Here is a 71,043-nt window from a genome sequence, read left to right as displayed (position 1 = left end):
GATAGACGTTTACGCACGTCAGTAGGAATAGAACTCTCGCTGTCACCTCAATGAGTATTACTAGAATTAAAATGCTTAATTAAATTAGAAGCAAACAGGGAATTACCTTGTGTGAAAGGTGTAGGCCACTGGAGTTAAAATGATTGTTTCGATTAATGTTGTTGTGCGAAATAAACTTAGAGAGAGAGAGAGAGAGAGAGAGAGAGAGAGAGAGAGAGAGAGAGAGAGAGAGAGAGAGAGAGAGAGAGAGAGAGAGAGAGAGAGAGAGAGAGAGAGAGAGAGAGAGAGAGAGAGAGAGAGACACACACACACAGAGACACAGAGACACAGAGACAGAGACAGAGAGAGACAGAGTCATTTTGCACTGCTTCTGGGAAAAGATTTGTACTTACTTTTACCATTCTGGACATGTTGGACGGTGGTGTTTCGGCTGTGAAGGCTTAGCTCAGTCTGAAGATAGTACCTGTGATATGTCTTCTTCGCCTGAAGGTAAAGTGTTATCTCCATAGCAAACTCACCCGTCTTTTATAGTCGAAAAACAGCGGCTAATTTAAGGGAAAAGTTCGAATCAAGTCGGAAAAATACGGATTTAGCAGATACCATCATTAGATCAAAAACGTTTAATCAGCTGGGTATATACGTAAGCTGACTGGGCTAAGTTCGAAAGCGGAAAATAGTCAAAATTAATGTTATTGTGCTAAACAACCTGAGAAAAAAAAGGTTTTTCAGTCAGTCTGTAGAAAGTATTTCTGAAAAGTAGCGTTTCAAATGTTTAGAGAGTAGAGAGTTGAAGGCTAGAATAAGCATCGCCAGTATGGCTTGTGAACCGTATATTTTCAGTTCGGCGCTCAGTATAAAGACGTATACATATTAATTCCAAGTTCCATCTTACTAGACGGCGATGGAAAGTATTGCATTCATTCTGTGACCCTCAGTTCAATATTGACGTAATCTGTTAATTGGTGGTAATCTTTTTACAAGTAAACAGGACTAAACAAAAATAATTGTTTTTTTTTTTCATGAGTCAGTTAAAAGGTTTGTCTTCCGTCATCCATGTCGATCGTCTGTTCTCGACTTGCTTATTTGTAATAGTTTTATTGCCTATTATTGTTAAATATTTTGTCATCATTTTTTAATCGCTGCTTCCTTTGTCTCCTCAAGGAAAATCAATCAGATTCCCATCGCATTCTCAGCCGTTAGCAGATTGAGAATAAGAGTCACTTATATCTGATTGCTGTCGCTGACAAAAATATGAGGAAGCACTTAGATTGTTCAGACACATGAGCGCGAGCTATAGCGCTATATACTGGTATCAGCATGTCAAAGCTGACTTCGAAAATTGGGATTTCAATTTTGCAAAAATCAATGGACGGCTGAGCTCTGCCTGCAGGGAATCCTACAGAACGTAAGCTGTCAGCTACAAAGTCTTTAATTTGCGTGCCAGATACCAACGCAATTTTAACCAAAATTGTGTCATATCGGAAGCTTCGCAAAACGCTCAAAATGGAAACATTTTGTTCCCCATATTTAAAACTGGGGAATTCCCAGCACATTATTGGCCTATTACTTAGGATTAAAGTTGTAGGATAATTCATTGAGTTTTAGTTATGATTTCCTTTTGATTTTGTATTATTATTATTATTATTATTATTATTATCATTTTCAATAACGTTTTTCTTTTTAGTAAACTACCAACCAGAATTAAACTCCTACTACAAAACTTATTGCTCTTTCCAGAGTAATTTCAACTCATTTGGAACTGAATTATCTCGTCATGGATTTTGTAAAACATCTAACCCATAAAAACAAAAGACCTGCAAGTTTTTTGTAAGCTAGAAGCTGAAATGAACACACAGGTCAAATAAATGTCATTAATTTAGTTGCAGTCACCAGTAACACTCCGGTGACATCCGCAGAGTTGTTCCGGTGAACAGAAGTTTATTTTTGCAGGAGCTTTCTCACATGATAAAATACCCATTAAGTAAATTTTCGCTAGGTCAATTACTGCCGGCTAGTATAATCACTTTCGAAACAGCATTTATCAGCTCTTTCCAGAGTAATTTTATCTCAGTTGGAAACTGAATTACCTTGTCGTGGATTTTGTACAACAATTAACCCATACAATTAAAGGAACTGCAAGTTTTTTTCCAGCTAGAGGCTGAAACGAACCAACAGGTCAAATAAATGTCATTTATTTAGTTGCAGTCAGAAATAACACTCTGGTGACATCCGCAGAGTTGTTGCTGTAAACAGCAGTTTATTTTTGTAGGAGCTTCCTCACATGATAAAGACAAATACCCGATAAGTAAATTATCGCTAAGTATTACTGCTGGCTAGTATAATCACTTTCGAAACAACATTAAGTAGCTTGGGTTTAACTTCCTTCGGTAAGGGGATCATTTTTACTTCTACAACTGGCGTACTTGAAATTCTTGCGGTAGCTCAGGTTCATTCGTCAAATTATTGCCGCTGAAAGATCGTTCGTCAGAATAAGCTTTTAGCATATATTTTCTGGTTGTTCCAAATTCCGGTGAAGTTGATAAAATCATAAATAGAATAAAAACAAACAAATAAATCCTGGTTTTATTTTGAGCCGTCATAGTATCGTTCGGTGAAAACACGAGGAAATCAAATGTAGCTTCCATTACAGAAGGATCATCAACGAGCCCCTAGGCAGTGTGAAGAATGAACCAAAAAAATCTTGCGTATGCCAGTAATTTATTTCCGAAAGCTGCCATTCCACTGTCATAACCCAAGAAGAGATTCGCTAGGGGAAAACATATGACAGAAAAACATATATATCGCTAGAAATAACATGAAACATTAGCATTCTTTTGTTGAAAGCTGCAACCATAGGCCGGTGTTTATAGTGAAGACATATTGGGCTTGTTGGGAATTGTAAGACTGTCTTTTTGATAGCTCCTCAAGTTCTTCCCGGCGAACTAGACCCGGTTACGTTTTATCGACGCGGAAAAAACAGGGACACTGATGGACTCAGTGTGAGGGAGACGAAATTGCAGTTATAATAAGACGCTGTGTAATTAGCGCATGAGAACCGTTATTATGCCTGTTGTTCAGTACGCATTCTCTGGAGACCCACATGTATATCCCGCTATTCCCTTTTAATTAAACATCCGTTTAGTGCTTGCTACTTTGTCAGTTACGATGTAGGTTTAGAGAGTAGAGATCTAGTTTTTAAACGATTGTCTCTCGTGTTATTACACGAACAATTCCACGCGCATGAGCGAACTGCCTGAGGCAGCGACTGGGGAGAGGCAGGAACAAAGACTGTCCACCTCCAACTCTCCCCGGTTTTCTGTCGGCCGTCCTTGTTTTCTACCTTTGCTTGTTCGCGAGTGTTGTTCACTCTTACGACCATCAAGAAAAGTGCCGCTGTCAATGTTGGAGGATTCACACTTTAATTGTTTACATCTTTTTAACCATGACAAAACTGGCGATTTCAAGTGGAAATTTTGTCGACGTTGTGACTGAAAAGGCAAATTTTACACCGTGCGCGCAAGCATTCAACTACCAGTTTGATTGTTCGTGTTTGAGTTTGTGAAATTAGTGGAGGCTGGGAAAAGATTGTGGCAGTTTCAGGGTCATTTTGGAGGATGGAAAGTAATTGTGAATGGAATTCTCTCATTCTTTTCCTTCTGTGACGGTTTGCAGCGCGGTGTTGACGTGAATTGAAAATATGGTCGGGATAGCCACGTGTTTTGAAGAATTGGAGCATTTCATTCGATTTGTTGGGAAAATCACACTCATCATGAATGCGTCATGTACGGCGTAAGTTATTTTCGTAGAAATTCTTTGATAAATAAAATAGCAAATCTCTTGAGTCTGATCAGAAATAAAGCTCCTTTGAATTCTCTCCTTCCTTAATAAAATAAACTGTTTGTCTTTTGCCAACCTTTTCTCAGCGTTTTTTAGTTTTAAGATGAGCAATTTGTTAGCGAACAGTCTACGCGCGTTACGTCGCACTGTCACTCTCTAGTTAAATTTATTTTGTTTATCAAGAAAGCCGTGCGTAGACCTCAGAGAAAAACGGTCTGAGACTAACGATAAAACAGAGTTCAAATGCATCCTGGTGCAGTAAATGAAGAAAAAGATATGACATTTCATAGCAAGCAGTATACAAAGAAACTACACAACGATCCGATCGTTGTTTGATGAACAAATAGGCGAAGAAATGTTCTGCGTAAACATTGCTTTGAAAAAAAATCACACTTTGATTTTAAAATTGCTTTTTATACAACGAAAGTTCTTCAAACAGACTTTTAGCCTGCGTAGCTGGCGGTATTGTAGGCGCGCGCGAAATAAAGTTTTGGCGGCGGAGCCGGTAGAAGCGAGCGGCGAAGCCAAAAGTCCCCCTCCCCATTCTCCTCGCGGCTTCGCCGCTCGCTTCTATCGGCTCCGCTGCCAAAACTTTATTTCGCGCGCGCCTACAATACCCCAGGTACGCAGGCTAACAGACTTTCAGTGAAATATACTGAGACATCTTACTCTCTACCTTTTTATCTTATTAGTTTAAGTATTTGTGTATGTATTCAGTCAAGATCGTCACAAATTTCATAATGCTAACATAAGAAAAGCCCGCCCCAACGGTGTTGCGAGGCGTTTGTTTGACTGTTTTAGCTAAGAATCAAATTTTATTAAGTGAAGGAAAAAATGGGACGAGATAAGAAAATATAACTCTAAGGAAAATAACGAACATAGACCGAAAAAAAATGAGCTCAAAAGACTGCACTGCACGGCGTGTGAACAAAATCATGAATACTCGCCTCTTTGGACAATAACCAGGCCTTAATTCGTTCGTTTTGCAACGTTTAGTGAGCGAAAATTTTCATTTTAATAGGAAAAAATCCAACGTTTCGCCGCGTCGGATCGGAGTAAAATGATTTCACTTCAAGATTTCCGGCGGATACCGGTTACCGTGACCGTGGCCAAGAGGAAAATTCTGCCTGCTCCAAGTAAGGAGCCAATGAGATTGTAGGGTTTCCAGGATACCGCCCACTAACTGCCATTATCTCAATTGTCTTGGTGAATTACAATGTCTACCAGCAGGTTAGATAAACAGACGCCCAAGCATGTGTTCGCATTGTGAAGGTAGAAGAAGCAAAATGTCCTTTTTAGAAAAGACAAACAAATTAAGGAAGAAGAGCGTAGGGATTTGCAAACTGTACCCGACTACATCTACAGATCTCTTGCCATCTCATTGCACTTTCTAAGGAAGAGAGCTAGTAGTATAGAATGTGGCAAGACAAAGTTGCTGGATGCAAACTATTGGAATGAAAAAAAATTCCAGGGAACACGAGGTATTTTAAAGACCACTTATTTGAGTGTGCACTTAAAATCGTCCGGAGAGCTTTTAGTAATTTGCTTCTGATTTTGATTCCAGTTACAGAATTACCATCGTCTTCAACGGAAATAAATCCACCCTCAATTCTTCTTACTCTGAATCATGTTTATTTTCAACCATATTGCCTGCAATATTACAACAGTCCAGCTGTTTTTTATTCCACATTTCTGAAAAGAGTTTTTACTCTTTTACTTGAAAAAATATATAAGCTGTGATTCAAAAACAAACATTGTCATAGTAATGTTATTTTCTTCAAACAGCACACTGGCAACCGACGGTTAATGGAGCACATTTTTCCATAAACTTGGCCTGTCGGAAGCCGATCACTGTTTTACACTTAGGATAATGATATCTATTAATGGCTTCATAACACGCAACGTGTCTATTTAAACATTGTACTTGATTGACGAATTTTTTTCTACACCTATCGAACTTTCTCACAATATTTGAAATGCACGGATTACGGACATTTCTGACAGTGCGATTGTGTGCAGATGGCTTGTCAAGCGATGTGTCGGTACGACTTGCGACATCATTCCCTTGGTTAATGCTCTCCTCTGATTGAAAGGCATTGCCTTGTGACTGGTTCTCATGGTCCATATCGCTTGTCACGTTGTTCTCCTGTTTGTTGCTCTCTTCTGATTGGAAGGCATTGCCTTTTGGCTGGCTCTCATTGTCCATCTCACTTGTGACGTCAACCCATTGGTTGATGTTCTTCTCTGATTGGAAAGCATTGCCTTGTGGATGGGTCTCTTGGTCCATACCACTTGTGACATCATTCTCTTGGTTGATGCCCTCCTCTGGTTGAAAAGCATCGTCTTCAAGCTGGATCTCTAGGTTCATGCCACTTGTGACGTCATCCCATTGGTGGATGCTTTCCTCTGATTGGAGGCCATTGTCTTGTGGCTGGGTCTCTTGTCCAGGTGTCTGTTGATTGAAGATCTGATCCAGGGGTAATGACATATCCAGGAAAAGAGGTTTTGTAAAACTTAGGCTGGAGCAGCTCAAAATGACAATTGTTGATAACATTATCTGTTTGAAACAAAATGAAGAAATTAGTTGGAAACAATGCAAGGAATCCATCTCTCTCTCCCTATCTCTCTCTCTCTCTCTCTCTCTCTCTCTCTCTCTCTCTCTCTCTCTCTCTCTCTCTCTCTCTCTCTCTCTCTCTCTCTCTCTCTCTCTCTCTCTCTCTCTCTCTCTCTCTCTCTCTCTCTCTCTCTCTCTCTCTCTCTCTCTCTCTCTCTCTCTCTCTCTCTCTCTCTCTCTCTCTCTCTCTCTCTCTCTCTCTCTCTCTCTCTCTCTCTCTCTCTCTCTCTCTCTCTCTCTCTCTCTCTCTCTCTCTCTCTCTCTCTCTCTCTTTTTCACTTACAATATCTTTTAACGAAGAAACGTTGCAACGCTTAAAGCACTATACAAAAAGCTACAAGCTGCAGCACTTTACAATAATTTACAATGTTGGAAAACGATTATTGAACTGCCAAGTATTGCCATCAAAATAACAATTTTCAAATTGTATTTTATTTCGTGTTGCTTCTGGAACAGTTTTACGATTCTTTGAAAGCATCTTGTATAATCATATATAAGTGCTGCTGAGATTCGTATGGAAACAAAAAACAAGCTTGTTCACTCAGGAAGGATTCACACTTGATGCACTGAAGTTTCGCATCGTACTCTAAAAAGGGAGAATCTAATTGTCGCGGGTCGAGGATTAGGGTTAGGGTTAGGGTAAGCGACAATTTACCCGCGACCAGCGACAATTAGCTACTACCTCGAAAAAGAAGAAGATCTCCAGGTGTAGAATACGAGCAGAAGAAAATATGGGGATTAACAAAGTTTCTCCGCAGTCAGTTCTACATTCAGTGATTGTCTACCAATCCTCGCATTTTGACATGTGATTAGGCAGGTTATGTGTGCTTCTTATTTGTTGACATGTTAAATTCCATTTCATTTCTAGTAGCTGTGCGGGTGACTTTTACTTCACGTTTCAGTCATTTCATGATGACATGAATCTCAAAACCTTTTTCAAAACTTGGCTCTTTTAAAGGCTGTGTGTAGTCAGTTTGGACAAACAAACGCGCTGCTAAACTGTACGTGCAGTGGGATCAAGGTAAGTTAAAATGAGGTGAAGTGACTTAGAAATAGAAAGCAAAGTTCGACAAAGGACTTGTACTTTTACACAATCCAGGAAATAGTTTTCTATCATATTAACATCAGCAATGCTGTTACTTGATTAAGAGCGACTACATTGGTACTGCTCGCACGGACTACATTCTGCGTATCAAAGTTACAAATTTTCACGAAGCAACAGTAATTCTTGACATATACTTTGGTGGATCCTACTTACTTTCGCTGTAGTATTCATCCTGTCTGACTAAGGTGTTCGTCACTGAATAATGAATTTCCCTCTGGTAATGGTGCCACTTAGAATACTGTAGTCAATCAAAGAAGGGAACACAATTCACTTCAGACTTCATCGTTTGTGTTTCATAATAGCTTTTCAGTCCTTACGAGTGCATTTCATTAGATTGGCGCAAGGGACATGTTTGAAAGAAAGACATTCTTCTTAAACTCTTCTTAAACCTACGCAGTTAAACGCAGATAAAAAGCGTTTAGGTGATATTTTAAAGAGTAATGTCTGAAAAGGTGATTTTGATGTATTTAAATTTTTTTTACTATGTTTTGTTATTGCGCTGTTTTTTTCTGTGACTGAACATGCTTTCCCATGGAAAAATAGCGGTTTGGAACTGCTCGAAGTTGCGCTGCCGCAGCGCAACTTCGAGCAGTTTCAAACCGCGGCTAAGCGGCTTAGTATTTCAGACACTTCTTAATCTTAAGCACTCTTGTATGCCATTTGTGACAAGTGCACTCCCGATTTTACATACAAATTATATTACTAATACTGAGTTAACCAAATTTTAAAACGGTTTTGCTTGGAGCTTTTCCACAATTCCTACTGAAGAAATAAGTTCTGAAAGCACATTGTACTTCACAAAAGACGTGCTGTTTGACATAAATTGACTTACTGTATTAAGCCAATTGTCTCCAGTCTTCTCGGTCAATATTCAACAAGGCATGATGGTTTTGCTTACCTTTGAAGTCAACTTGCTCAGTTCACCTTGAAGAATTGAACTCATAAAGCTTTCAGTCAGCTTAACCAAGGTTTTTATACTTTTTTACCTCTAATTAATTCCGTAATCTACAAGGAAAATCTTCCCAACTGGGCAAAACGTGTGCCAGCAATTTCCACCTACATGGACGGAAGTTTAATCACTTCTGTTCTATTATTAATTTGATTTGTTCACTGCACATTGCTTTGGTGAGAAGCACACCGAACAAACTGACTGTGTGACAGCAAGTTTCATGACATCATTGGAAATGTTATATTTAGTATAGTAACATTACACCAATGATAATGTTTTTCGCCAGTTCTGTCTGGCTACTCAAACTTTGAATAGTATTTGCTGTTCACGTGCGCGAAGCTATTTAGTGAAATAGCTAGTTATTGAGCAATTGTCGATATTTACCCTCTCCACTCGGGAAATATCCACTCATATCATTAGTAATTTTTTTCATCCTTTTGAATCGTAGCATTATGAGATGAGGAGCCTGTCATTCAAGTCGTGAGACTAGATAACTTCAATATAGTTTCTTTCTTTGATGAAGAAAGAAATTTTACTTTAAAATTAAATCACAGTTTTTCGGTCACTGTAGAATTCTGTGCCTCGGACTTTAAATCTCAGTTGCACCTCAGACTAAAAGAAAAGGCTTTGCAGTTCAATGGTTAAGTGTTATCACTACTCAAGAAAGTTTCTTGTTGCTTCGTTTGGGTAGGAAGGGGAAAACAACAACAACGGCAAACAACAACACCAGTGAGAAGAAATAAGTTCCGTGCCAATGCTATTTTTTAAAAATGGGGTTTTCAATTATATTAAAGTACAACGTATACAATTAAGAAAGAAAGTCTTTTGCTAAACACATTTCTATCTTTTTCCTTTGTGGGCGAAACAAATTCAACAAGCAAAAACTAAAATCTTGGATTACTTCTAGTTCCATCTTCTTCCTCTGTTAGTTTGGTTGTGATGCTATAAATAGGTATTGTAGCCGGCGAAAACTGCAACAGTCCACAGTTCAAACGAACTAGAGCCAGGCTTTCCGCTGTTGCATGCAATGACTAATGCGCATGCGTGTACTAAATGTCTCCTTTTCATGTGTGTTTCCTCAAACGATATTACACTCATTTTTTTAACATTTTAACTCTTTAATATTACTGTTATCATCAAGGATGTTTAGGGAACTGTGCTCGATAGCAATCATCTTTGCTGTAAAACTTTGTGTCAGCAGATAAAAGCTTAATACCTTCACGTGTCTCTTCTACTTGGTAACCAAAATGGTTGAGATGAAAATACAAACTGAACTCATACAGAGTTCCGGTAGGTTTTGCAGCTTGACTTCATTTCACCAAAAATAAGATTTGGTCTGAGTATTGACGCAATAGCCGAGTAAAAATAGAAAATATGACGTCATGCGCAGATAGCTGTTAACGTTGACGATCTTGGAAACCTGACTTTAGACCACACATGCTAGTCCATGAGAATTAAAATAAGTAAAACGAAGTCCTTAACGTGGTATTGAACCTTTAAGTCATGTCCAGAGTAAACTGCGCGTGCGTACAACTAATTTCTTAGTTTAAACTTGGCACCTATAAGGTTGCGTTCGATTGACCGTATTCGGCCGGAATACGAATAAGCAAAATGGCCGTAAGATTTCATCTTTTAAGTAAATTTGGGAAGACATGTCTGCAACCTTTCGCTAAAACATGATAATTTAAGAGCCTGTGTTTTGTATTCCAGTAACTCAAAAGCCTCTCATGAGGAATTCTTATATTCCGACTCCGGAAAAGGGCCAATCGAACGCAACCTGTTTGTGTTTATTTTATATGTTCATATATTCAAATACGTGGTTATATCTGATAGTTTGTTCAATTTAACGCGTTTGAGATGTTGTAATTCACCTACTAATTCTAGATATTATTGTTCGTAGCATTAAAAGAACTTCCTCGAACAAACATTAAAGAAAAGAAATCATTTAAATTATCATAGAAATTCTTTGATAAATAGAATAACGAATCTCTTGAGTCAAAAATAATATCTTTCCATCTTTGCTCAATAAAATAAACTGTTTGTCTTTGCCAACATTTTAGGAATGTGTGTAAGGGAAAAGTATTTTCTCAGACAGTACTTCTAGGAAAAAGTGTTATCCTGAGATAAGCTGGCACAGAAATTTGCGATAGAGGAAAGTTCGCAAGTTAATTCCTGTACGAATCCTGAATGCCTTAAAACGCTTCTTTTCCCGTAGATCAAGTTACCAGCCATTTTCTCTATTGTGTGGGTGAATTGCAATGTCTACAAACAGGTTGGATAAACAAACACTCAAGCATGTGTCCGCATTGTGAGTGAAGAAGCAAAACGTCCTTTTTTTGGAGGAAGACAAGCTAGTTAAGGAAGAAAAAAGGAGAAATTTGTAAACTAAAAACGAATGTGTCTGCAGATCTCTTAACATTCCAGTGCACCTTAATCAGAAAGAGAATAAATACTATGGAATGTGTGTGAATAAAATTTTGAAAATAACGCCTACAATTCTCGTCTATTTCATTAAAGTCATTGTTGCTCAATTTCTTCACTGACTCCAGTTAGGTGATGTCACTGAAAGCAACAGGATGTAAATCTATTGACATGACGACACACAGTTTAGTAATTATATGCAAAGGACATTCAATGTCGAGTTTTTTGCTTTTTTTGAGTTATTTCTGATTCAAGCCAGACTTATACTTGATCAAAATTTAGTCGTTTCGTTTTCGTTTATTTTCAACCGCAAACTGTGTTTATGAAGGCTAAATTCGGATTCAATGCAAAAAAGCTTAGAAGCAAAATATATTTCTTTGTGTTAGTTAAATGCCTGCTTATCTGAAAAGCCCCGAACCCGACAAAGTAGGAATTTATAAATGAATATGCAAATAATATATAAATTCAGATTGTCAACTTGCTGTTATCAAGAAACATGACGATCAGCCATAGATCCTCCGAGCAGTTCGGGTACAGCGAGCCTGGTAAGTGGAGTTATTTAGGACGGTTTTTTCATAAGGAAGGTGGCTACTAATACAAAAGGTATTTTGATGCGGTTTATGATTGCACGGGAAAAGCAGCTCTTAGCAGGGGTTTTCCAACAGCCCTCGCTAAAATCTCTTTTTCCCAGATAATCATAAACGGAGCAAAATTACCACTCGCATTTTTCTGCAGAATCTGCCCAAAGTTCTTTTATCATAGCGAAACATTCTTAACGGTGGCTGCGATAATAGGTGACTGCGATACATAAAATCTAAATGAGAGGCCGGGGGGTGGGGGTGGGGGGTTGGGGTTGGGGTCGGGACCGGTCGGTATAAGGGACCTCTGCCACAGAAATTTTGCTCTATTTTTGTCAAAACTGTACAAATTCTTGACCAAAGTACCTTCGCCCAGAATGCAATTGCTACTAGAGTGTCAGGAAGAAAACAATGAAGGGAAAGCACAGTATAACCAGCTATTAGCTATTATTCTATGTCTATTAGAATGTTTTTCAAACATACCAGTGGTGATTGAAATTGTGTCACAAAGGGTAGAATTTTCTTGTGCACTTTCTGTTTTCGTGTTTGAGCTTTTTTTCTACCTGCGAAGTGTACTTCTGAGAGGATTTTGTCCACCAGGGCCCAGTTGCTCGTCGCACGTCGAGAATAGATTCTTTCTCGAATCTCTCTCCCTTATAGACTGTTGTATCCAATAAAGTTGTTCCTAATTGAGAGACTTCAGCGGGAAAGTTGTAGTAGGGTGGTAAGAATTTGCGTGCTTAACGAAATGTTCTATTTCTTCTTTTTTTTCATCCCACAAGGAAAACAAAATAATCGTAAATGAACCTTTTCCGCATTAGTGGTTTGTTAATGCTCTGCCTTAACATCTCCTTTTCTATTGATGCCATAAAGATGTTGGCAAAAGCTGCTGCAATTTTCGTGCCCATGGCAGTGCTGTGTGTTTGGAGTTAGTCTTTTCCGATAAATTGGAAGGAGGTCTCCTTAAGTATAAGACTGAGCATTTCTCTGAGAAAATTTGTAGCTGTAGAGGCTTTTTTGTAATGGACGTTTTCGTGTGCGTTGCATACTATAGTGATTCCTTCCTCCTGTGCGATATTCGTGTAAATATTCGTGACATCAATTGAGACTAGAAAAGCGTTTCTAGGCGCTCTAGTGCTTTCAATAAATCTTTAATTTGAAATGTGTCGTATCTTTAAGATACAAGTCCTCTATTTGTGCTATTGGCTGAAGTAGTTTGTATACGAATGATGATAGGCGTTCTGTTGGGCCATCACAGCCAGATATGATAGGTCTTCCGACCAATGTCGGTTTGTGAATTTTTGTGAGGGTATAAAACACTAGAATTCGAGGCGGATCTGGAGTTTGGTTAAACCATTTAACCGTCATTTCGTCTGTGCACCCTGCCTGGCTAGGGTATTAATGAGGTGTTTAACTCTCTGAGATGCATCGCTATTATAAACCATTGGTTTGTTTAGTGGCTGATAGTTATTTCTATCATCCAATAAACCATTTCCGAGTTGCTTTACACCTCATTATGAAAGTGAGGCTAAGTCAGGAGCTAAGTGCAAAGTTTTTGTTATGAAAATTAGTTTTCATTCATATGCAAACAAAACTAATTTTCATATGAAAAATTTTGCACTTAGCCTCGCTTTGATAATGAGGTTCACAGCAACTCGGAAATGGCCTATTGTTTCTCGCCCTCATTTTTACAACTCAGATGTCGGATTTTCACAACTCGAATGTCGGAAATTTACCACTAGGATGTCGGAATTTCACAACTCGGATGATGGATTTTTACAACTCGGATGTCGGATTTTAAGAACTCGGACATCGGATTTTTACAATTCAGATCTCGGATTTTCACAAGTCAGATGTCGGATTTTCAAATTAAAGACTTCGATGTCGGATTTTCAACAACTCAGATGGCACCTGTAAGCTTACCCACACGCAGTAGCCGAGAAAAACTGTCCAATGCTGCCTATATGAACTGTCATATGAGTCTGTCCAAAATATAAATTGGTACAGACCAAACTGTGATAGACCTACATCTATTACAGTCAGTCTACGTCACGTGTGGCCAGTATTTCCGATAATGAAATAAGCATCCTGGATTGGCTATTTATTCGCATTTTTGGTTATGCAGCTGGCGTTTGTAATTGCGGGCGTGTTATAGCTACTCTCAGCAAACCTCTCTTGTTCAAATACAATACTAAATAACTAGACAATTTCGATTTGCTTTAGAATTTTTCTTTCAGCTGTTATATCGGGTTCTGTTTCTGTATTTTTTCCCGTTATGTTTGCAAAAATTCTGCTCGGAAATGGGGTATATATTATGTCAGCAGAAAGCTCACTGCCCGGCAGGTAGTGAATAAATAAAATTCTGCTGGCAGAATTCATCGAAACCTACCATGTATGGGTACAAGGGTTCAACGGGAAAATCACGGGTAACCGAATTTAGCAGCGTAAATGGAAAACCTGCGTAAGTGATATATAAGCAGGATTTTTCTCTTTATTTTTACTGGGTTAATCTACGATTGGACAGAGTGAATAATCGCTAATGACAGGATTTGCAGAAAGGTGAATTTCAAAATGAAATCCTCTACACAAGTGAGTAACCTGTAACACATTTGTAACTGATACAAGAAAACGCTTCTTTATTTCATATTTTATCTTCACCTTTTTTTTATTTTTCTATTCATTTCATCAACTTTAGGTGGATTCAATCAGCTAGTAAACTACCTTACTGAGTTAACTGTAACCTTTGCTATAAGTGCTTTGTTTTGCTTTGCTATACACGCACTTGCAATTGCATTATCTGAGGAAATAAGAAATAATTACACATAGCCTACTTCATACTTCTGTTTTCGATGACGTTTTTGTGGAGACGTCAAAGCATATCTCTGATCGGTTCTAGCGTACTACGACGTCATAAAATCATAATAATCGAATAGCCACATCCTCCGATCAACAGTTTTAAAATCCTCTTCGCAATAGAAAGAAATTCATTTTAACGTCAAAACTTTTTAGAAGCTGGTAATGTAACAGGGGCTTTGGGGGCATTTTAGCCTGTGGCTAAGCGAGAGGTGCCCTGCTACCTACCGGGATCTTTTTAACATCAAGTGAACCAGATCTTCTTCACAGGAAGTCAACATAGCGTTTATTGCAGATTGTGACTCATTCTCTTACAGGTAGAACTCAGAAGCTTTTACTGAAGAACATTTGTCCTATAACAGCCGTAGCCATTAGTATTTCGACAACTCAATTTCACTTCCGTAAGCTTAACAAATGGAGGAAATTACTTTTCTCGCCTTTACAAACTGACGCTCATTTCTTTTTCGAAAGAACAGCGGGTGTTGAACACCTGTGTTTTACTTGACGGTTACAAAGGCTCCGATATTTCCTAAACTGAGTTAAATCTATGTCTGTACTGAAAAATGTCCCATAACAGTAACTGATGAACATTTCGCATCCGTTTTTTCTGAATCAGGGTGTAAAACTAATTATCACTAATCTAACCCTAACAATTCCTTATAATTTTCACGCTTAGCTGAAATAAAGTAATTCAATATTACTGTAACCAATTATGCTACCGTTTTAGTCTCTCTTTTTTGTACCGTTACAAGTTGATTTTCTTATAATTCCCATACATTCATGCAGTTACACATTGCAACTGTAACAGCACCTATAATATACTTTCTCAGTAGTTCTTGAACATAGTTATATAGAGCGTTTTCATTCACGTGACTATCAGCCATATTGGTTTACTGAAACAAAAGAAAATATTTGCATAAAAATAGAGTTCGATTCCCAGAGGTTTAGTTTGGGACATCAACATGGCCGCCATTTCTTTGTTTTGGGACACCAACATGGCCACCGTGACGTCATGTAAAAACACTCTATACTCTAGGTTGCAAAGCAAATAAATAAATAAGTAAATAAATAAATAAATAAATAAATAAATAAAAAAATGAATAAATTGAACAACCTTGTTTCTGCAGATAATTTTGCATATAGCTGTCATCTTGACCTGGTCAAGCCTAAGTTGTACCAAATCTCCCCCTTCCCGGGAGAAACAGGAGTTCTATCGGCAGTCACGTGATCAAGGGACCCAGATCACACGAAAAGAGAATGAAATGACAAGCAGTGTCGAAAGACCTCTCGACGATCCATTTCCACAAAATGGCACCAGCGGTGATAGCGATGACTGGTTTTGTGTTGCACGTCTTGTTCGTCACTGGGATTCTTGTAGAAATCGTCATGTCACTTCGACCCGTTGTAAAAGTCAACACGTTGGCTGTATTCTAAAGAAAGTTCCACCCAAGTGTGAACCAGTTTATGGCTACCCACGGGGAGATCAGTCCAAGAAGAATTGTCCAAAGCTACCAATAAACTGTCAATGTGCTGATTGAATCTGTTCGAAAATAAAATGTCAAACATCAGTACCGGCTAGAATAAACTCAGCTATTGTTATTTAACCAAGAACTGTTCACCTCCCGCCATAAGAAAGCATTTAAAGTGCACCTTATCCTCTCTTGAAAGTGCCTATCTGAGGTAAAAAAAAAAACGATCCTTATCTAAAAATTTGAAGAGATTTTCAAAATGATGAATTATGTCTTTTTCTTTTCTGAAATATCTTCTCTTGTTTCTGGAGATATTTTAGTTTTTGTTCAAAAACTGATGACGTTAAATGACGTCTCAGTACAGAGATAAATCACAAAATCACATGTCAAGAATATCTCGGAAAATATTGGAGTGATGCTGCTCAAACTTGGCACCAGTAATGTACCTCATGCAGGACACAAAATGACGGCTTCTGTGCTGTTGCCATGGCAGCAATTTTGCGTTCAGGTCTATTTCATGCTCGATTGACGTTCTCATTGTAATGTCTGTCTTAATCAGATATCGTTTACTTTCAACGAGCTGGTGAGGTTACGTAGGCAATATGGGCACTTCGTGCGTTTCAAGTAGGACTGTCTGCCTCTCCTTTCCTGGTCGAAAATGGAGATATTTGATTCATAGCAGGAAGGGACTGGGGCCGAGAGTAATGCCATGGCAACATCAAAATGGGTGTCATTTTGTGTCTTACCTGGCGTATCAGTATTATCGGTGCCAATTTTGAATGGGATCACTCCAATATTTCCAGAAATATTCTTGTTTTGTGATTTACCTTCATTGTGAGACTATTTGTGACGTCACCAATTCTTGAACAAAAACTTTTAATTTCTCTTGAACAAGAGAAGATGTTGTAAAGAAAAAAAAGAAAAGAAAACGCCCCTCTTCTTCTATTTGAAATGCCTTTCAAATAGGCATAAGTTATTTTTCACTTAGTATGCACTTTAAGTCCGTCTGAATATTTTCTCAAAGATGAAAGTAGGCTTAGGATGAAATATAAAATAAAATGCCTTTAACTGACGACACAAATGTATAACGTAAAATGCAAAACATGCATTGAAAATGGTAAGCGGGTTTGTTGTACTTCTAATCCTGAAATCCTTCATAAGCGGACAATTTTATTATTCAAATCTTTAGACACTGTTTGCGGATTCAATGACGCTTTATTCCGGGGAAAAATGTTACATCCTCCTGTAGGGGTACAGGACCATACACTGTGTGCGAAATAAACCGATGTTGTAGCGAAGTTTCTTTCTTTGGAATAACGAAGGTCTGTCGAACATCAACGTAACCACACGAAAGCTCACCGAAGGAACATTCTCGGAGACCCAGGGGTAGCATGCCTAGCTGGCGGTTTTTGTTGGTGGGCTCGCGGAGAGCCGGGCCAAAACAAGTGGCGAAGCCACGGAGGAAATGGGGCGAGAGCAGCGACAACGAGCGGCTTTGCCGCGAGGAACACTCGTTTTGGTCCGGCTTTCCCGCGAGCCCACCAACAAAAACCGCCAGCTACATAGGCTAACCTAGCCTGCGTCGCAGAAAGTCTATACAATCCCTGGTATTTAGGTCTTAAGTGACAGGTCAGGGTCTCGAGTGACAATTCAGGCTACAACGCAGGCTAAGGGCCCCCTGGGGCTAAGGGCCCCCCTTATGTGACCTTAACGGGGACGTGCGGCCCAATAGGGTATGGTTTTCAGGGTGTTTTGTATTGAACGGGGTATCTATTTCATCACTTTCTGTCTTAAACAGGGTATTGCTACATGCCCTAATGGCTTAAACAGGATAAGTTTACAGCCGCCTCCTCATGCGCTTCGTTTCGCATTTTGGTCAAAGGCGAGCGCGAAACGCGAGCGACTGGTCTTTTAAAGATAGCCTGTGAACAGGCTCCCAAGTGGGGTATAGGGCGAAGACAAAAATCGAGCACTTGGGAGCCTGTTCACAGGCTATTTGAAGAACGAGGCATATTTCAACGCAGTGAAAGTAATCTGCAAAGGACCGCTGATGGACGCTATTGTAATTCATTGTTATTTATTGATTGCCAATGTATTAAAATATAGTAAGAAACTAGTGTATTCTTATTTCATTCTAGTCTTAAACAGGGTATAGTTTTGGTTGAAATGTCTTAGATAGGGTCTGAAAATGTTGAATTGTCTTAAACGGGATTGGGAAATCAGAGAATTGTGTCTTAAACAGGGTCAGGGTTTGAACGCCCGGGCTACCTAGGCATCTGTTGAGTACCCCCCCCCCTCCCCCCTAAGGCCAACCCAACCCAGGGGTAAAGGTGGAGCGAGTTTTCGCGGTGGAAACGCATTCGACTATGCAAGTACGTCAAGTACGAGGTCACCAAATGGACTTCTTCTCGCACTCAAGGATAATTGCACTCTCTCGCTGATAAATTGAGTAATCTCCTTTTTTGTCATTTATAAATCCTGATAAAATGTCGTACATTTCGTCCCGTGTAAAAGAAATGACTGGATATTTCAACCATGAGGCTAAGTACGTGGGGAAACAGAAACAAAATCCATTCCACAAAACAAGAAATCCACAGGTTGGTCAAAATGAATTACCAAGTCGTTTGATGATTTAATAAGCTTACCATTTAAGGACGGTGCCTACTAATACTGAAGTATTTTTGTGCGGCTTATGACTATGTGGGAAAAGCAGATCTTAGCAAGGCCTATTGGAGTCCAAAAAGAAAATTCGGGGTTACCACACATCTTTCAGGGATAATTTAAATTAAGCAACAATATCTCGATCTAAAAAGCTCCAAAATATAAAGCAATGTATGGGATTTTTTCCTGAATTGAAGCTTAGTTATCTCTGAAAATGCATGGTTACCCTCAATTTTCTTTTGAGATACCAAAAGCATTTGCTAAGTTCTGCTTTCTCTGTATAGTTTTAAACCACGCAAAAATATTCCTGTATTAGTAGGTAGCACCCGAAGGAGACCCTAGTATCTCGCGATGCGCAGAACGTATGCGCAGTAACAATAGTTGGCACCGTCCTTAATCATTTGCAAATATACAAAATACATCTCTGTTGGGGTACGACAGTCACTTCGACTGTAACTCACTTCTAAAAGCGTAAAACTCAGGTATCGTACATGTACGCTTGACACGATGTTCGCGCGCTATCGAGTGGCGAAATGATCCCGACCCCGAACCAAAAATTGACCCCGAAATGATCATCATTCATGCTGACCTGGCCCGAAATGACCCCCAACCAATTTTCGGATGGACAAAACACAAGCTTTTAAAAGTAAAAGTGACTTTCACAGAATAATTTTTAAAGGCCAACTTCAACAAAATAAATAGAGTAAAAATTGGAAGAACTGCTTTGATCTCTTCCAAGATTTGGGACGAGGTGTTAAAAAATAGTAATCATATTATGTGGCTAAACAACCTGATGCACTTATAATATTACAGTGTAAAACATGGCTTACCTTTTTGAAAATAGGAAGATAGCAAAGTATGACTTCTTACGAGTACTGTGCAAAATGACTATCTTTAACTTTGATTCAGTGATTTTTTTCTGAAATTATGCAGGGCTTCTGATATTATGCGATGTTGCGATTTCGCATAATTGACCTAAAATCGCAACAAATCGCATAATTCATGAAAAATCGCAGAATTTGTACAAAATCGCACAATTTAAGAAAAAAAGAGCAAAAACCTCGCTTTATGTTAAGTTCTCCGATAATTTAAGCGTTATCTGAAGGAGTTTTTTCTTTCAAAAGGCCTTAGAAATCACCTGGAAGCGTTTGTTTGTTGATTAAGCGAACAAAATGTGGCTAAATGTAATTTAGGCAAAGTTAAAATCAAGGCAAGTGCTGGTCAGCGGTGCCCGCATGGCTGGGACATGCGGGGCGGCCACCCTACTTTGCAGGGGCCCCTGGGTTCTTACAGCTCACATGTTTGTGCCAATTCATTTCGCATCTGTTCACTTGCCGGAGCTTGTGCTGTTTAAGTTTGTTGCGCGTTCTATGCTTCATTTTACATGCTGGGGACCTGGTGATCATTGGCCCAGAAGAAACAATCCTTTTATGTAAATACACCAATCACAATCATTGATATATTTTTAAGATGTCATTTGATCCCTTCATACTTGCGATGTAGGTATTGGCGTGAAAACTGCGTGATAGTCGCTTGCAATATGTAGTTATTTTGTTTTAATTGAAACAAACATCCTCATTATGGATATAGGTTTGTTGTTAAAACGCCAAGCGCTTCTTCGCGGGAGAAAAAAAAGATCGCACCTTTCAGTAAATATTTCGGCAAAAGACAGGGCAAGAAAGTACCCGAAGGAACATTTCATGTTGACGATGGTCTGTTGTTTACCCTGCGAGCAGTGTCTCCTTCGATCTTCCTAGATGTTTTGCTCTTCATGCAACATAGTGGTTGATCATCTTCGAAAGTTTGTGGTTGACAAGCACATTGAAGCTGAGTCACACAAGCGGAACGTGGAAAAAAATGCGAGTGGGAAGCAACAAACGCTGACTTGACCAAATTAGCAATATCTGATTTTCAATAATTTGAAATGAGGCAACAAATGATTTATTTCAGCTGTTTCTTCATTTCTTCGTGCTCTAATTGCTTCTTGAACAGCAAAAAATGGATTGTGTTCCTCTTAGACCTAATAAAACAAGGTTAAATTAGCTTAAATGAAATCGCATAATTTGCCGCATAATAGACCTTTCTTGCCGCATAATGAGACTTAAAAGTGCCGCATAATTTCCAATTTTTTTCCGCACCCTATCAGAAGCCCTGATTGAGCGTCCATATATACGTCGAATTTTTTCCCGATGCAATGCAAGATTACATAGCACATTTGTTGGCAAAAATTATAATGAAAGAAATGAATAAAGAATCAAATTACAAAGAAGGATTGAGAACCACGGTTTCACTAGCTACTGTGCATCGTGTTTAGCTGAACCACGAGCCAAAGGAAGTGGAAGGTCGGAACAGGATAAGATATTTGTAGCGGTTGTCCAATATCTGAGTCACTGCCTTCAAGTAACTAAGGTGGACTAAGTTGAGAAAGTGGACGCCAATCAAAAGAAAAGCCATTGAAATTATTTTGAATAATTTCTGACAGATTTTCTAGAAAACAGCCAAAAGAAAATTACAATTATACCCGCTGTGAGAAGATAAACTGTTTGTCTGGACATCATAATAAAAGCCAGTTACAGTTTTAATTAGGAATTGTAAACAAAAGCAAATAAAAGACTGAAGAATTAAGTTGCATGTCCAAAATGTCTATTAGTCATAAAACCCGAGAGACCTGTCGGTTCACAAATATTCCACAGTGAAACATGCCATTCCATTCTGAAAATTACTTGGGGATCATTTTGGGGTCAGTGGAAAAAAAAGTGGGGACCATTTTGGGGTTAATTTGGGATCAGGGATCATTTTGGGACCTGTACAGATCCTTCCGGAATCTAAATACATGTATCTCAAAATTAAACTGGGCTTGTTGATTTTTATTGAACTCATGTACTTAAATTACACCAGTTGAAAAGTCTGTTGCACATTTAACGTCTTTGCCTGACCATGTCATTATTATGTTATGTTTTTCACCAGGTAAGATTTCCACACAGCCCCATACATTATAAATTATGCATGTACAGGTTCTGACTCAAACTCTATTGCATTGCTTACTGTTTTTGGAAGAGGGTTTAGTAATTTACTGTAGTGCATGTATACTATTAGTTAGTATATGGAGCTGTGTGGAAGTCTGTCCTTGTAGCCATAAATTATGTGTAGTTCCAGATAATATCCATCCCTCCCCCCTCCCCAAGGGAGGGATGCTCTCAAAGACCCCCCACCCTTGTGGAAATTCTAATTATTTAGCTTCATGTTTTTTTTCAAAATTTTCTCTAAGACAGCCCCCCCTTCCACCCCTCTGGAATTTCCAATCCTTCCTATTGGGGGATATATCGGACATTTTCTTCCTTATATTAATTTTATACATGTAATAAGTAAACAGTGACATTGAATCCTTCTTCAGGGAATCATCAACATGGGAACCAGTGAAAACAAGTTATCATTTGATTTGCTCAAAACTAAGGTAACAACTCGCCTAATGTATTTTAAAACAAACTGGTCAACTCTGGTCGGTTCTCTGTGCACCCAATCTGATAAGTCACTCGAGATAGAGAGAGATGGTGCCTATGCACTTGTAACTGGATGATGACCTTTTAAACTTTGCAACCTGCGATACCCAGTTGCTACGCTGTTAAGTCTGTTACTGCACCTTTCAATAACATGATTGTGGACTCTAAAGTTCAAGACTCAACCAACTGTTTCGCTTTTGACTGCCGTTAATCACTGCAGTGGACTAAAAAAATCCAAAAAGACATAAACGTTTGGCACAACAGGTTCAAAAGGTCATTTTTGTGCTCTGTGATTGGTGGATTATTTCAATCCACTTTGTAGGTTTCTGTATTTTCGCAGTCGGGCCGCGCCAGTTATCTCCGTAATTATGATTGACAGCAGTAAACATGCAAATCATAAAGTTTGAGTTGAAGTTCAGAGTTTGTTTGTTCTTGAAAGGTGCAGTAGTATTTATAATCTTGGTTTGCAGTGACCTCAGGACTGTCAACAGAGTGGCAGAAATATGCAGTGGAACCCAGTTAATATGGACATCAAAGGGTTATGCAAAATTAATGTCCATATTATCTGGCCATCCATATTAAGCAGGCTGTTAGAATATTGTCATATAGACGAAATGTGTTATTGATACAAAGACTTATAAGCATACAAATTAAAAGCAACACTGAGAATGATATTCTCTTCGGAACTGCATAAGTTAAATAAATGCGTACATGTGGATATAACTGTGATGGTCACTCATTTATTCATTCTTTCATCCACAGTTCAAATAATTACAATAAAAAAAATATGCATTTCATATATTCCACTTCCACATTTAACATCTGAACTGAAACTTAAGTTCAAAATGAATAAAACTATTTTCTGAAGTCTTTGCTCAATCAGTTATCATTGATGGCTTTTCTGAAACAATAATTAACAGGGAATTGTAGTGCTGCTGAAATTTAAGCTCTGTTCTAGGTTAAATTCTGCAGGCTTATGAATATTTTAGTTTTAATAAACTTTTTTGTTTTGAGTTTGAGGAAAAAGAATCCAATGCTATACTTGAAGAGCACACACAGTATTTCTGCTGCGAGGGATTACAGAGGTTAGCGATGTTGAATAATTTTAATTGATTAATTCATGCGCTCTTGGTCTCTTGCTTGACATTGTTCTAAAGAATAACTGCATAAGCTTGGGTAGCATTTGAAGGTTCTACAGTTTGTCTATGGGATAAATAAAAAATGAAAAATGGTTGGCTATTGACAGAGCTCCTTACTAGATAAATTTTTCATATCACTTTGATGAAAAACATTTTAGTTACAATTTTAATTTACACAATTTTACACCCTACATATTGCATTACTCTATGGATAAGGACGTCTTCTAAAGAAACTGGGATGCTGCACCAGTGGGGAGTAGAAACAAACGTTTGGTTTATCAACAGTGTCATGAATAACTAAAGGTAAAGTGCTCGCACTCGTGGATTCGAGTACAAACATACTTTTTTGGACGTATTAATTTGTCCAAATGTTCAACTCAGTGTGAAGCTGAACACTCAATGAAGAAGAACAATTCTTGTGAATATTTATGCTCCCCATGTGTTGTTGTTATTACCTAACCAAGTGAAACAAAAAATTAATAGACTAGCCTGCTTGCAGGTTATTGCCAATAAAATTATTGCATTATGAAGTTGACATACATATTTATTTAATTCTTTCCACTTTCTTAACTAGTTTTAGACAAACCATTGCTGATTTTCTCAATCACTACATGAAGCCAGTGGAACCTATAATTCCCGAAGAAGTAAGTGGTTTTTATTTTTGGTCTCAATCTGGCCGTGGCCAGCCACTTGCCTGAGCTTGGTTAATTCCTGTTTTGCAGTAAACTAAAGATCTATTTCAAAACTGGGAAAATGTACAAATGTACAAATACAAATGTATTTGTATTGAATAAGACAAATTTACATCTATAATTTATTATTTTTAATTTCAGCTGATTGTGTCTAATGGATGTACACCATTGGTGGATTCAATAGCATATACTTTGGCAGATGAGGGAGGTAAAGATTGATATCCACGATACTTCAACAAAAAGTAGGCATTTTCACAGGAGTAAAAAAGTATGTAGTTAAAAAGAAAAAACTTGTAAGGGAGTTTGGAAGAATGAAAATATGTTTTGGAAGTGGAGCCATAGATGAGTGTTGAGCCTGTGTGATGGTTAAGTGGTCAGTTTATTGCTGGACATCAGATCTGTGTCTTGTGTTTGACTTTGTCTACTTTGCCTGCCAACTGAATGTGCATCATTGGCCAGTTTACTGATTATCTTTCTCCTGATAGAGGGTCTATTAGTTCCTGCTCCATATTACGGATCATTTTTACTGGATCTGCGATCAAGATCAAGGGTGGTACCTTTTCCAGTTGAACTGTCCAGCAAGGTTAGCAAGGGTTTACAATAATATTATTATAGCTATGTGTAGATATGTTGTAGTTTATTTAATTTATAAGGAATTTTAGGTCAAATAATCCTCAGAGACCCAGGGGCAGACATGAGTGGGGAGAAGGAAAAAAGTTGAAATGGGCTGAAAAAATTTGACTCTACTATTCTTTGCCCAATTTTTCCTGTGTATTTTAACTTTTCCTCATCCCCATTATCTGGCTCTACCTGGGTCTCCAAGGATGGGTCAAAATGATTGAAAATCGTCAGGAACAAAGAGAAATAAAAATTATTAGAACTAGTTTGAAATCATTTTGCCCTAAAATTCATAATTTTTAAATTACTTTAAACAGAAATTATGTTTATGTTGATTTTGTAAAGGCAGCTTGCTCCCCAAGTTTTTGGTACAAGCATTTTAGTGTTTTCTTCTCCCATTTTTAGGTTGGTCCAGGTGAAAGTCAGCCATTTGAACTTTCTGAAGCAAGACTAGAAACTGCATTGAAAAAAGCTCAAGAACAGGTATTAATAATTTTAAATTGCTAACAAAAGGTGGTTTAACAAATGATGAGCAAAACTCAAGGGTAATTATTATTTTTTTTTTAGAAATGTGGGCCTCAACAAGAAATTAAAACAAAATTTGACTCCTTGACTATGGCCATGACCATCACCTTCACTACAAAATTAATATTTCAAAACAAAACAAAAAATAGCCAAAGGTCAAACCTGCACTTAGCCAACAATCTACGAAAGCCTTTCTTCTAAGCTGGAAGCTCTCAGCAGTAATATAGAGCTACAAGACTGTCAATGCAAGGAAAGTTATTTTCATTAGGCTTGTTGGCCAGAGAAAGCAACCTGTTTTTTTAATAGTTCAAATTAAGAGCATGATTTTTCCCCTATTGTTCTTTCCATAGGGGGTGAAAATCCGTGGTTTGTTGCTATGCAATCCTAACAACCCTCTTGGGGTTGTATATTCTAGAGAACTCTTGGAAACTTGTCTACAGTTTGCTGCAAGGTAAGCCAGTTCAGTTTTGCCTGTAACAAAGTGAAAAATTCCCGTTTCAATGAAAAAAAAAAAATAAATAAAACAACAACAACAACAACACAACAACAAAACAAAACAAACAAACAAAAAATGAGGCGTATCCCTCCCTTGTTGTCCTGCAATGGCTAGAATGCCGGTTTGTCTTATTGTCACATTTGCCTTTCAGGATGTGGCAAAGATCATTTCCATTGTTAATTATCATGCTGCGTTGGCGTTTTTCTAATGTAAAGTACACATTACTCTTGCAGGCATTCTTTGCATGTTGTCATGGATGAAATTTACATGCTGTGTGGTTTCAAAGAGGGCTGCTCTGTGACGAATGTACTGAGTTTAAAAAAGTGAGTCACTTTTCAACGGATGGTCTTAAAACCTAAACTATAGTGCTTGGGTAATGCATAATACCAAGAGGCACACAACCTTATTTCCAGCGCCTTTCGTCTCCTCGCAACTTACTACATTTGGAGTGGGGACTCAAATGAAAGACCCTGCGAAGGAGGTTGAGATGCAGGCAACCCAATGAACCAATGGCAATTTCAAGTAAATACATGTAACTGTGGGTGCCAAGTGCTGTTTTTTTTTTTTTTTTTTTTTTTTTTGTTAAATAATAAATTCTCATAAATGACAAAAGATTGTAAGCTGGCCAAAGGTTCAATTAGCAAAAGGATTGAAGGCTTCGGTGCAGGAAAGGACCAGTGTCGGTCAACACAATAATTTTGTTTGTCAGGCTAAAGGCTGGTTTTCACTAGCGACGGAGTCGGAGTCGGAGTCGTAAGCGGAGTCGTAAGAGCACTTATAACCTAGTGAAAATCAAAAATCGGAGTCATAAGCGGAGTCATAAGCGCGACGGAAACGGAGTCAGAAGAATCAGAACGTTTCCATTTTCTTCCGACTCCGCTTACGACTCCGTCGCTTACGTTCCGCTGAAGCAAAGCTGTTTTCACTAGATCAGAAGCTCTACGCTTCTGATTACGACTCCGACTCCGACTCCGTCGCTAGTGAAAACCAGCCTTAAGTGAGACATGTTAAAAGAAAATCACGTTCCACAGCGTGTGGCTACTGACCAAACTGATCCAGATGGATTCACGGGAAAAAAAGTCATTACACGTTTCACAAAAACAAGAGGTAATGATCATTTATAAATAATTAATTAGTAGTCTGCTCCAGGTTTGTTGTCCCCTTCATCTGAGGGCCAGGAAGAGGCGAGATGTTTAAATTTTTAGCATTCTTATTTTGAAGTAAAGAGAGCAAACCACTCGAGCGGGCGTGAAAATTTCTTCCCGTGAGGAGAAGCGACACGCAGAGGGAAATGAAACGTGTATCCTCGTGGGCGGCACTTTTCACGCACACTGGCGTGACTCGCTGGCTTTACTACCCCTGAGAAAAAATAAGGCACAGCTCGCAGTCTAACTATAAATGTAGTTATTGAATAATTTCTCGTGTTGCCTTTTTTTATCTTAACCTTCCATTTTGTTACTTATAGTATCCCTGATAAGGAAAGACTTCATGTCATATGGGGCTTCAGTAAGGTATTTAAACTTGAGTTACAGTGTACTTTGTGTACACATGTTTGGAGAGAGTGCCAGAGCTGGACTATGTTTTCTTTTGTTGTATTTTAGTTACTCTGTCTATCGACACCTTCTGTTCAATCATAAATTACAGGAGGGACTTATTGTCCCTGTATTTTGATAGATTTTTATTCAGCCAGTGACAAAATTCAAAACTAAAGTAAACAAAAGAAATTGGAAAGCACCTTTTGTAGAAAAGTAACGGAAATGTATATAATTTATATTTGAGTTGATGATCCTTTGTTTCGTTGTTGTAGGACTTTGGTATATCTGGGTTCCGTTGTGGTGTTCTTCACACAAGAAACAAAGAAGTTTATCGCGTCCTTTCAGGTGGCTACACACGATTCCATGATGTCCCCACACCAACACAGGCATGATACACCTTTTACTGCACTTATATGAAATTTTGGCATATTAATAAGGAAATTTAGACTCGCGTTTACAGCAAACTAGGGCATTTGCTCGCAGGGTAACGGCAAACGTGAGATTCACATTTATATTATCTTGAAAAAAATTAGTTCATGTACATAGATAAGAATATTGCAAAATAATTATGGCCTTTGATGCTGACGCAAAACTACTAAAATTTTACTGAGAAACTGAAAACAGCGAGCAGCAAGTATAGCTAAACAAGGTCATGTGGTCATTTCTGCTCCTGGGACCAACGAAGTGGCCTGTCTAAAAGTCTTAAACTATAATCGTTCCTCTTCAGGTCCTCTTGACGAATCTCATAAAGGATCGAGGTTAGTTGGAAGCCCTGCATGCTCCCAGGATACAAAGGTTTGAATTCCTGGCCAGACCGCGATTTTGGATTAGTACCTATCTTTTTTATTTTGACGTAATGTGACAGTTTATCAGAAATCTTTCTTCTTTCTCTTCGCAGAATGGTTAGACAGCGTCTATGTACCAACAAACCAGCAGCGGCTTCGAAACGCGCACAAGAGGACTTGCGATGCTCTCCGTGAAGTTGATATTCCGTTCCTTCAAGGAGAATGCGGCCTTTTTATCTGGATTGACTTCAGAGAGGTGAGATCTAGCTACCATGGGCTATGGGAAACATGGGTTTCAACTAAATAAAGATTACATTTATCTCAAATAAAGTTGAATTACTCACAATGAAGTAGTATTTTGTCTTTTCTGGTCGTTTCTCCCCATTTATGTCTAGACCAGAAAAGACAAAATACTACTTCATTGTGAGTAACTCAACTTTATTTGAGATAAATGTAATCTTTATTTAGTCAAAACCCATGTTTCCTGTAGCGCATAAATCTTCGTAGCATGTTCTCCATCTGTTTCCATACATCCTTTTTCAAGCGGCGGGTTTTGCCAAGAGCATTTTGGTCTTTCTTAATATTGTCACGTTTTCAGTGAGCTTATAATTGGGAAGCATTTGACAGGAAAAAGTCAAGTGTTCCTTGGTTCAACTCTATATTGGGCAGTTTTACGTTACAAAATACAACTATCCAAATGAGTTTTTTCCTGCTGTGCACTTTTGGTGCTTCTTTGTTCCACTTGAATTTTATTTTAATTGTAAATTTAGAACTGCATAGATTTATTTTTGCATTTTAGGATGTATGAATTTGTCAATGGTTGCGAATTTTAACGTAGTTTTAGCATGATTGTACATAGTTTTATCTGTTATTTGAGTTCGTTTTGATTTGTGTCCCCAATTAGTCCACAGGACTAAATACTTTGACACTTCAATGAAGTTATAATTAAACATTACTTATCAGTTGTTCTCTTTTAGCTTGTTCCATCATCGACATTTGAAGAAGAAACGCAACTTTTGGATTGTATGGTAGCTAATGGTGTGTTTATTTTCCCTGGATCATATTTTTGTTGTCCCGAACCCGGCTGGTTTAGACTCGTATTCGCCATGGATGCGGAAACTCTTCAACTTGGTAAGTGACCCTTGAATTTGGTTGCGGCTTGCTGAACAGGCTATGACCCATAATACCATTAACTCGGAGCCATTCTGTTTTGTGAATTCTTAAAATATCCTTTGAAGATAAAAAAAAAATGATACTGTCTACATGTAACTTGAGAATCACCCTGCAAACAGAACCTCTTATAGGCTCGATTACCAGCCACTGTTCGGGAAAATGAGCCCGCACTCATCCCCCCCACTCTTCGGGGAGGATCACAGACCGGTCCCGGGAAACGGCGGAAATCGAGCCTACGCCTCTTAGGAATCATGCAAAGGCTAAAGGTTTTGTTAACACTGAGGGTGTTGGAGAACTTGAGGATGGTAAATGTCATTCTTGATGATAGAGTGCCCTGAACCATATTTCAATTATCTATCCATTGTGTCCAGTTTTTATAATGCAGCTACCCGGGGGGGGGGGGGGGGGGAGGGGGGGGGGAGGGGGGGGGGTTACTCAACAAAGTTTTTATACAGGGAGGTTCCCCTCCGAGCTCTGTACCCTTGCTCTTTTATATACTATTTTTGACAGGAAAGGTGACCCTTTCATATAATTTACATAGGAAATGGTCCCCCTTTCACATACCTACTGTACAGCACAAACACTATCTTTTTTCTTTACGCAAGAAGTAGCGAAATTTTACCGCACGAAATTCAGACAAATCCCCGGAAACTAGCTAGGAGTAAAGGACTCAAGAGAGGTATCGTCTGCTAGTTCCCACAGAAACGGGGTTTACCAGTTGTAACAGTGTTTTTGGCAAAGCATAACATCTCAGGTACTTGAAACTATGTTTGAACCCAGATATTTTCACAGGGCTGAAAGAACCAGAACATCAAGAAAAATATATATCACTACCAGCAAAAACTGAAATGGTATAGAGTCACCTTAAATGCCTAAATGACAGTTTTCCCTACCCTCTTCTACACTTTGGCTCGTGAAATACCTACCCTTTATATACCTCCTGAAAAAGGTGCTTTTGGACAGATCCTCCTCGTATAGTCCCGGGGGGGGGGCAGCTACCAATGACCTAGTTGTAGCTTGCCCTGCACGAGTTGACGTACTTTCATTATATCTTTTTAACATGTCCTGTTTTGTCCTAGGGTTGACAAGGTTACAGAAAACAGTCAAAAGCGTGCGTGCTGACAAAGCGACAAGGCTGGATGGAGGAACACGAGACACACAGGAGCTTGTTGATCATAATAAAGACAGTGTTGGCTGTTCAATAAATACCGATGATGAATCGCTTGAGGATTTATTACGCACCTTGCACCGTCAGATAAAGGACAGCGATTGGTTAAAGGAAAATACTGCAGAAAAATGGGCTGCAGAAAACCCAGAACTGGCGAAAGCATTTTTACATCAAGAGACAAAATGTACCGAGAAATGATCTCATTCCTTAAAATACTCAAAGACTAGGTGTGATTATTAAAGTAACCTCCGTTAGCCTTGTCACCATCCACTGACTCCCCCCAAGGGTGTATTTATGAAGTACTGTATATTATTCGGGATCCATTACCAATAATAATTGTTATAGTCTTTCTATTTCGTGGGCATGGTATAATCATGGCGGATATCCCGGTATGGTCCCTAAGCCAATGAAAATTCTTGGATTGTATTATCCAATCTGAAATGGTACTCAATGAGATTTCTGGCTGTCTGAGCGGTCTACAGCTTTTTGCGATATGGAGCACTCACGAAATGATGGGCAGAGAAGCAAATGGAAGGAAGATCTATCTGGTATCTGGCCTAAATAAAAGTTTGGCGGACGTGATGCGAATGTAACAGGATATTAAAAAAAGAAATCCACTGACTTGTACGGGCTAACTGTCGGCATTGTTGCGTACACATTTGCAGATAAAAATGTGACACGGTCATTCTCGATCCCTGAGGTCTTCTCTTTGCTCAGTCAACAACTGCAGTCAAGCCAAAAGGGATTGAGCTCTTCCCTTTTCGGCTAGCGTCCCACGCAGTCGTTTGTGGGGAGGAGGTAATTCGAGTCCCCTAAAAACGACTGCGTGGGAGGCTACTTTTCGGCATGCGTAGTCAAGCCAAAAGCTCTGGTAGTCGAGAATGTGACACTGTCGGAAACTTTTCTGATGTTGCGGTGACAACAAGGTCTTTATTGAACTAAGTTATTCGGCAAGTATTAAATAAGACGTCACTCAAAAATACATGTTCACGTCTCATGTACTTTCTGATTATTCCGACCTCTTCAACTCGTGCAATGTGGCCGGATTATTGAGAAACCGATACTGAACAGCTATAGTGTTCAATTTCAGAAAGCAAGGAGAAGCGTACCGTCGTGTGCCCATGTTTTCCTTAAAACCTTGGATTTGATCATTTCACGATTTTTTTGCAGAGGACGTCAGAGAAATGTACAATTTTTAACCACACGCAGAGCCATTGTCCTTGATTTTGAAAAGATGGTCGATGAAAACTTTTCATGAAACGACACCGAAGCATTGGTGTTTTGGTCCCAAAAAGGATCAGAACGACGTGAAAAGAGTAGACTGCAAGAGGTCTCTGTTTTGCTCGTGAATCCGCGGGGAAGAATGAAACATATTCAAGGGGTGGGTCGCGCACGAGCGAGTAGCGCGGGCCCCGGAAGGCCACTCGGGACTTTGTTGCTTCTCTGCCCGACAATCCGGCAAGATTTCCGCGGACGCTTCTGGGAAATAGATCTGCAATAATTAAACAGAAACTGATACAGAAAGAGACGTGGCCCCATATAAATATGAGTCCATCCAAATTATTTTTACATGAGGGAGTTTCAATAGTTGATCTTTTATTCTTTCACACAAGACAGCAAACTTTTTCACATTACATTTTTTACAAACTATGAGAAAAGTTTGATCAACCATTTTTGTTGCTGATCTTTTCACCAGCGATTTGGAAAATCCACTCAAAAGCTCACACAAACAAGAAGTTTTCTGTTGGAATGTGAAATAAGTCAAACCTAGTTTGCACCAGAATGAATATCAATATAAATAAAGGAATTTAATAAAACTAGTTTGACTAGTATACCTGTAGATGAAGTTCTTGATGGTTCATCTTCTCGGGTACTGACAATCAATTACTGACAGACGAAAAGGAACTTTCGCAAATTAGAACCTAATAAATATCACAGAGGGGTAGCTTAAACAACACCCCATCTGCCTGAAAGACCATCTCAAAGTTTTCCTAAATTTCGCACGTTGGCTGAGACAAGAAAGTAACTGTTACCACTGCAATACGCCATAAAATTAACAAAAGTTTTATCTTTGACTGCGGTAGCTTTGCTAGACGCAAAGTGAGCTATTGCTGAACAATAATTGTTCTCAAACTCAACAATTCATCAAGAGAAAACAAAGAAAATCACCACTGTGGCCGTGGTTTGGGTATGTGTTCCTAATTACCATTAAAGTTTGCAAACTTTAGCCTTGAATTTCTCCAAGAATTATTGATCATTTAAGAAGCCATATCAAACACTTGAAAGCGTGTTTCATCAGTTAACACGCCTTTTCGTGTTTGATATATTACATCAAAAAATGTTGGGAATTTTGCAGTCAATCCAATTGTGGGTGGCATTTCTTAGATTTCCAGACCCCTGAGCCATAAAAAACATCTACAATACATGAACACGAGACACACAGGAGCTTGTTGATCATAATAAAGACAGTGTTGGCTGTTCAATAAATACCGATGATGAATCGCTTGAGGATTTATTACGCACCTTGCACCGTCAGATAAAGGACAGCGATTGGTTAAAGGAAAATACTGCAGAAAAATGGGCTGCAGAAAACCCAGAACTGGCGAAAGCATTTTTACATCAAGAGACAAAATGTACCGAGAAATGATCTCATTCCTTAAAATACTCAAAGACTAGGTGTGATTATTAAAGTAACCTCCGTTAGCCTTGTCACCATCCACTGACTCCCCCCAAGGGTGTATTTATGAAGTACTGTATATTATTCGGGATCCATTACCAATAATAATTGTTATAGTCTTTCTATTTCGTGGGCATTTCTTAGATTTTTTCGTGTTTGATATATTACATCAAAAAATGTTGGGAATTTTGCAGTCAATCCAATTGTGGGTGGCATTTCTTAGATTTCCAGACCCCTGAGCCATAAAAAACATCTACAATACATGACATTGTAAAAAAAAAATTGAAATTCAATGAGCTACATAAAAAACTCAGATGTTATTAAATAAATATAAAAAAGTGCTGTCATTTCACATAGTATCAATAACATGTTTTCTAAATCCTATCTCAGCCAACAAATTAATAATAATAATAATAATAATAATAATAATTATAATAATAATAATAATTATAATAAAATTAAACATACTGTATGGCCTATTTTTTATATTTATTTAATTCCTTTTAGGCTAGCTCATAATACTTGTGAGTTCTGGGATCAAAATAACAGTTCAAGCATGGATCATACAACAAATCCAGCTCCTCTTCATTTGCCGCATCATGATCCACACTATTGCTTGGATTACGACTTCTTGGCGGTGATAAAGCTGCTGAAAGAGCGTCATTTTGACCTGCTAAAAAAAAAGAAAATTTTGCATTGTTTAAATTAGCAAGTGAAATTTGAGGGTAGTGAACGACAAGAATAAAACTAAACGTTATGAAATGCACTTCTGTAGCCAGACTCTAATGAGCACTTTCCAAACCTGGCCCCAGTTGTTCAAAGGAGGTAATATAGGAGGCGTTAGCTTAAAATTTAGCTTTGGAAAACATTTTCAATGAGTGAGACGAAAGCCTTGGCTAACTTTTAATGATTTGTGGATAAGCATTCAAACAACCAGGCCCTGCAAAATGATGATAGCTGATGGGAATGAGCCCAGTGACAGTGACATGGCAGACAGCCCTCCCTGACTACTCCTTTATCCTGCCGCAGGAACAAGAGGCAGCTGCATTTGTAACCTGCAATCAGGCGTTCCTTTTTTTGGGGGAGCATGAAAGTGTGGCAGACTGAGAGCCACACTTATTTTGCACTCCTACGAAAAAGAGAATGCTTGATCACAGGTTACTGAATTTACAGCCTATCATGTAAAGAGCTTTTAAGTTATGACTTCTCTCTTACAAGGCTGGTGTGTGATAATGTAACAAGTACATGTACACTCACCTGAGCTCATCTTTTGACTAGGTAGTACAATAGGTGGACTGAATACATCAGTGTACTCCCTGGGGTCCATTGGCAAGGTGGCCGTCAAGTCAGGTTCTGGTCCAGGATGCTGTTAGTAACAACATGTTATAATAATTATTTAATTCAATTTAAAAGAAAATTGGGGAGTGGGGGGGGGGGGGGGGGGGGCTTAAAATCAGAGCACTTCATGTACAGCTGTGTGTATGTTTCCACTTTCTTCATTCATTTCACGTTATTGGTTGGTTGGGTAACAGTGAGGTCAAAACTGGGCTGATGACGGCAACCAGAAGCACCTCCTTTACAACGAATGCTGAAATCCAATCTTACTGCAGACACTGACAATGAATGTAAAGTGTAAAATAAACCTGTACTGCAGCTGGCTCATTCATGATACTACATGCTTGTACATGTTGTGGCTTAAATTTTTGTTTTGGTTCAAAATGTTTCAAACCAGTTTAATTTTTATTTTCCATGCAGTAATTTCATTACCATAATCTGAGACAAGGCAAAATAAAAATCAAACTGGTTTGAAAATTTTTCAACCTAAAAATTAGTTTGAACCACAACGTACATATTAATTTTATGCTCACAACATCTACATTGTACAAGTAGCTAAACAATGCCAACCACCCCCACTCCCCTCCCCCCCCCCCCCCCTCGGGAAATCCCACTTACCCTCATTTCATCCAAATAGCGATGTATCCTCTTATCAGGGGGAGGTGGGCGTTTCCACGTTGAGTAACTTGTATCATCACTGTCATCACTCAGGGAATCCCCTCCGTCATTATTAACAATCGCTTCCTCTGATTCCGATGTTCCTTCACGAATTATGTGTTCTTGACCAAAAGAGCTGTTAAAGGATCGATCAAGCGACTTATCCAACAAGTTGTTACTCATAACAGAAGTGTCAAATCGCCATGAACTGGCGTTTGATTGATAGTTCCTCCACGAGCTAGCATCAGATTGATAGTTTTTTGCATCATAAGTTTTAGTGTTGTTTTTGCGAGGTGAAGGAATCTGTCAAGAGAAGGAAAATATACAAGTGCTTAAAAAGAGACAAATACAAATCAAATAAGAATTATGCAACAATAAGTTTGAGAGAGGGTTACCCGGTGCTTTTGGGATCTTCGGAAATTAATATGTGAAGGTTACTTGATTTCTAAATTTACTACATAATTATTAATGATACTACAACTTGACTGTTGATGAAACATCTTGTTTTTCTGGCCGTGCTATTATTAGACAGTGCCACAATCTACTATGGATTAGCCAAAATGTATAATAATTATTTATTTACACATGTACAGTGTATAACTGACAGCGTAAACTCAAGTCTTTTAGGGTATAACTTCAGTTGGTACTCAGGAATCATTGTACCAGTTTTAAATCTCATTCCTAAATTATTGCATGACAGACAATAAAGGAAGCTACCATGAATGCACTACTTATAACGTTCTCACCTCTTTTAACAGACTACTTCTGATACTCATCCTTAAAATCTGTGAGTTAGACAGTGGATCAGGTTCGGGGCTTGGGCTGGCTAAGGGGCTCAACTTAGAACCACTTGAACTACACCTTGAGTTTCCACTTGTCTTCAAAAAGTTCTGAAGGTCATCTTCTTCAGCAGAACTTTCCCCTGAAGCTTTGTAAAAGTCACTGTCATATTCAGATCTATTGCTATCTTTCCTTGCCCGGTTCTGTGCCTTACTCCTAGAATCTTTAACATCAAGTGTTTGGAGAGCAGGTTTCTCTTCCAGAGGAGCTGTTCCTGGGTTACAATCATGTTGCTTTCTCTGACGACTTCTTGGTGATCTCGGTGCTGATCGAGGTCTCGAAGAAAAGGTAAAAATTGGTGGAGAACTTTTCTCAACTTCTGTTGTTTGTGGCCGCTGTTCTTTTGAAGTAATGCCATTATTATTGTTGTGACCATTTTGTTCCTTGTCTGGAATTTTTATTTCCAGTTTCTTAAAACTTTCTGCTAGGCTACTATCATTGCCAGACATTTTCAAAGAACTCTCGCTTTGTGATCTAGAAATTGATTCTGGGTTGCTGTCCAAATCTCTATCCTCAGAGACAATGTCTTTTGACAAAGAACCATTCACCTCGTTCTTAACTGAATTATTGGTGGGATCCTTACAATCAACACTGCGTGAAATTACATTTCCACTTCCTGGATGTTTGACCCTAAAAGGTCTTCGTCGAGTCTTTCCTCCTGATCCAGTCCTTGGAGGTCGTGGCTGCATCATGGATTGTGTAGCTTCGATTCCTAGCTGTGAATTAGATAACTCTGCACTACTTAAACAGGTTGCATCCGAGAAAGACCTTTGGTACGAAAGTCTGTGAGTTAGTCGGCTACTTTCGCGCCCACTATCAGGCTCCACAGCAGGTGAAACAGTTCCTAATGGTGGTATTGAACCACTACGATTTAGTCCAGATGAAGAACGCCCACTTGCAGATGATGTACCCCCTTCGCGCGAGGACTTGCGGGCATGTTTAGGAATAACAATTTTTGAACCAAATGCAATATGTGTTGGCTCCTCTTCTTGCCTGCTCCCAGGATCTGAATCAGTGTGGATGGGTGTAGAGGGTGGTGGGAGGCCGGCTTTTTCCTTTGATTTGAATTCTGACCGCCACAGTTTAGCCATGTTGATGACCTTGAAAGAAGGCAAAATATGAGATAACATGTACTATGCAGCCCTGTCAAATTTTTGCAGCAATAGGCAACAGAACAGGAGGTAGTACGTGACCAAAGGGGTCTTGGGAAAAGTTGTGTGAAATAAGATACAACTGAATCATCAACTATAGGAGATATTAAAATAAAATCACCTGTTCCCCTTTCATATTTTGAGAGGGCTAACTTCAATAAAAGCTGATGAAAAAAATCAACAAAGTTTCATCACAAGTTACAATAATTAGCCTTCCTAATTAAATTTTCTAACCTTTAAACAAACGTAGGTAGGTTTGCGTAATACGCATAATTAATTGCTAAAATTGTTATTAGTACCCAGCTGTAGGGTATTTATATAAACATTTGTTTTGCGCGTGTTTATACAAATAAAAACGTTAACGATACCTGAGTATAATATTGTACATCTGGTGAAGTTGACAGCTGAAGTGCTTTAGGAATGTTATCCAGTTCACCGCAGTTTGTGCTTTCACAGCAGTAAATTTCATCATCGTCAGTAGTATCATAAGGCTGCAATTTCATAGTAAATATTTTTCGCAAACGGCAACTTGCTGATATTGTCAAGTTTTCTAGAGCCTTAAAGGATTGTCCCTTGAATGTCTCACCAACTATCGATTGCAGATCCATGCAAAGATTCAACCATACGCCAAGGCGAAGAATATTGAGCGGAAATCGCGCGTGTAACTGAGTGATGGTAACGTCTCTGTGGTTTGACGACAACAGAATCCGCCGTTTGTTATTACCCGAGTCCGTGATCCCAAACTCGAGAGAAAACGAATGTCCTAGCGGCACATACAACTGGAGCACCAAAAACCGCTGTAAAAGCCCTAAAGATTGCTTCTCATCCTTAGGAAGGCTCATTTTCGTAGTGGTTGTCTCGCCCTCCAAAATGTAAACAAAGCTCTTAACGTCCTTGTCGTAAACTTTGTTTTTCGCCGATGCACTTCCACTCAGTCTCCATTTTGCCACAGTTTCGCGGCCTTGGACGCTGAAGACTTCCACATAAGGGCCTCCCTGCCACCACAAGTCATAAGAAAAGATAGAAATAGTCGGTTATTAGCAATTTGCAAAAGTGTAACCACAGGTTACCGATTTATCGCAGAGCGTGATAAATTGATCGACTAGTTCACTTACTTGAAACTCATGTTTAAACATTATTTCCCGGCAAATGAGTGCTCATGAAGCTAGGTTTATCCAAAATGTCCTCAAGTTTGCAGATATATGTTAAATACACAAAACATCGAAGTGTTCAAATTAGAAAAAGGCCTAATTCTTGCGTCGCCGACCAGTGCCATATTCAAAATGAACGCATGCGTGGACGTTACCTTTTCTTGAAGGGAGGGAGTCTGGGACGGGTAAAGAATCCAAGATGGCGGGGAAACCGAGCTGTTTGATAGTTTGTAGCTCAGCATCTCAAGGTAAGAATCGTGTCAGTGATAATCTCGTGAGTAAGATAGGAAGAGCATAAGGGAGAAAGATTATCCTTGTCAATTTGAAAATAATTTCAAGGTTTTCTTTTTCAGTGAAGATAGTCTTTATTTCATTGTCATGAATGCCACCTTCTGTCGCCCTCAAATGTCAAACTCAAGCTTATAAATTTTACAAGTTCAAATTTTCTTAAGTGAAGTGAATTTCTTGCAATTTTGTTCTGTAGGTGTCTCGGCTCAATCCTTCATCCACGCATTTACACTGACGCACTCTGTGTTTAATGTGCAGATTGCAACACCTCGGGTAAGACATCTCGTTGCCTAGCTTCTTGAACAACCTGGTAATATAATGTCCTTATCAGTATCCAGGGGGATGAGTACCCTCACGCTTAAAAAGCAATCGGTGACTGAGCTATAAATAAAGGAAGCCATGTGTTTGTAGTCTCCCTGAAACCAAGCAGGACAACATGTTTAGTTTTTTGAGGGTCGCAGGGTCCACGAGTTGTTGCACAGCCCAAGTCTACCATGAACAATTTCACATTCAATGACAAACGCTATAAACAGACACACGGAACTGCTATATGGCTCTCTCTTGTGCTGATCTGTTTTGCACCAAATATGAGACAGATGCATCACTACATGCCTCCTTCCAATTTTTTGTGCTGGACTGGATCTGTTGGAGTGAGGTGGTAGTTACAGGCAGAGCATGAAACACTACATGTAGTTGTTGGGACGGGTACTGAGGCAGCTCTTTGACAGCAATTTTGTGCCGCTGCGAGATGCTGGGAATTAAGTCAGCGACTTCCTTGACATTGATTATTGCCTTTCTAATCAGGGCACACCAGTTAATCCTGCCAGAGGCGGTAGACTCAAGTTGTCATAACAGACTACACTGTACCATGATGACATAACATAGTGTATCCCATCTTGGGCAGGGGGTTTGTAGTACCCCTAATTTTTATGCTACTAATAGAAACAGGTGAAGCTGTGGCTGAGTGGGAGCCTGTGGCTCTTGTGTGACGTTACCTTTTTTAAAAGTACCTGTGGGCAGAAGTGTAGTGTTGATAATTATTAAAGACAAATAAAACCTGCCAGAAACTCGCTGTCCACTCAACAGTCAACATCTGCAGTGTTCCAGATAAGAGAGGTTTAAAAACCTGCAAAACTGGTTTCCTGACCCAGCAAACATAATGGAAAACTTAAAAAGATTTGAGAGAACCACACCTTTTGATCCCTTGAAATAATTATTAACTACCAGTACCTGACTTTGCAAGTTATCTGAAACACTGCATCTGGATTCAATATAGTGACATCTTATTTCTAATCGTAATAATAATTATTACAATTAAATTATTAGGCCTTTTGAAATGTCAGTGAAAGTGTATCTTCAGTAATTACAATATTGTGACAAGTGTGTTTAAATTTGTTTTCTGTTTTTTAACCTCAGGGTCAACAAATAGATTTTGTGAAGTCAGATGAAAACAGCAGGAAGTGGTTAAATGAATTTAGAACCAAACCATTTTCGGTTCCAGGAAAACTTGAGGATGTCGATGGTAAAAACAGTTTGCCTACCCAGAATATCCTTTCCCTTTTATTTTTTTGTATGATACAGTACATGGCTTTGTATCCAATTTTAATTATTTTGTTATATGATCTATTAATAAAACTAGTATGTACATTCATTCTTTAATACTTGTTTCTGACTGACTGATATCCCCCCCCCCCCTCCCCCAATCAGCCACACAGGTTAGCTGTGTGTATTAATCTGAGTATATACGTATAAGAAATTGCTTAAATATAATGTTACTCAATAATTTATCTCTAAGTTTATATTTCTCTGCAGCCTCCAGATATAGTGCAGTACTCATTCCTAGTTCTCCAGGAGCTCTTCATGATCTTGCTAAAGACAATGAGCTTGCTAAACTTCTTAATGCTTTCATCCAAGAAAAGAGTGAGTACCCGTACACTGTATGATGTGTTGTACATATGACACATCATTTAACTTCTGAAGGAATATTCTAAGGCAAAGAAAATCCTAGTGCAAGTGAATATTTCACCCCAGGGGGGATACTCGGGTATAAATGTGACGGGGGGGGGGGGGGGGGTCCAACATATTTCTTTGAGTCTAAAATTTTCATTTCCTGTATTTTTTTGGGTTGAAGATTTAACCACGTGTTTTTTGGGGTCTGAAAAATCTGCGCATATTTTTTTGGGTTCAAATTTCCGCCAGGCTTATAGTTCTGATGCAATTCAAGCCAAAGTTCCTGCAAGATCGGAAAGCATGATTTCCAGACTTGTATTTTTTTGGGTGCATAATATAAGGTCCATGTATTTTTTTGGGTGCAAAATATTAGGCTCCGTCTGACCCCCTGTCACGTTTATACCCGAGTAACCCCCCTGGGTATTTCACAGTAAACTGACGTGTGTACAATGACTTTTGACACACACCTCACATGAAAAGAAAAACATGTTATCTTGAATGGCAGCAGTTATGAACTACATGTATCAGCAGTCGTTTAGGACTTTTTGTCGTGTGACTCACACCACCTTAAGTTACCCTATGTGACAAAAATTAACATCTCACTAGTACTTGACAAAGATTCCATGAATGACTTAAAAGCTAATGTACACTTTGGTAAATGTATTTTTTGATCTTGACAGCTAACTTGAACTTGGTAGTTTTTTCAATCACTAGTTTTTCATGCACACTGTCAGTAGTAACTTAGTAAACACAATAAGATATTAATTAATTTTTTCCCTTTGTTTTTTATCTTTCATTTAGAGCCTATCTGTGCTATTGGACATGGTGTTGCTGGACTTTGCTCAGCAAAAAGGGAAGGAGGAAAATCCTGGAGTTTCAAGAGTTATAGTGTGACAGGGGTAAATAATATTTATTTATTACTAAGGCTCAGTCAATGTGCTATATTGCTCTTGTCATACATTAAAAAAAATCTTTTTTAAAAATAAATTAATTAAAAGTTCTTTTTTTGCCAGGATTCAAAATAATCACTATAATAATAAAAATAACAATAAACTTTAATTTAGCATCCAGACTGATCAGAAAATTGAGGAATGAAGGCCAGATTTGGTAGTCATGAATGAGAATGACAAGAACTGCCATTAAATAAAAGCTGTGACAATCCCTGAAGATTCTAGAGTAAAAATGAAAAGGGATGAAAAAGTGGAAAAAACCAAGAATGGGCCTAAGAGGTCTGACTAATGTGTGGCCTAAAGACACAGGAGATTATTGCAGTACAGGTAGTGTGCCTTAGGAACCAATCCAAGAAGACTCAAAGAAACCCTGAATGCCATCGGAATGAACACGCCAATTGGGCAAATTCAGAAATCAATGCTGATGGGATCAGCTAGGAGTATTAGAAAAGTTGTTGTCAGTAATGAATTGTAGCACCCTAGTAAATACAAGGTTTACATGTAAGACCTGTTGCTGTGAAAATCCTGAATAATGATAATGGTAATGATAATGATAATGATAATGATAATGATCATCATATATATATGTTTTTTTTCTTTAATGTAAAGCATCACTGATTAATAGTTTTTATGTTCATGCAGCCTTCGGTCTTTGAATCAGCTCGTTCATCTGACTTTTCAAGTCTTCCTATAATCATTGAAGACTGGATCAAGGATAATGGTGGCACATACAGTGGTGAGTTAACTGCAAAATCTTATAACTTGTTAAAAATACAACATTTTCAAACTCAAGAAACCCCAATTAACCAAGAAATGCCTCCTTAACATGTGTATTCTCCATTCATGTCAGGGGATCCCTACTAAACCTAGGGAATTTCCACTCAACTCAGGGAATCTCCACTAAGTCTAAACCTGGGAAGCTCCACTAAACCCATGGAATCACCACTAAACCCAGTGAATCCCCACTAAAGCCAGAGAATCTCTACTCAGCTTAGGGAATCTCCACTGAAACCAGGGAATCTTCACTAAACCCAGGGAATCTATGCAAAACCCAAGGAATCCCCACTCAACTTGGGAAATTCCACTAAAATCCAGGGAATCTCTACTCCACTGAGGGAATCCCCACTAAACCTGGAAATTAAAAGAAATGATTTAGAAATACATGAAACAAGAAATATGAGTGATAGGAACCGACGTTTCGGTGCATCTTGCGCCATTATCAAGGTTACATAATTAATGATAAAAAGCGGTTTGTAAAAAGGCTAAGTTGAAGCGAATTTACATAATATAGCGGCAAGCTAATTACTTAAATACTTTAGCACGAAGAGAATCGGACTGCACATTCAATGTTGGTTTAAGCTCTTGAATATACAGCATTTCATTAACAAGGCAGTCAAATTTGTTCATGCATTTCTTGATTACATTGAAGCATGCTAAGAAATTGTTCGGAACAGCAGTGTTATGTTCTTTGTAGTAATGCTTGCAGATTGATGACGCCTTTTGACGGTGTCCCTCAAAGCGCGTGTGAAGGTGGCCCTTTGTACAACATAACCTGCATCACACAGGTCACACTTGAATAAATAAACAACACATTGCTGGGTTACAATGTTGGGCTTGGGCTCACGCAGGCTTAGATCTTGATTAAGCTTACGACTAGTAAACACAGGTTAAATGGTCTTTCCCACCTTGCTGTTAAGATCTCTAAGTTGCCGTTTGACAGACACTGCAGCATCCAGATCTTTATAGGGGATAGCTATCCGGATGACGTCATCGGTATGCTGTTTAGACTGGTCCGCTGCGACTCTCGAGGTGATAAATTTGTTGATGAAAGAATCAATAAGGTGATTCGGATACCTCAGCTTTCGGAAAACTCCTCTCAAGCGTTCACACTCCTCTGAGAAATGTGTCCAAGATGATGATAGCCGGTGCGCGCGATCAAGCATGGTGACGAGCAAACCCTGTTTGTAGCGGCTGTCCACATGGCTATGATAGTGCAGGAGAAGACCTGTGTTTGTCGGCTTAACGTAAGCCTTTGTTTCAACACATGGTGCGCGATTTAGAAGCTGTAAACCAAGGAAAGGGAGCATCCCGTTTTCCTCTACCTTCATAGTGAAACTTACGGCGCTATGGGCGTGATTCAAGGTATCCAGAAATGCTGTGGCTGCCGCCAGATTTGGCATCTTGACCAGAGTGTCATCTACGTAGCGGCGGTAAAAATCTGGGAGTTTTCCTTGACTTTTCAGGGACCCTTCAATAGAGCACATGAATACACTAGCCAAAAGGGGTCCAAGGGGAGACCCCATGGCTACTCCATCGGTCTGTTCGTAAAGGGCCCCATCGAACTGAAACAGCTGCCCCTTTGTAGCAACATGTAGAAGATCAATAAGATCAGTTCTGATCAAGTTTAGGCCATAGGTGTCATTGAACCAGTTGTTCTCGAAAGCTTCGTGTGCCAGGATGTCAATTGTTTCGTCCAGGGGTACATTTGTGAGGAGCGATGAGACGTCATAAGAGACCAAGATTTCTCCCTGGTTTATCTTAACTCCACAAATTTCATTTGTGAAGGCAAAGATATCAGTGATGGTATTTTCGTTTACAGACAGAGGCTTAAGCTTAGCATCCAGCCATTTAGCAAGGGCATAGTTGTAGGTGCCCGTAGCCCACTAAATTGAGGGAATCTCCACTAAAGCTAGGGAATCTCTACTTAACTCATGGAATCTCCACTAAAGCCAGGAAATCTCCACTCAACTCAGGGAATGTCACTAAATCCAAAGAATCTCCTCTCAACTCAGGGTATCCCCACTCAGCTAAGGGAATCTCCACTAAACCCAGGGAATCTCCACTAAAGCTAGGGAATCTCTACTCAACTCAGGGAATCTCCACTAAATCCAGGTAATCACCACTCAACTTAGAGAATCCTCCTAAACCCAAGGAATCCAGTTCCCCTCAGGGAATCTCCACTAAATCCAAAGAATCTCCTCTCAACTCAGGGAATCTGCACTAAACTCATGGAATCACCACTCACTTTGGGAATCCACACCAAAGCCAGAGAATCTCACGTAGCTCGGGGAATCTCCACTTAAAACCCAGAGAATCTCCACTAAATCCAGAGATTCTCCTCTCGACTTAAGGAATTCCCACTAAATGGATAAAATCACCACTCAAGTCAGGGAATCCAAGAGTCCAAGAGTCGTACCTGTTTCAAAATCCTCTTAAAGAATTGCTTATCTCCAACTACTGACTGGCTCATTGATGTACATTATTTCCCAGTTTTTGCGTGTGCACTTCCCCTTGTTTATTGTTATTTTTGTGTGTGCGTGTGTTTGTGAATGGTAAATTGTGTCCTTAGTTCTATGTTAATGTAGGGTATTTGGAAATTTTTCCGCTTGGCCCAGCCACTTAGCTCGATCAGCTTGCTATTTCTAAGTGGCTGTGCTCTCTTCCTTAGTAATTTTTCTTTCTTGCATTTATGTTAACACTGTATAATTTTGAGCACGAATAAAGATTGTTGTTGTTGTTCAGTTGTTGTTGTTGTTGTTGGAATCCCCGCTCAACTCAGGGAATCTCCACCCAATCTTCACTAGACCTGGGTAATCCCCACTAAATCCAGGGAATCCCCACTATAAAAACTAGATGGAATCCATACTTTAGAAAAGAATGTCTAATAAGCCCAGAGTAATCAGTAAGGCTCAGTAAATCCCCATCTAACCCTGGAAATTTGTGCTCAATCAAGGGGAATCCCCACATAAATCTGATAGTCTAAGTCTGGGAAATATCTCACAACAATTATTATGTAAAGAAATCAATTAAATTTTACTACCGGTATTCTAAATACAGGGTTTTAGATAGGCCCAGAAAGTGAAACTATTTCTGAGTAAAACATATTTTCATTTTTTTCAGCTAGTGAACCCGATGGAATGCATGTAATTATTGACAGGCACCTTATAACAGGACAAAATGACACATCAACACTCTCTGCTGTGCAGAATCTCATTCTTTTGTGTAATGCAAGGTAAGTAAAGACTGAACAGCTGAGTTAATTTTATCTTGTCACAAGTTTTATCCAGGATGAACTATTTCCTTTAAAGAAAGTCTAAATACAGGTCCACAGTTGAAAGACTGTAGTAAGCTCATTATAATTTATAAATTATTAGTAAGCAAGTACTATTCTGCAATCAGTTTTATTTATTAAACTTAAATTGCATTTGCCCAGACCTTTGTTCTATTAATGCTGTCTACAACTCTTTTGTTTTTATAGACAAGGAAAGACGAAGAGTTGAAGAATGACCTTAATGTACATCGCTGAATTATCTATATAATTATATATTTTAGGATCTATGGTTAATCATAGCTGCAATATAGATATTATATAAATTACGTAAGTGCCTGTCACTGGACATTGTTGTGTGAAGATACAGATCAGCATACAAACAAGAAAAATAAACATTACGAAATGAGACAATGTCTTTTAGGCTTTACGTGTATGCCACTTTTACCACAGTCTGCAATCCAATGACCTGGTTTTGGCAAAAACAAGTAATGTCTTGTTTGTAGATATTCAGACATGACTTTTCATCGTGTGAGAATTTGCAATGACACAACTTTTTCCAATTACAAACTTGCAGTGCTTTTCAGTGTCAGTAACATGCAGGATTTGTTTAGGATCTACTCAGAGACGTTCAACACTCTTTTTTTAACTGGCACTCTCAACCTCTCTCAAAAGGTGGACACCCTTAGTACTGTCTAGGTATCCACCCTTGTGTGAGTGTACTTGCATACAGACAAATGAAGACACGGAATTTTGGTCTGAGCCAGTCAGCCTGATTGGGTCCACCTTACAGAGATGCCCTCCTTGCTGGGGTATCTGCTTTGAGAGAGTCCACTATACAAGTCATGCAGTAGTATTTATTTGTATCAGCTTAGAATTTAATTACGAGGTAGTGGTAGTCATTGTATTGATACTAGGGATTTTAAGAAACCACGACGGCAAAGCCAGCGAAAACGTCACTTGAAAAGATAAATTCACATTCACGTTACTGCACTAATTGGCAATTATTCTATTTCGTTCAACTTGTACAATGTACTTATTAAAATAAACTATCCAGTAACAGGACGGACGGGAAAAGCGTTCAAGTTACAACAAAGCTGAGCTTTTAATGAATGAGATTTTTACCGTCACGTGCTCCATTCTCCACACAACTTTCAATTTGGTCATTTCACGTTGTTGTTTGACCCAGGACGGAAAAGAAATGTAGCAAAATTTATAACACGCATACAGGGCGGTTGTTTTGTGACGTTTTCATTGCCGTTGCAGCTGCTTAAATTCCCTAATAATGACCATGCATTTTGTTGAAAGACAACAGGGACCCAGAGGAAAGAGTGAAAGGAACAAACGTGTGTTTTATGACTTTAAATTTTACATTTCTTACACATAAGAACATGATAATTTATAGAGACACTGAACCTTGAATTTCCACGTCAGCTGACGTAGAGCTGGTAAATTTCGTCACTTATTTGGATTCATTGAGAAAAAGTCTGAAGTGGTATGTGTTGAGTTACATTTTTTAGAAGCACTGAAAAGTTTGAAAAGCACTATATAAATGAACAGTTACATAATAATGCTATTAATAATAATAAGAAAACCTAACCTAACCAATTTATTTTACATTTTTCAGTGTCACCTACTAAATAAAGGAATTACACAAAACAGTACATTTTGTAATGGCTTATGTTTACTTTCTATTTCGGAAATGGTATGTGTTGAGTTACATTTGAAACTCTGTTAAATAGCCATTCTTGGGAAACGGCTAATTTTGGTGGCCACTTCTTAATAAAAGAGTTAACTTAATATTCATCGTTGTGGAAGCTGTACTTTTGTTGGTATGTGGTGGTGTAAATGCAACAAGGCTATTTGGTCCCGGTTGTTCAAGGAACGGAAAACTCTATCCAGTGAATAAATCGCTATCCAAAGCAAAAAAAAAAATGCCCGCCCGATGGCGATTTATCCGCTGGATAAGGTTATCCGCTCTTTGAACAACTTGAACTTGTACGCCGGTACATCAGAAAAAAATATAGAGGATATAAAAACAAACGAAAAACACCAGCCAAAAAGAATGCAATCCCGATTTTTCGAACCCTCGGTTAGCCTGAACTCCAGATAACTTGAATGAGAGGCTGTTTCCATTGGATTTGCTTCACTCAACCACTACTAACAATAATAACCCTGATTTCTCGAACCTACAATTACCCGAAACTCCTGCAAACTAAAGCCAATTCTTTGCTCCCTTGGGTACAACTCCCATGGGGGAGGGGGGATTACTCCGAGTTTTAAAAAGTAGCAGGTTTGGATGAATTTTTTCTGGGATTCACGATTTCGGGATTCTTTTTGGTGAGAAAATTTTCGCTGGAATTTTTTTCCTTTTGCCAACGATATTCTTGGGTATTAAAAAACATTGAATATTCGCGGTAAAGAGTAGTTAATATGGTACGTTAAGCGGACGTTAAAAAGAAATGAAAACAAAAACAAACAAACAAATAACCAGTCGTTTTAATATTCACTGGCTGACTTGCGTTACATTGCTTCCGTTCTTGAAACCGATCACCACTTAAACATCAACCAGCTACGCAATAGTCCAGGACAAAAGTCCTAACTCTGTCGCTACGATATTTATTTATACAACACTTTTTATATTTCCAGTGCGTCGTCAACCTCCACTTGAAGTCTCTTTAGCTGCGGTGTGCGAAAGAGATCTCTTGCTCGGGTCTTGGAATGTGACATTCAGAGGAACATTAATTCCTTCCCCAATGTGCCAGCGACCTTTTCCCAAAACTTTGGATGTCGTATGTTGGAACGACTATTTTTTCCTTGAACGTTTATTGGCTGGATAGTATGATAAATAAAGAGACACGAACAATCCATTTGAAGTTTTACTGTTGCTCTTCGTTTAATTGTCCTTACGCATTTCTGAGTGTTTTTGCGGTTCGAAAATTCAGCATGGCATTTTCTTACGTTGAATTTTGATTCAGGGAATTTTTTTGGGTTTCGCTTCAAATCCGCCAATCGCACCTCCCCGTTACTTTTAATCCAGAGTATCCGTACAGTGAAATACGGTCCGCAAAATTGACCAGTCACACCGCATACTGAGATACAATAAACTCTCTTATGCCTCGCGATGCGATGCAGGTAAGAAAAGGAAATTTAAATACTGATGTCGGTGGTAGCCATTTGGGGAAGGAGATTGGTGATGGGGAGAGGGGTTGGATTTCAATCATTGTGTGTACCTGTGAAAATATCTCGACTGCGCCTCTGCAAGGGTGGCAAATAGCTTTCGCGGGAGCTGCCTCAGGGTCTTTGAAGGCTAAGAAAGTCGCAAAACAATAGGTTTAATGAGCAAAAACAATCGCTCTACACGTGCGTTTTACATTTTGGTACATCTCTTTGCCGTCCTCTGCAAAACAACAACGTGAAATGACCAGATTTAAGGTTTTGTGGAGAATGTGAACGCATGACGGTGAATTTTTCATTTTCTTTCTTAACTTGTACGCCACTCCTACCAGTTTGGTTCCTGGATAGTTTCCCATTTTTGTAAAAGTTGAGCGAGTTAATTGAAATAATCGCGAAGTAGCACAAATGAAATAAAGATATATTTTAGGGTGACTTTTTCGTTGCCGTTGCCGTCGTCGTTGCTCAAGCTCCCAGAATTGGAGGCGCGATGGTGTAGTGGTTAGCGCGTCGGACTTTCGATCGGACGGTCTGTGGTTCGAGGCCAGATTGGTCTCTTCATTGCTGAGTTGTCAGTCCCTTAGACAAGAAACGTTGCTCCACATTGTCTCTCTTCTTCCAGGTCTCTAAATGGGTACCGGCGACATACTGCTGGGGGTAACCCTGCGATGGACTAGCATCCCATCCAGGGGGGAGAAGCAATACTCCTAGTTGCCATGCTACAGAAACCGGGCTAAGCTCCGGCCGTGTGAGCAACTTAGGCAAGCAGTGGGACTTCACCAATTTTTTTTTTTTTTTCACCATCTTGCAAAGGCTCAAATTTACCGTAAGCCACGCTTCTGTTTTGCCAGACAACAAGACAAGAAAAATAAATTAAACACCACTTACTACTAAAGAACGTTTAGAATTTTATTTATCCATTTTTTTTTTTTTCACTTTTATCAGACTGTGCTTACTGGCTTAACTCGATCTACAAATTTTAGCATTTGATACTACCTTAATAACTAAACTATTTTTTTTTTTAATTAATAATCACCTCACTGTAGAAAACGCTCGATGCAAAAAATGTTTTGTTGAACTGGCAAAATTGCTGTTCTTCCCTAGAAAATAATTTAAAAGTGATTTGCACTACTTTGCCCCAATTTTTTTTTTTTTTTTTTCACAAAATAATGTGGAACAAAGAAAGAAGAAGAATGCTGGTATTTTAACACAAGACATTGCAGGCATTTTCTACCACAAACACCAATTATTTCAACTATTGCCCTCACCCTCCCCAACCCAAACAAACCATGACGCAGAATGTACGTGAAGCATTTTTCCTTAAACAAACAAACAAACAAAAAATGAATTTAAGGACGGTGGCTACCAATACAGAAGTATTTTTGCGCAGTTTATGACTGCGGTAAAAATAGATCTTAGCAAGGGCTATTGAAATCCAAAAAGAAAATTGGAGGTACCACGTATTTCTTAGCGATAATTAAGCAACAATAATTCCAAAAAGCTGTAGAATACAATGCAATATATGGCATTATTTACCAAATTGAGGCTTTGTTATCTCTGAAAAATGCATGGTTACCCCAAATTTTCTTTTTTGATACCAAGAGCACTTGCTAAGTGCTGCTTTCTCCGCATAGTTTTAAACCGCGCAAAAAAATATCCCTGTATTAGTAGGCACAACCCATAAGAAACCCGAGTATCTCAATATGCACAGCACGTATGCGCAGTAACAAAGTAGGCAACGTCCTTAACCACGGTTATTTGCTGCAAGACATTCAGCTGTTATCTCCATCACACTATAATCTTTTAATCTGGTTCACTGCTTGAGTCAAGTCTTAAATTGGAAATATGCATAAAGTGAAACCTTGGTCTACTGTAGTTTTGGCACACAATTACAACTTATTTACACAATATTGTTACAACATTAAAACACAACTTGTCTCCCCTTTTGTACAGAATAATGCAGCACAAACAGAATGACGCCCCATTTTCTAAATAATTTTATGGCCTGCGCCTTGATTTACTATTTTTCTTTTACTTGTCCAGCTGTTGAAAGGAACAGAGAAATTCATAACCTTACGCTGAATACTATTTGTTATCAACTGTATAAAACCGCCACACCTTGATATGTAATTTAAAAACTATCTTTTTCGAGCCAATGATTTTGCATTTTATAAACAAATTCTATAATATAAACCTCACTGCTTATCTACATCAATACAGGGAATAACTCGAGGTTGCAAGCTTGCAAATTTACGCAGTTTACAGTTGGTCTGCTCGGACCAAATATGAAACATGCTGCAATAGAAATCTAGTTTGCAAAAAATTTAAGTAACGAAAATAGCTTTCAATTGAAAGATAAATTTTCCAAGCAATTGACATGTACCACCTTTTGTGAGAGTATTAATAAATATTTACAAAATCCTGTGCCATTGACCATAGAAAATTATTAACAATGGATTTACTTCTTCGGACAGCAAAAGTATCAACACACCCCAGTGAAGGAAAATTATTGTGCATCTTTAGGAGTACTGCATACGAGCAAGAAGGGTAAACGATATCCTTTAAATTCTTGTACCAGCCCAAAAAGGAAGGCACAATGAATTTAGAGTTATCATGTTGTTTCTTTCTACTTGTAAAAATGATAGGAAAATATTCCTCTTCAAAGAACTGGCATCTTGACACCTCGTTGAGTGAGTCCTTCAAATCGTTTGAATGTGTAATTCAGGAAAACCCAGTCCTTTCCTCCGGCTGCATCTGGTTTAGTTTCTCTACACCAGTCTGAAGAGAAAGCAATGGTCAGTAGATTCAGCAAATAAAAATAGATAAATAGATAAATAAATAAATAAATAAATAAATAAATAAATAAATAAATAAATAGACATTCAGCTCAACAAGAAAAGTAGTGGCTAGGTCATACCAAGCTTCACTAAGTAGTAAACAAAATGTAATGATTAGCTTGATGGGCAGAGTGTGTAACAAGCTGAAAACTTCAAAATTGTATGTCTCATGACAAACAGTCAAGACATGCACGCATGCTTGATATATGTTTTTTTTTTTTTTATCGGAAATATCTAGACATTTTGTAGCTGCAATCAATTCAACGGTATTTGATAATCTCTTCTCTACAAGGTTCAAGCAAAAGATTATTTCTTGACAAAACTTACTTGAATCCAGTTCTGACTCTGGAAATTCATCAAAATTGGACGTGTCATCAATGGATTTCACATAAATTGGAATGGCGGCAGGTCTTTCCCTGTATGTGCAAAATGTAAGAAATTATATCATTCCTCTATATTTTGAGCTTCACAATGATGCGACTCAACTACATTACAGTCAACTCTCTCTAAGCGGACACCTCTTTAAGGCGGACAGAAAATTTAGTTCCTGACGAATTTCACTTGTTTCTCTGTAACTGAACTCTCTCTAAGGTGGACGTCTCTCTAAGCGGACAGCGGACACTTTTTTCCAACATGTTGGTTCAAAAAACCTCTCAAAGAGGACACCAGATGTTCTTGAAATTTTATAACAGGTCCAAAATTCCGAAAAATTAGCGCAATCTGACTTCCCTACTTTCGTACAGAAAAGGAAGATCTTTGAAAGACGTACTCGTAAGAGTAAATTAGCTTTGGAGGTCATATTTTTCCTATCTCGACCAGTAGGAGCCGTGTTTGGCCTGTCTTCATTATTTTACCATCACTGTTGTTCGATATAATATATAAAGTGTGTATGAACTGTGTTGGCACAGCCGGCCCGTCGTGAATACATTGTACAATGTAATTAAAGTAATAAGGCACTGGTTTCAGTTTTGATGTTCGGGTATCAGTTTACATGAACTCTCTCTAAAGCGGACACCTCTCTAAGGCGGACAGTAAATCTGGTACCGAGGGTGTCCGCCTTAGAGAGAGTTGCCTGTGTCACTATCCAGGCACACCCACGTGCTCTAGATTGACCATATTTCCTTCATGTTTCAACAAGAAGTTCCAAAATAAAAGGGCAAGACCCTCCTTCATTTCACACCTTTGTGGGCGTGAGATACAAACTTAGACGCCATTCAGTCGTGGCAAGTTGTTGACTCATGCGTTCCCTGAAAAAATAGGCCTCAAAATTTCATAATCTCACCAATATCAGATATCAAGTTCTAATTTGTTTAACAGGGTTTATTCCGCAAACTAAGCCAATTTTATTGGTAAGGGCTGTAGAAAAAGACATGTTGTTCGTCAGTTGTTTATGATCTGATGGCTGATTGACAACTGAAGGTGAGAATGCCCAGGCCAGGCCCCTTTTATATTTGGAACTTCTTGTTTAAGCTAGAGTTGAGGATTTTAGACAAGAGAGGTGCACATGTAAGTGACATTTTTTTTTTTGCCTTAAAATCGAAATTTCTCCACAATTAATAAGCTCTAATTGGCACAGTTTCGATAAGAAACTGAGTTGAGTACATAATACTTTTCTGGAAAACCCAAGGGGCCAACACAAAAGAGATAACCATGTTTGACTGATTTCTTTTGTATACAAGACTGAACCAAGTCAAGTGAAGCATGTGGTAGTTGTGAACAAGAGAAATCAGTCAAGAGTCTGTATAATTCCTTTGTGTAGGTCACTAGTGTTTTATAGAAAAGTAACACCAGTATTAAGGACGGTGCCTTCTAATAAAAAAAGTATTTTTGCGCGGTTTATGACTATGTGGGCAAAGCAGATCTTAGCAAGGGCTATTGGAATCCAAAAAGAAAATAGGGGGTAACCACGTATTTTTTAGAGATAATTAAGCAACAACAATTATTCCAAAATACTTACAATAAAATACAAAGCAATGTATGGCATTTTATTTCCAAAGTGAAGCTTTATTATGTCTGAAAAATACATGGTTACCCCAATTTTCTTTTTGGATACCAAGAGCACTTGCTACATGTACGTTCTGCTTTCTCCGCATAGTTTTAAACCACACAAAAATATCCCTGTATTAGTAGGCACCACCCGTAGGAAACTCAAGTATCTCGAGACGCGCAGAACGTAAACGCAGTAACAAAACTAGGCACCGTCCTTAAGCTGTTTCTTATTTATTTATCTATCCTTTTGCTCAAAAATAAAATTAATATGCAACTAAAAGTTCCTTACATAACAACCGGTCTCTGTGGACATCAAAATAAAGCTTATTTGGAGCAAATTAGATTTTAAGGCATTAAATAAGTCATTATTTTGGGCCTTTCTTGCCTAAAACCCTTCAATTATTGTAATTTTATTAGAAAGATTAACTACATGTAAAGGCACAAAAATAAATGGCAAGTCTTTTTCATTCATTTGAAAACTAATGTTCATATTGAGGAGGTGCTATGTACATTGTAAATACATGTAGGGTTAATATAAAGCAAACATTTAATGTGAAGTAAGAAAAACTGAAATTTCCCAATCCAAAGAATCTTCCATGAGAGTGATTAAGAATGCTTTCTGGAATACAATTACAAATTCAGGAAGTAATAAATTAGGCTTAGCACAGTTTAAATTCTGTTAATTCTTACCTGATGTTTTGCCAATCAACACCATTGAAAAATGGGTGAGCTTTGATTTCATCAATGTTATGAAGCCTCTTATCTGGATCACAGCACCATCTGGTATAACATTATACAAAGTTAAAAATAAACAGTTACTAATACATAGCTGTAATTCAAGGCTGTTAAAGAGTTCTTGTAGTAATCACTGTCCTCTTTCATACAGCTTCACATCAAAATTATCATTTTAAATAGAGTATTAAACTAATAAATTAATGGTACTGGTGCTTGTAACTAAAACAGATAATAACCGTACCTCTGAATCAAGTCTCTTCCATTGTCTGAAATGGGCATCTCAGGTGGGAAGATCAATGTTTCCCTCCAGTTCATAACTTTTTTATATGTTTCTTTAGGAGAAACAAGTGAGAAAATAAATTACACCATAATTTGTAAGTATTACAGTTAGAACTTATTTGTATTGAATCTCTAAGGAAGAGTAAAACAGTTTGCATTACAAGCTCTCAGTCGGCGTATCGTTCAGTCTCTAGAAATTATACCTACTGTGTAGCACTAACCTTGAGGACTTTCTGAGCAAAATGGAGGATAACCTGCAATTGTAAAAAATCAATACGTTGTGGAGTGTCAGAAAATCATTGAATCATCGTATAATACATGTAACAGCCAGACTTCAAAATTTCAAAGCAACTAATTAAAGCTCAGGTGGACTCTGAGGTGTCTGAAATATCAGGATAAAGTCCTACTCAACAAATTAGATCACAGCACAACAATTGCCATTCAGTGGCCATCACTGGAGTGTATGCATCGATCTTTTACATTTTTGGTCAGTAAACTGTGGACTGCGCTGCCTCCAATGGTTAGAGAAACTAAATTGTATTTTTTAAGCAGGCTCTTAAAGTTCATATGACTTGAAGCGTGGAGAATTGGAAATTCTTGAAGTTTGTAAATTTTGTATTATAGATTAATTACTAGTTTGTATTTCGATAGTGTTTATTAATTAACTGATTAATTTTATTATAATTTTTACATTTGTACAATTTTATTATTTTACATTTGTACACACGTACACGTTTTTAACGAGCACTAATAGGAGCTCCTTGGTGCTATGTGTATAAATAAAGTATTACTATTTTTTTTTTTTTTTATTGCTTACCTATAAGCATTTCATACATGATGACTCCCAGTGACCACCAGTCACAGCTTTTAGTATAACCTGTTTGGTGAAACACCTCTGGTGCAATATAGTCTGGCGTCCCTACAGTAGAATATGCCTACAAGAAAATTGAAATTTATCAAAATGGCTAATTAACAACTGAGCCAGCGATTGAACACAATAATCTGTAACTTTCACAACAATAAAGTACAATTTGCATTTACCAACTGTCGTCTGTTCCTTTTCCATGTTGCCGCTCTGCCTTTGGTATCTAGTGGTTCAGCTGATGCTGTAGAAAGAATTTCAAAATCATAGTCTTGTCTAACGTCTTATTAAAAGCTTTTCACAGTTAATGTACAGGCTTTCCTTGCTCATGGATGTTTTCTTTTCAAGAGAAAGCAGTTTATAGTGAGATGCAATTTAATGCAATTGTTAATGTATTTTTTTACACTCTTATTTCTTCTATGTCTAAAAATATACAGACAATACGGTTTTCAAAAAACATCCACCCCTCTCAACATTATTGTTTTAATGCAGCTCAAAAGGGTTTCATGCTGTTATTAATAGTACATGTGACAAAACGAAAGATTACAAAAATGCACTTCAAGTTATGTAGGTAACCTATAGAATGATATAATCTGATACTTAACAACACTGCCATTGGGCAACTCTTTTAATAATTATACCAATTGTTATGTCATAGCAGGGCCGCACATAGCATGGGGCAACGGGGGCCGCTGCCCCCACCAGGAAAACTGAATTTTTTTTCTAACATTGATAGTGTTTAACTTTGCTGTGCTATTTCTTGTATCTATATTGGTCCAAAATCACAAGAAAATCAACTGATTGACTGAAAAAATTTCCCTTCAATGTGAATTCAGTGTTTTGTTTCCTTTAAAGGTCTTAGAGGCAACTTTCTGTGTAGGGGTTGAAACGAAAACTTCCTACTAGAAAACCTGTCTGTACACAGGAGACTCCTGCCAGTGGGGTGTGCAGAGTTTGCAACCCCCCCCCCCCCCCAGACAAAAAATCCTAGGTACGGCCCCGCATAGTGGTTACCAAGGTACATGTAACGTTTCAAGTCCATAAAAAGAACTCCTAAAGTTCAGATTTTGCAGATTATCTGAAAAACTAAGTCTGCAACCTACCGTTTTTATTGCTCTTTTAATTTGGAAAGCTTGCTAAATGCTATGACTTTTGTGGTGGTATAGGAAAAAGTTATCCAATGTCACCACGAAGAATTCTGTGTCATTTAAAGGAAATGTTTCCTTGGGGGCTTTATATTATTCAATATGTGCAATTTTAAACTGTAGTTTCGCTTCCGGTGCAACGCGAGCACAACTTTTGATGGGAATATTGATTCACTCAGCTAAATGGGAATATTGATTCACTCAGCTAAAACATGTATCTTAGGTATGACATGTGAGTTTTAGTGCTTGTGAATCTAAGACCCCTATCAAGTCTCATTACATGGGTTTAAGGTTTGTGGGGAAAATAATTTTGGCATGATGTGGTAGGCAGCAAGGGTCAGATTGAAGACAAAACTCCAGTTAATTTAGTGGTAAATTAGATTCTTCTAAAAAAGGCAAGATCGCTGGTAATGAATTATCAAGTGAACACTGACATGATTTTAGAGGTGGGATGAATTTGTTCCCCATAATTTTACTGTAGACCTAATAGTTTATTAACTGCTTGAATGTCAATCGTCAAGAACCACAACCTGTACAATTGTACAGTCATGTATATGTGACAGTTACCGGTACCAGTAAATAAAGTACACTTATGTAATTTAAAATTGTTTGAATTAATTATTAATGAAAAAAAATATTTCTCCTTACTGAAATCTTTCATATCACTAGGTGATATTTCTCTGTAGAAATCTGTTCTGTGTGCTTTTTTAAGACCCGTACAAAGACCAAAATCCGCTAACTTGATGTGACCCTGAGTAGGCAAGAGAAAACCACATGAGCATAATGTGAAGTGTAATTTGTGTAAACTTCAACGCTTACGTGGGGAAAATGTTTGGACATGGACATGGTTAAAAAGTAATGGCAAAAAAAAAAAAAAAAAATCAAAGGAAATGTCTTAATTCAATCGAAAAATAAAAATACATACCTGTAACCATCTTACCTTTATTTACAACTACATATTAAAAAGATTACATAATGCACTAGACCTAGAAAGCTAGATTTAAAAAAAAGAAATCAATTGATTCAAACCTACATGTACAATCGTGGACAAAACTTGTTAAGGAAGTTGCAAAGTTTGTGCATATACATGTATATCAATCCACCTGACAGAAAACACCGCCTGGAGAGTACCAAACCTTCACTCCCCACTACCCCTAACTGAACTAGCTGGACGATGTCCCAGCCTTTTTTTCAGCGGTGAGCAACATTGATAAGGGAATGGAAGGGGGGGGGGGGGGGGGGCTGCATTGCTGACCTATCATTGTCAGTAGCAGTCGAATTTGGAGATCGAATAAATAGTTTTGTTCAGTATAATAATAGTTTTGTTAAATATAATAAATGAACTTGACCACTCTCAGTGCTTCTCGGTATAGTACTTACACCCCACCCCTCCCCCTCCGTTAAATACAAAACAGACCAGAATTTGTATGTGGTCATCTAAAGCAGTAACCTAGTAAAGAATAGGAGGTTAAACTTCCAGTACAGAGGTGAGGTAGCCTACCTGAAACTGAACTACATTGTATAGCACCTTAGAACGGTTATGGAAGACTTCAGAATGTGTAGATAAGGAAAGATTCAGAAGCACATACCTTGCTATCCAAGAGTAAATTGTCAGGCTTGATATCCCTGTACGAAGAATACCAACATGCACTTTTAATTAACCGAGTACTGGTACTAACTAAAGTTTATAAATATTTTCTGAAATTCTAAACTTATTAGCTATTGACAAAAGCTTTTAAAAGTCAAGAGCATTTATTGGCTACTTAACGTCAAACTGTCTTCAACTATTAAAGTAAAAATTTTAATCAGCATCAAAATTTACAATGAATTTTCTCAAATTAACATATACATGTACATTGTAGCTAACATGACAAACTATTTTTACCTGTGAATAAATCCAACTTGGTGGATGGAGTCAATTGCAAGAACTGATTCAGCAATATAGAACTGTGTTTGACTATCAGTAAAAGTGTCTTTCTTCATTAGCATAGTCATAAGATCACCTGGAAAACAATGAGATTTTGTTGCAGCCTATTGAAAACCCCATCTTGCCTCAGACCTTGTGAAAACCCATTTTTTGAGTACCTTCATTTGAATACCACATACAACACAGTCAATCGCATGCTATTTACCACAGTATTGCTGAGGGATCAGAGTACAAGCCTTGCATAACAACTTTGCCATTCTCTCTAGTTTTCTTAGTTTTTCTAAAGTATTCCTGTATTCATCTAATGTCCTGCCTCGATTAATTATGTAACTATTTGCGGGACAAACCATTCATTCTGTTGTTGTTGTTGTTGTTGTTGTTTTTTTTTTAAATTGTTGTTGTTGCTGTTAAAAAAGTACTCACCACCAGGAAGAAACTCCATGACTAAATAAAGAAAAAGTCCATCCTGGAAGGAGTAGAACATCTTCACCACCCATGGATTTTCTGCTTCAGCAAGTATGTCTCGCTCAGCACGAGCATGGGCAACCTTTATGGAAATTTACAAAAACATCATTAACCCTTTTAAGCCCTGACAGTAATCAGCATCAAATTTCTCCTTGCAACATCAATGCTTCTTCAACCCCTGAGGTCATGTGAATTTAGGATAATTTATTCATCAACTTCTCCCCAGCACTTTTATAAGAAAAGTGTGGGGACAAGTCAGGGGTTAAAGGAATAATGGATGGTTAAGAACTTCATGCTCACAGTAAAGCTAGATTTTAAATTTACAACATGTAAGCCCTGTTGAGCCAACAGACACCACTGGCAAAAGGACACACTTGCTAGTTTTACAGAACTTTTCAAAACTGATAGCACATATCACAAATAACTCAAACAGAGGTGAAAATAACTGACCTAAACATTTAAAAGGTTTTTCCTAATTCGCCTGAGTACCATTTTTCCATATTTCCAGCCAGGGTTATATCCACAAATCAAATTACAGTAAAAATGGGTATTGTGCTCAACAACTAAAGTGATTTTTAAATAAAAATTATTATTGTAAAAATTTTATTGTGAAAGCTTAGATCCAGCTTGGATTTATTTTTCTGTGGACATCCACAACATTCCTAGGCAGACACAGGGTCCTCAACAAAATGCTCAGCTTGCAGTCACCTGTTCTTTTTCCAGCATATCTGCCTTTCTAAGGATCTTCATAGCATACACATGGCCTGTGTCAAGCTTTTGAACTAAACGCACCTAAAGAAAATCAACACCTTGTCTGAGTAATAATAATAATTATGAAGACCTAAAAAATTACCTTTGGCAGAAAAAGAATATTTTTGAGTATGGGTGGACTTACAAAAGATGGGTACATGTACAAACTTGTCATCACTAAAATTTAACTAATGTCGAAAGGTTACCAAAGTAGATACCTATAAAAATGGTCAAATTGTGTCAAAATTGAAGTCCAGAAAGTATAATGACTAAAACCATAACTAAACATATTATCTTATACTTAATTAAGACTATAAATCTTCAGCTACAGCGCACTTCTGACAATGAGTTTTAAGGTGGCTCAATATGGTTATGCAAGATCAGGAAGCGTGCACCAGTAACATCAATCGAAAGTTAACATTCTCATTCTTTTTGCTATTTTCCAAATCAGAGCTACTGAAACATAACTAGCAAGGGCCAAAATTTGCTGTTCAACAGTCACCTCTGAAATCAAGGCATTTAGTCTCAAATTAAAACTACTACAACATCGCCATTTTTTGACGTCTGTTTGGCTTTGATTTCAATTTTTCTTCAATTTCCATTAGTAAAATTTTCTGAAATGCTCTGACCGGGTAGAGTCTGACAAGAAGAAACTTTTAAAATCGAAATAGGTAGGAGTTGTCAAGGCTGTTTTTTTCGTTTTTAGAATTTTTGTGTTTTTTCGGCTGAGCGAAAACCTTGTCTTACAAATTTTTCTGATAAATTGACAGCAAGGAAAGCTAAAAAGGTATAACATCTCTGCCAAATTTTAAAAAATTTCACCGAAAGAAATTCAAGAACTCTGAGGGGGAACTTTCTATTTTTTCACCTCAATGGCAATTACATCATCGGAATGGGCACGTGTGAACTTTACAGCAATGGACTTGTTTTCGCGAGCGAATTGGATGAAATTTGCAACCTCGGTTATCTTTGAAGACACAAATAACAATACTTTGGTTTATAGAACTATGACAGAGAGTGTTTTCTTTGAAATGCTTTTGTTTTACTACCCCAGGAATATAATTTGAGCTGTACAATTGACTTGTTTGCTGTTTTGTTTGAGCTTGCCTCAGCTAGCGCGCGCACATTACTAAAGTTCGCATCATTAAGTGCGCGCGTGAACTTAAAACCCTCGGGAGACACCTTAAGAGATGTTGTCAAACGCTGGCCAAGCTAAGGGGTGTTGACTAGAACCCCTAAAGCAAAGCTATGGTTACAATTTTGGGGCAGGTCAATCTCGTTGAAAAAAAGCTCTATGTGAACCAAATTTTGTTTGAATACACAAGAGACATGATAGAATGCAATGAATCCGTTTTCATTAATGCCATTTCCATGACAACAAGCAAAGCAAGCGGCAATTGTGGGGTTGAAATCTATCAAGAAAAATAATGGATATTTTAACTGTAACTTATGTTTCACTTCAGATTTTTACCAAAACTCTGGCCATGCTGTGACCAGCTCACCATTTCTGGAAGAGTCTCTGAAAGTAGATTACCTACATGTAAGTTACAACCAACTGCAAAAATACTTGAGACACTATACCTCATTTCCGCTTCAATGAAGTGTCTGTGATCAAGTGCTAGCAACCCCCCCCCCCCCCCCTTCTTATCAATGTTGTTAGCAATACAAGACTATGCTCCAAACTTAGAGGAACAACTTTGAATGAAGGAGAGGGACAGGGGTGCTGTCACAGCTAAAAGATGTATGATCGGCAGCAATTTTAGGTAAAAAAGGCCGATTTTCCATTGGACTATCTCACTATCTCAACACTTTTGAAACTGGTTGTAGCACAGCAATAAAATTCTAAGGAGCTAAATCTGGAATCCAACAAATAAAGTTATGCTACTTACTACATCTTACCTCACCAAAAGCTCCTCTTCCTATAACTTTCACAGATTCAAAATCTTCCTTCCCAATTCTTGATCGTTTCAACCTCAAAAACTCTGTTTCTTTTCGAGCAAGGTGGCTTCTTGACTCTTGTTTCTGGTTAAAAAGAAAACTCTTATATTTTTAAATCACATAATTAAAACATTAATAAGCTTTTGAATAGCTGGACCCAAAGCTGTGACTAAAGTCCAGTTCACACCAACAAAACATGTTTAATTAAACTAGGTTTAACAAAATGAAAATTGGTAACAGAAACCTGAACCATCGGCTTTGACATAGGATTCAAGTAAACTTTAACTTATGCTTTCACTTGGGCAAAATCTGTGGTCGACAAAAATCCGAAAGCAGCTTTTATGAAGGGAACAATTTTAAACTGTGTTTAACTGAACAGCTTTTAAACGTGTTTAAGCCTTGGTGAGAATGAGGCATAACTTTTGAGGTAGGTGGCCAGTAAAATGAATAATAAACATCGCCAGGGCCATTTTTCTAGTGCTACTCCAATACTTCATTTTTCACTCAAAGCTTCTGGGGGTCAAACTTATACTTAGCTAGGGGAAATTCCAGAGCCTCGGACCTTACTGACCGGCAGGGATACTTGTTGGAAGGCAATGCCAACTTCCTACACTTGTTATAAAAGGGAAACTTGATACACGAAGGGGTGGGAGGTGGGTGGACTGGGGGAGGGGCAGAGTAATATACATTTTGTGTTCACTTTCCCCTTATTTGGTATCAAAATAATTGTTAAGTTTGTTGAGGATAGAAAAATGATCAAATGCCCTTCGTAATATGCATCACCTATCTGCAGCAAGACTAACTTAAACAACTTCTCCCTGGACGAAAAACACACTCAGATGAAATCATAGACAACCTTCCTTCCTCTTCGTTCCCTCACTTATTTGTTTTGAAGGTTACAGTGATCATTCAGAACACTCCATTTTGTTGATGGAACAACATGCACACATACTGAGAAGGGAAGCAGGGGTGAAAAGTCCATGTTCAGGATATTATATCTTGATCTTTATTGTATGCTAAAAGTGAATTAGAAAATCAATCTCAAAACAAGAAAACAAAAACACTTGACTGTAACATTGTTTTGTTTTGCTTTGTTTTTTGGCATTTTTGTTTTCAATAACAACTTGCAATATAATTATGCATTATTTTTCCATCAGGATAGAAAAAGAAAATCTTTTATTCACCTACAGCCACTGAAATCTGTTTCATCCATACTGTCTATATTGAAAATTTAATTCGTGATGAAACACCAGACATTGCTTCTCATCAAAATTCATTTTTCCACCAGCCTCAGGTATCCATGCTGTGCCATTATTGTTATGTAAAACGATCGTCGATCGTCACCGAAATTGTTGATATGCATGATGCTGAGAATTAATTTTCCGCTATATATTACGTACAACATTTCCGTTTGCTTTCGCAATATATGTAATGGTTCTTTAATTAAAGACCATGGTTTCTGTTCGTATCATGTCTAAAATAACATAACACAAATGTAAATACAACGCACGATTAATTTTAAACTTATGACTAACGAGCACACCAGTTGCTGTCGAAAATGTTCTAATGGCGACAGTCGCCACAGATACGAAAAACACTTCATGACATGTATGCAAAATCTATGATCTAACATAATAGATCGAAAGACATTTCTTGCAATTCAATAAGCTTAAATATTGGGATTTTGAAGAGTTTGACGTATTTGCAAAAGAGAATATTCTTCTCTGTGAAGGGAATTCAATTTATTTGTCGAGATTTTAATGGCAAAAATAGCTTGGAATTGTTCACCGTCTAAAGCTTATACGCAACTTGAACCAATAAATACGCCAGAATATTTTGCTCGCAGAAATCTCAACATTTGCGAAGGTACGTACTGAACCGTTTTATTCACAGCGGCGAAAACCTACTTGAAGCCAATCGTATTGAAGAAACGCTAGCGAATGTATCGAGTAAAATAATTTCGTAACAGCTACACAGTCGCTACGCAGAAAACAAACGCAAACCTCTTCTTCTGTGAGACCTTGTTGTTCCATATTCATTTCCAATACTCTCCATCTGCAAAGAAAATATCCAGCACTGATCACTCCAAGAGAGGGACATTTTATGACGCTTTCTCGTAAAAACAGGCTCTGAATCACCTAAGGTTATCTCTTTTAAATGGGAATTCACAAAAACGTTACGATAAACTGATAATTAAAAGTTCTACACTATTTTTCGATCAAACCTGTTTTGTCGTTCTTGGTGTTGGGTGATCAAGTTGGCGTAGAAATTTTCAAGTGTTGCCTTGGCTTTTGCTACCTTTTCAAGAGTGTGGTTGGAGTATGAACAAGGTGCTCCATTTGCACTCATTGTTGAGGCCGAATGGAATTCCTGGCCTTAAAAGCAGGAGTAGTTTCACAGCTTTAGAGACGAACACTTGCCTTTCCACCGCACAATCTCTCGCCTGACGTGACCAAAGTCAAGTGTTACAAATTCGTCACCAGTTCTCCTCTGACGTACACAGTGTTCATTTTCTAAAGTGAATGATTATTGGTCGCTGTGAAATCTGTTTCTTATGCAATAATTTTACAAGGACAGCTTTGATTGGTTGTTGGGTTTGACGTTTTGGCGGGAACTTCACATACGAGAGCCACATACGAGTGTTTTGAATTTTTTTGGCTAGAGAAAGATCTGGGTGGTCCATGGTACTATTCAACGCGAGCAAGTTTTCCGACAATTTTTACTTGAATTTTCCGTGAAGATTTAATATCTTTGATGACAATTCAAACAAGCATGAAACGACAAACTAGCCTGCGAGCAAGCCCAAAAGAGCTTGCTCGCAGGCTAACGACAAACAATTAGCAAGTCACTGTTTCCTTACTGACCGCAACATACTTCTAAAATATAAGTAACTTTAATACCTTGTTACAGAACATTCTCTGCGAAAAACAAACAATTTTTATTTGACGAAAACAGCTTGAACTTGCAAACAATGCGGTAATGTAATATCGACAGGGCATTCCTTGCAGAAGACGAGAGGCCCTGGCAATTAAACAAGGAGCTTCTTTTGTTATATTTTAATAGCTACTGTAATTTTCGAACACATCTTGCTCTTTTTTTGTTTTATTACTTTGATATAGTATCGGTGAAAGAATAATAGTATGAAAGAAGCATACCTTTTTTGTCAAAACGTAATTTTAAAAATATATATTTATTTTTATTAGCCTCCCTGTGGTCTCAGGTAATACCATTTGTATATGACTCTATATGAATACTGAAATCATTTTTTTTTCTGATGTATATCTATTACAAAAAGACAAAACCAAAAAAAAAAAAGAGCATGAAAATGCAAACTGACCTGAATTCTAATAACTTTTCATTTTCATTTTGGGTGTCCTGTGGTAAAAGTGAGCCACTTTTTCAGGCCAATTTGAACCGTGTTCTACTTTGCAAAACTTTGGGGAAATTTTAGTATGCTGTTTAACTAGCTACTTTCAACCTCAGAAAAGTGAAAAAAATCTGTTGCATTTAGTTTGATCTTCCCCTACAAAATTTCATAGATTGGCTGGACTACAGGGGCAGTTAGTCGGGTAGCAGGAATTTTCGTGGGTGAACGTTTACGGTAAACTTTCGCCCACGACAATCCCTGCTACTAAATGCCCCAGGGTCTCCGAGGATGTCACCACATAGAGCTATCAAGGAAGACTTATCACAAAAATCTTGCTCATCATTTTACACACGAGCACTGACACACTGTCGAAAATTCGTCAATGAAAGCTAGGTTCGTGTGCAAGATTATAGATAACTTAATAGTGGAATATTCATTCAACTGAACCCGGAAGAAGCACTATAAACGAACGAGTGTGTTTGCGATTCTTCACAGCAACTGAATAAAAATTGTACAACTATTAAGTAAATTGTTTATCATGTAATTATTGACATATTATGACAGTTGTGTTTTACAAAAAAGGATTACGTACAAATTTCAGAGGACCGTAAACAAGACACGTAACTGCACGTTGCATTCAAAACTAAAATCGTATCTTGGAACTTAATTGTACAGAAGATTGCCAATGAAGCAGTTACACAACGAATGGAGCAACTTAATTCACTGAGCAAGTTCCTTTTCTCAGATGCCTTTTGCAAACTAAGTTTTCAAAGAATTTCAAAACATCTCACTTCAAACTAACTAGAATGCCATTTACAATGAAAGACATTTCCCATTCAGACGCAAAGTTTAAGAATATGCTCAGTCAAATTGAAACTAAATTAACAATAACCACTGTAGCGAATCATCGCCTAATTATCATTTTTCTGTATAGCTGAAGTTAACGTGAATGAAATGATGGCGCCAAAGATGAATTTCTTTCTCTCGTTAGCTATGGCTTCTTTTATTCTTTCTTTCAGTCTTCGGCTTGTTTAAAAAGTTCACTAATATGTCTTTGAATCTTTGAACTTTCCAACCAGGAAAATAATGTTTGTGATTTTGAAGTCGTTAAAGCAAATTTGTTTTTAAGAGATCACAATGAACAAACTACAGAGGCGGGAAAAGCCAATATGTTTTTCTTCGTTGGTAAAAAATTTCGTATCAGGTTTCTGATTGGACATTGATATTCTTTCACTTGTGAAAGGTGGTTTTTACAGAACTGCATTGGAAATGAGGAAATCTCATTTTTTTTTTTTCGTGATTAATCACCTTTTTCTTAAGGCCTTTATTTTTAAAGTTAGTATTCTCCTTTTTTAACCAATTTTAGTTCAGTCGAGAATAAAAAAAGATGGAGAACTGTTGTATTTGTGCAGGAGTTTTCGAGGATGATAATTCATTTTCAGTACTGACTCAGAATAGATGTGATACCTTTAATCAAAATAAACAGTTCACTTGGCGCTGAGCCTGGCCGTTAAGTTCATCGGAAATGCCATCTTGACCTTATTAGGCCTTAAAAAGCCTAGTTCCACACCAGATGATGAGGTATCTAAGGACACTGTAAGACGCCACTCAACAGAGCTAAAATTTAATTCTAGTGAACATTGCGTTTCCTTTGGTCAATCTGCTAAATACAAACGGAAAAGGAAGAAGTTTGATGTCCCGTACGAACGATGGAATTCTAAGAAACAATTTTGAAAACATGTAGACCCAAAGAAATGATGATTGCGGTCGCAAACTGTATTAGGTCGCCTTGAATAGTCTATCTTTTAAAGAATCCCTAAAAGGGAAGTTATTTGATATACTTGAAACTGCAGACTCCTCAGTATATTGAAGTGGAAACGATAATTGACCAAATGAAAAACTGATCACTCATGTCCTTCTCTTTTCTAGTATAATCTGATTCTCCTTTTCCCTCTTCATCTCTTTTCTATTGTAATAGTAATGATAATAAAAATTACATATAATTTACTTTAATTTTGTTGCATAGCCTTATATAAATCTGCGTTATTATGTAATATAAAGTTAAGTTTATTTTTCCGTTTTTCAGCATGTTTTGTAATTTATTGTAATGTTTTCCCATGTATGTTCTCGTGCTCGTCTTGTCCCGCCTCGACTAGCTTTGTGGCTATTTGCAGGACAAGGAACTTACATCATTAAAATTTGTAAATAAATTATTGTTGTTGTTGTTGTTGTTGTTGTTGTTGTTTGTTACCTCCGGGATTTTCACGCTGCAGATGCTAGCTGTCTACCATCAGACCTGTAGTATAAAATTTCGAACAGGCAAAAACATACCGAAGCAGTGCAGTACCGACTTGAAAAGTTCTGCATTGAAAACGAGGAAAAACAACTAACAGTTGCAGATCTAACAGAGGAGATGGAAGAGTATATATCTTGAAGGCACCGAGGAGGACGCTTATAGTGTCCGGTGTACATGAAGAGAAGGTTACAAGAACATTTTGGAGATAGGATTGCGATCACCAGCACCAAGAAAACGCCTAACGTGGTTATGTTTAAACATACTGTGAGTGGCGTCAATTGTACAGCCAAGGTCTGATGATCTTAAAGAAGAAGACTCGCCTACCATGGAGTTAAATTATCTCGAGGCACTTTGCGAGCTCAGTTTTCTCATGTGGTTTTCTCCATTTTATCAAGACGAGTCGAGAGCTATGTTTAATTGTTGCGAGAACCAATCTAAGAAAATACTGTTTGTATTTTCCGAGCCTTTGCTAGAATACGGGACAATACAAAAGTCTAGCGAAAAAAAATTGCTGAACTGTAATTTGCCAGTTCATAATAAAAAAAATTAAGCAGTGAAAGTTTCTGCAATAACCATTCCCGTCCTGACAGTAAACTTGGTTGCCTTCTTTGTGTTTTATGAAACAGCGTTATTAGTAATTTAGTGTACTTGCGAGGTCGTTACTTTTGAAAGCGCTCTGCATTTTTCTTCCCGATACACGAAATTACGTATATCGCAGGATATCTATATATTGAATTCACCATGACCATATTTGGGCAGTGTTACTGGTGTTGAATAATAATGGTGAATATTTACTTTGCCTTCAGCGAATAATTGTTAATTGGTCGCGTTATTTATAGCTCATATTTTTTAGCCGAGAGTGTTTTATCCATCGGTTGTTTATAAATACAGTTTCATTACTGAAGTTTGTATGTGTATGTGACAGTTAACAATTAAAGATATCTTTTCACTGAAAATAAAATACAGTTTCACGAAGCATCACCAAATGGGAATAAACATACATTCCATAGTCAGCATAGTCGGCTATATACGCTCATTTTAATCTCGTGACAGATTTTGAGTGTGTTTGTGTGTGTGAACACTGCGTTTAACACATGTACGTACATCTTGTTTTGCACTGCACAGTGAAACGTGTGAACTGTCGTTTCTAGAATTTTGCAAGTAACTAATATCCAGCTGGATTTACTGTTTGAGCAAATAAGGTCTTATTTACTGACTTGTTACTTCCAGGATCCTAAAGGAAACCAAGGAGGTGAGGGTGACGGCCGGCTGTACAGGAGACCGGTATGTTTGTTTGTTTCAGTTTGTTTATATTTCTAGGTCAACTCATAGTTTTCCGTTATTAGGTCTCAAAATTTTCCATCTCGTAAAATTACATGAAGTAAAACTTATTTAAAACTTAAGGGGAGAAGAAGGAAAAAACAAAGATAAGTTTCGAAACCCGAGTCGCTTGCTTCATTTCTTCTATCCATAACTGTTGGATCTAACACCCGATTGTTATAGTGGCCTCAATTAGTATTCCCCTAGGCCTGTTTTTGCGCGGGAATTTAGGTTAATACATGTCATTTGCATTTTGCAAATGACACTTTGCTGAAATGACATTTTCTGTTCATTATACGTTGAACTTTCAACGAGACACGCTTCGCGTAGTTATCTGCAGTTACTGCAGTCTGCTAACAATTTCCGCTAGAAGTTTCGTCTAAACGCGCCCCAACAATGTAAGTGCGCTGTATTTTCGATCGGTTTTATCGGTTTGTTTACCTTACCCGTAGTTTGTACATTTTGTAAGTTTACTTTGTTTGTATGTTTCAGTTTAAACCGTCTTCGCCTCGTCAGTAACACTGTTAAGCTACAATGTTCAACCCTCCCGGGCAGCCGACAAAGTGAAAAGAGTTTAGCATAAATTGCGTCGATAAAAAGTGTTTGCCTCCGGCGGTTACAATAACCATAACATCCTATTTATATAGTTACCCATCACAATAAACGAAAGCCGCTTTCGGTTCGGAACCGTTTTCGAATCAGTCCTTAAATACTGTAGCGTTACACACTCCTAAGAGAGATAATTTTTTGTATTTAAAAGTTTTTGAGGGTTTTGAGTTATATCAGCACCTTTTGCGCTACGATTTTAACGGTCAAATTACTTCGGACTGCCAAAAAAGCTGATACGCTATTAGCAGGGAGCACTGTCAGACGTTTCTCCATCCTATTTTCTGCTTTCATTTTGCGCTAAATCCCTGTTGACTTGGACTACAACACACCCACTAGTGTTTTCTTTTAAGAATACGTTATTCGTTGAGTTTATTTTACGTTCTTGTTTTTTGTTCCGTAATGGCGGCTGATGGTGAATACATGCATTATACGTAGACTAATGAATAATTTATGATTTCGATTGAAATTCGATTAAATTAAACGAGACTTGAACGTGAAATTCTTTGTGACAATTTAGAAGCAGCGCGGCAACAAGTATCAAAATTTTATCAGTTTAAAATTGTCAATCGAACGTTTTCAGGGTGGCAAATTTAGTTTTCAATGACACGAAGCGCAAAACCTAGGAAGAGAAAAATCCTGCCCAGTTGTGGAATGGGAAGGGAGAGTTCCTGTAATATTCCCCGCTCCAACAACCTCCATTTCCTCGATACGTTTTGTATTCTGCATATTTGGTCTTTTTTCCTCAGATACCAATCGAAAGTGAACATCGAGATAAGAGCACGTGACTTCGCTGACCGTTTCTTCTAACACGAATTGGCAAAAGAAAAAAGAACGCTAAAACTCAGCTCAACCTCGTTCCCAGGTTAAGTTTTTCTTTCCGAGAGATCCTGGCAACGAAGTTTGAAGGGAATTCTGTAACCAATTTTCACTTTATTTTCCTTTTTAAAACGGCCAGAATATAGCGAAGACTTACTGATGGCAAAACATCAAAAAGAACAGAGCAACCTCCAAACTAAAGATGGTAAACCTGTGGTCATATTCTCTTCCAATTGCCTTCTTACGTGTGCCGCTTAGTCTACTATCCTTCATTTGTGGAGATTTGACTTTGATCAAAAACCTCTACATTCATAGCGATGTATACTGAGCTTACACCTCTAAAAAGACTGCTACAAAAAACAAAGACAGCGTCGCACAGGACAAACACCAAGAAATCACTCGCATTATATACCTTCCCTTTCCACAATACTTCGCGCTTTGAGCTCCATTCCCCCATCTTGTTTTCACAAATAAGAAAGGCCTGCGGAGAAGGCAGAGATAAATAAATCACGCAACTAGAACTTCTGTCATGCAACAACGCGCTCAACACAAAAAGCTGTTTTGAGGTTACAAGCCGTTACGTAGAAATTGATCTGTCTGGCTGAATCTCTAAAATAGAATGCAAATACATTCCGATTTCTCGGAATTATAAACAATAGTTGGGTGTGTATTATCTCGTTTCGAATTTGCGATGGAATCTCTCTTGGAAAACCTCAAAGAACACGTTACATGTTCTATTTGTTTGGATACTTTTACCGAACCCAAGACAATAACATGTCTGCACACCTTCTGTTGCGAGTGTTTGAAGAGGCACGCTCTAACAACCCAGCAACATGGAAAATTTCGCTGTCCTGAGTGCCAGGCCCAAGTTGGCGTCCCTGACAGCTTCGATAAATTGCCGACCGGTTTTCTTCAGAATAGTTTGCTAGGTGTTCTCGCTGTACAGCAGAGTGGCGATGGAAACGAGATTAATTGCGGCAACTGCAGGAAAAAGAGCGCTGAGACAAGCTTTTGCTTCGAATGCGGAAAATTCATGTGCCCTGACTGCATAAACGCACATGAACTTCTAAGAAATGTCGCGTTTGAAGGACACAAAGTCAGACCAATAAAACACTTTCAAGCACAAGACTACGAGGCTCTTCTAAAGCGACAATCGTTTTGGTCTCAGCAGTACCATGAGCGAGAGGTAACGAGGTTTTTTTGCATCGACTGCCAGACTTGTGTGTGCCAGACCTGCATAAACACGGATCACAAGAATCATGCTGTTCATCCGCTTGATAAAGCAGCTGATGGCGAGAAGGCCAAAATTATGACGGGAGCAGAGCTGATCAAAGAAAAGAGCAAAGACTTCAGTGATGTGATTCGTGAG

The 71,043-nt window shown here is 38.1% G+C and overlaps 6 protein-coding genes across 7 annotated transcripts in view; 4 read left to right on the top strand and 2 right to left on the bottom strand.

The window, feature by feature from the left end:
• The first annotated feature begins 13,954 nt into the window (after nt 1-13,954).
• LOC146482678 (uncharacterized) lies at nt 13,955-16,898 on the top strand. Its single transcript, XM_085106927.1, has 2 exons — nt 13,955-14,093; nt 15,485-16,898. The coding sequence occupies exons 1-2, from the start codon at nt 14,076-14,078 to the stop codon at nt 15,893-15,895; spliced, it is 429 nt and encodes a 142-aa protein (XP_084963053.1). The 5' UTR covers nt 13,955-14,075; the 3' UTR covers nt 15,896-16,898.
• A 1,342-nt stretch (nt 16,899-18,240) lies between these two features.
• Nucleotides 18,241-32,511, top strand: LOC146482677 (1-aminocyclopropane-1-carboxylate synthase-like protein 1). The gene is made up of 15 exons (XM_085107096.1): nt 18,241-18,423; nt 21,882-21,941; nt 23,002-23,072; nt 23,701-23,770; nt 23,960-24,026; nt 24,304-24,401; nt 24,842-24,919; nt 25,312-25,412; nt 25,691-25,780; nt 26,923-26,968; nt 27,265-27,378; nt 27,720-27,750; nt 27,891-28,033; nt 28,755-28,908; nt 30,030-32,511. Exons 1-15 carry the CDS (start codon nt 18,313-18,315, stop codon nt 30,314-30,316), a joined length of 1,521 nt encoding a protein of 506 aa, XP_084963222.1. The 5' UTR covers nt 18,241-18,312; the 3' UTR covers nt 30,317-32,511.
• A 545-nt stretch (nt 32,512-33,056) lies between these two features.
• LOC146482676 (protein CFAP20DC-like) lies at nt 33,057-38,062 on the bottom strand. Of its 2 annotated transcripts, none has more exons than XM_085107093.1 (6): nt 37,894-38,062; nt 37,147-37,773; nt 35,534-36,727; nt 34,749-35,090; nt 34,053-34,161; nt 33,057-33,465 (listed from the first exon to the last, which is right to left on the bottom strand). In XM_085107093.1, exons 1-6 carry the CDS (start codon nt 37,912-37,914, stop codon nt 33,299-33,301), a joined length of 2,460 nt encoding a protein of 819 aa, XP_084963219.1. In that variant the 5' UTR covers nt 37,915-38,062; the 3' UTR covers nt 33,057-33,298. The 2 variants fall into 2 exon arrangements, with proteins under 2 accessions (XP_084963219.1, XP_084963218.1); XM_085107092.1 differs by having other exon boundaries at nt 33,058-33,468.
• Nucleotides 38,063-38,101: 39 nt separating this feature from the next.
• LOC146482675 (glutamine amidotransferase-like class 1 domain-containing protein 1) lies at nt 38,102-45,685 on the top strand. The gene is made up of 8 exons (XM_085107094.1): nt 38,102-38,177; nt 38,414-38,490; nt 39,634-39,739; nt 40,030-40,137; nt 40,969-41,066; nt 41,760-41,853; nt 45,018-45,129; nt 45,376-45,685. The coding sequence occupies exons 1-8, from the start codon at nt 38,129-38,131 to the stop codon at nt 45,395-45,397; spliced, it is 666 nt and encodes a 221-aa protein (XP_084963220.1). The 5' UTR covers nt 38,102-38,128; the 3' UTR covers nt 45,398-45,685.
• Nucleotides 45,686-49,227: 3,542 nt separating this feature from the next.
• Nucleotides 49,228-63,717, bottom strand: LOC146482674 (serine/threonine-protein kinase 38-like). Its single transcript, XM_085107091.1, has 15 exons — nt 63,491-63,717; nt 63,270-63,321; nt 61,228-61,350; nt 59,287-59,370; nt 58,537-58,660; nt 58,072-58,189; nt 57,776-57,812; nt 56,835-56,937; nt 55,221-55,285; nt 54,997-55,114; nt 54,401-54,433; nt 54,142-54,232; nt 53,856-53,945; nt 51,504-51,592; nt 49,228-51,117 (listed from the first exon to the last, which is right to left on the bottom strand). The coding sequence occupies exons 1-15, from the start codon at nt 63,613-63,615 to the stop codon at nt 50,999-51,001; spliced, it is 1,371 nt and encodes a 456-aa protein (XP_084963217.1). The 5' UTR covers nt 63,616-63,717; the 3' UTR covers nt 49,228-50,998.
• Nucleotides 63,718-70,324: 6,607 nt separating this feature from the next.
• The window catches only part of LOC146482673 (E3 ubiquitin-protein ligase TRIM45-like), a 2,656-nt gene continuing 1,937 nt past the window's right edge, over nt 70,325-71,043 (top strand). The window contains exon 1 of the mRNA XM_085106925.1: nt 70,325-71,043. This exon is cut by the window's right edge and continues 1,937 nt beyond it. Coding sequence (XP_084963051.1) covers nt 70,366-71,043 — 678 coding nt within the window. The 5' untranslated portion in view covers nt 70,325-70,365.

The sequence above is a fragment of the Pavona decussata genome, unplaced genomic scaffold, assembly GCF_977016875.1.
Source record: "Pavona decussata unplaced genomic scaffold, jaPavDecu1.1 SCAFFOLD_45, whole genome shotgun sequence".
NCBI classification, from domain to species: domain Eukaryota; kingdom Metazoa; phylum Cnidaria; class Anthozoa; order Scleractinia; family Agariciidae; genus Pavona; species Pavona decussata.
Note: the sequence above shows the minus strand (reverse complement) of the source record. Positions and strands in the feature narration are given on the sequence as shown.

Coding starts and splice junctions, on each gene's coding strand:
- LOC146482677 (XM_085107096.1), top strand. CDS start 18,313: ATGTCGTACATTTCGTCCCGTGTAAAAGAAATGACTGGATATTTCAAC. Junction 24,920..25,311: donor TGAAAAAAGCTCAAGAACAG/GTATTAATAATT, acceptor TTCTTTCCATAG/GGGGTGAAAATCCGTGGTTT. Junction 27,379..27,719: donor ATGTCCCCACACCAACACAG/GCATGATACACC, acceptor GTTCCTCTTCAG/GTCCTCTTGACGAATCTCAT.
- LOC146482676 (XM_085107092.1), bottom strand. CDS start 37,914: ATGTTTAAACATGAGTTTCAA. Junction 37,774..37,893: donor TGTTTAAACATGAGTTTCAA/GTAAGTGAACTA, acceptor TTGTGGTGGCAG/GGAGGCCCTTATGTGGAAGT. Junction 36,728..37,146: donor ATGTACAATATTATACTCAG/GTATCGTTAACG, acceptor CCTTCTTTCAAG/GTCATCAACATGGCTAAACT.
- LOC146482675 (XM_085107094.1), top strand. CDS start 38,129: ATGGCGGGGAAACCGAGCTGTTTGATAGTTTGTAGCTCAGCATCTCAA. Junction 39,740..40,029: donor AAAACTTGAGGATGTCGATG/GTAAAAACAGTT, acceptor ATTTCTCTGCAG/CCTCCAGATATAGTGCAGTA. Junction 40,138..40,968: donor TGCTTTCATCCAAGAAAAGA/GTGAGTACCCGT, acceptor TCTTTCATTTAG/AGCCTATCTGTGCTATTGGA.
- LOC146482674 (XM_085107091.1), bottom strand. CDS start 63,615: ATGAGTGCAAATGGAGCACCTTGTTCATACTCCAACCACACTCTTGAA. Junction 58,661..59,286: donor ATATGCTGGAAAAAGAACAG/GTGACTGCAAGC, acceptor ATTTCCATAAAG/GTTGCCCATGCTCGTGCTGA. Junction 57,813..58,071: donor CAAGTTGGATTTATTCACAG/GTAAAAATAGTT, acceptor TTCTTCGTACAG/GGATATCAAGCCTGACAATT.